Below are 72,089 nucleotides of genomic sequence, written 5' to 3' on the forward strand. Positions count from 1 at the left end.
TCGAACACCTATACGGATTCTCCTGCATAGTGACAGATATGTAAATACGGGGTTTACATACCATTTCTTGCGCATTACGGTTCGAACACCCGAACACCTATACGGATTCTCCTGCACAGTGGCAAATATGTAAATACGGGGTTTACATACCATTTCTTGCGCATTACGGTTCGAACACTCGAACACCTATACGGATTCTCCTGCACAGTGGTAGATATGTAAATACGGGGTTTCGATACCAATTCTTGAGCATTACGGTTCGAACACTCGAACACCTATACGGATTCTCCTCCACAGTGGCAGATATGTAAATACGGGGTTTACATACCATTTCTTGCGCATTACGGTTCGAACACTCGAACACCTATACGGATTCTCCTGCACAGTGGCAGATATGTAAATACGGGGTTTCCATACCAATTTTTGCGCATTACGGTTCGAACACCCGAATACCTATACGGATTCTCCTGAACAGTGGCAGATTTGTAAATACGGGGTTTACATACCATTTCTTGCGCATTACGGTTCGAACACTCGAACACCTATACGGATTCTCCTGCACAGTGGCAGATATGTAAATACGGGGTTTCCATACCAATTCTTGCGCATTACGGTTCGAACACTCGAACACTTATACGGATTCTCCTGCACAGTGGCAGATATGTAAGTACGGGGTTTACATACCATTTCTTGCGCATTACGGTTCGAACACCCGAACACCTATACGGATTCTCCTGCACAGTGGCAGATATGTAAATACGGGGTTTACGTACCATTTCTTGCGCATTACGGTTCGAACACTCGAACACCTATACGGATTCTCCTGCACAGTGGCAGATATGTAAATACGGGGTTTCCATACCAATTCTTTCGCATTACGGTTCGAACACCCGAACACCTATACGGATTCTCCTACACAGTGGCAGATATGTAAATACGGGGTTTACATACCATTTCTTGCCCATTACGGTTCGAACACTCGGACACCTATACGGATTCTCCTGCACAGTGGCAGATATGTAAATACGGGGATTACACACCATTTCTTGCACATTACGGTTCGAACACTCGAACACTTATACGGATTCTCCTGCACAGTGGCAGATATGTAAGTACGGGGTTTACATACCAATTCTTGCGCATTACGGTTCGAGCACCCGAACACCTATACGGATTCTCCTGCACAGTGGCAGATATGTAAATACGGGGTTTCCATACCAATTCTTGCGCATTACGGTTCGAACACTCGAACACCTATACGGATTCTCCTGCACAGTGGCAGATACGTAAATAGGGGGTTTACATACCTTTTCTTGCGCGTTACGGTTCGAACACTCGAACACCTATACGGATTCTCCTGCACAGTGGCAAATATGTAAATACGGGGTTTCCATACCAATTCTTGCGCATTACAGTTCGAACACTCGAACACCTATACGGATTCTCCTGCATAGTGGCAGATATGTAAATATGGGGTTTACATACCAATTCTTGCGCATTACGGTTCGAACACCCGAACACCTATACGGATTCTCCTGCACAGTGGCAGATATGTAAATACGGGGTTTACATACCATTTCTTGCGCATTACGGTTCGAACACTCGAACACCTATACGGATTCTCCTGCACAGTGGTAGATATGTAAATACGGGGTTTCGATACCAATTCTTGAGCATTACGGTTCGAACACTCGAACACCTATACGGATTCTCCTCCACAGTGGCAGATATGTAAATACGGGGTTTACATACCATTTCTTGCGCATTACGGTTCGAACACTCGAACACCTATACGGATTCTCCTGCACAGTGGCAGATATGTAAATACGGGGTTTCCATACCAATTTTTGCGCATTACGGTTCGAACACCCGAATACCTATACGGATTCTCCTGAACAGTGGCAGATTTGTAAATACGGGGTTTACATACCATTTCTTGCGCATTACGATTCGAACACTCGAACACCTATACGGATTCTCCTGCACAGTGGCAGATATGTAAATACGGGGTTTCCATACCAATTCTTGCGCATTACGGTTCGAACACTCGAACACGTATACGGATTCTCCTGCACAGTGGCAGATATGTAAGTACGGGGTTTACATACCAATTCTTGCGCATTACGGTTCGAGCACCCGAACACCTATACGGATTCTCCTGCACAGTGGCAGATATGTAAATACGGGGTTTACGTACCATTTCTTGCGCATTACGGTTCGAACACTCGAACACCTATACGGATTCTCCTGCACAGTGGCAGATATGTAAATACGGGGTTTCCATACCAATTCTTTCGCATTACGGTTCGAACACCCGAACACCTATACGGATTCTCCTGCACAGTGGCAGATATGTAAATACGGGGTTTACATACCATTTCTTGCCCATTACGGTTCGAACACCCGAATACCTATACGGATTCTCCTGCACAGTGGCAGATATGTAAATACGGGGTTTACATACCATTTCTTGCGCATTACGGTTCGAACACTCGAACACCGATACGGATTCTCCTGCACAGTGGCAGATATGTAAATACGGGGTTTCCATAACAATTCTTGCGCATTACGGTTCGAACACCCGAATACCTATACGGATTCTCCTGCACAGTGGCAGATATGTAAATACAGGGTTTCCACACCAATTCTTGCGCATTACGGTTCGAACACCCGAACCCCTATACGGATTCTCCTACACTATGGCAAATATGTAAATACGGGGTTTCCATACCAATTCTTGCGCATTACGGTTCGAACACTCGAACACCTATACGGATTCTCCTGCACAGTGGCAGATATGTAAATACGGGGTTTACATACCATTTCTTGCGCATTACGGTTCGAACACCCGAACACCTATACGGATTCTCCTGCACAGTGGCAGATATGTAAATACGGGGTTTACATACCATTTCTTGCGCATTACGGTTCGAACACTCGAACACCTATACGGATTCTACTGCACAGTGGCAGATATGTAAATACGGGGTTTCGATACCAATTCTTGCGCATTACGGTTCGATCACTCGAACACCTATACGGATTCTCCTGCACAGTGGCAGATATGTAAATACGGGGTTTACATACCATTTCTTGCGCATTACGGTTCGAACACTCGAACACCTATACGGATTCTCCTGCACAGTGGCAGATATGTAAATACGGGGTTTCCATACCAATTCTTGCGCATTACGGTTCGAACACTCGAACACCTATACGGATTCTCCTGCACAGTGACAGATATGTAAATACGGGGTTTACATACCATTTCTTGCGCATTACGGTTCGAACACCCGAACACCTATACGGATTCTCCTGCACAGTGGCAAATATGTAAATACGGGGTTTACATACCATTTCTTGCGCATTACGGTTCGAACACTCGAACACCTATACGGATTCTCCTGCACAGTGGTAGATATGTAAATACGGGGTTTCGATACCAATTCTTGAGCATTACGGTTCGAACACTCGAACACCTATACGGATTCTCCTCCACAGTGGCAGATATGTAAATACGGGGTTTACATACCATTTCTTGCGCATTACGGTTCGAACACTCGAACACCTATACGGATTCTCCTGCACAGTGGCAGATATGTAAATACGGGGTTTCCATACCAATTTTTGCGCATTACGGTTCGAACACCCGAATACCTATACGGATTCTCCTGAACAGTGGCAGATTTGTAAATACGGGGTTTACATACCATTTCTTGCGCATTACGGTTCGAACACTCGAACACCTATACGGATTCTCCTGCACAGTGGCAGATATGTAAATACGGGGTTTCCATACCAATTCTTGCGCATTACGGTTCGAACACTCGAACACGTATACGGATTCTCCTGCACAGTGGCAGATATGTAAGTACGGGGTTTACATACCATTTCTTGCGCATTACGGTTCGAACACCCGAACACCTATACGGATTCTCCTGCACAGTGGCAGATATGTAAATACGGGGTTTACGTACCATTTCTTGCGCATTACGGTTCGAACACTCGAACACCTATACGGATTCTCCTGCACAGTGGCAGATATGTAAATACGGGGTTTCCATACCAATTCTTTCGCATTACGGTTCGAACACCCGAACACCTATACGGATTCTCCTACACAGTGGCAGATATGTAAATACGGGGTTTACATACCATTTCTTGCCCATTACGGTTCGAACACTCGGACACCTATACGGATTCTCCTGCACAGTGGCAGATATGTAAATACGGGGATTACACACCATTTCTTGCACATTACGGTTCGAACACTCGAACACTTATACGGATTCTCCTGCACAGTGGCAGATATGTAAATACGGGGTTTCCATACCAATTCTTGCACATTACGGTTCGAACACACGAACACCTATACGGATTCTCCTGCACAGTGGCAGATATGTAAATACGGGGTTTACATACCATTTCTTGCGCATTACGGTTCGAACACCCGAACACCTATACGGATTCTCCTGCACAGTGGCAGATATGTAAATATGGGGTTTACATACCATTTCTTGCGCATTACGATTCGAACACTCGAACACCTATACGGATTCTCCTAGACAGTGGCAGATATGTAAATACGGGGTTTCCATACCATTTCTTGCGCATTACGGTTCGAACACTCGAACACCTATACGGATTCTCCTGCACAGTGGCAGATATGTAAATACGGGGTTTACATACCATTTCTTGCGCATAACGGTTCGAACACTCGAACACCTATACGGATTCTACTGCACAGTGGCAGATATGTAAATACGGGGTTTCGATACAATTTCTTGCGCATTACGGTTCGAATACTCGAACACCTATACGGATTCTCCTGCACAGTGGCAGATATGTAAATACGGGGTTTACATACCATTTCTTGCGCATTTCGGTTCGAACACTCGAACACCTATACGGATTCTCCTGCACAGTGGTAGATATGTAAATACGGGGTTTCCATACCACTTGTTGCGCATTACGGTTCGAACACCCGAATACCTATACGGATTCTCCTGCACAGTGGCAGATATGTAAATACGGGGTTTACATACCATTTCTTGCGCATTACGGTTCGAACACTCGAACACCTATACGGATTCTACTGCACAGTGGCAGATATGTAAATACGGGGTTTCGATACCAATTCTTGCGCATTACGGTTCGATCACTCGAACACCTATACGGATTCTCCTGCACAGTGGCAGATATGTAAATACGGGGTTTGCATACCATTTCTTGCGCATTACGGTTCGAACACTCGAACACCTATACGGATTGTCCTGGACAGTGGCAGATATGTAAATACGGGGTTTCCATACCATTTCTTGCGCATTACGGTTCGAACACTCGAACACCTACGCGGATTCTCCTGCACAGTGGCAGATATGTAAATATGGGGTTTACATAACATTTCTTGCGCATTACGGTTCGAACACTCGAACACCTATACGGATTCTCCTGCACAGTGGCAGATATGTAAATACGGGGTTTCCATACCAATTGTTGCGCATTACGGTTCGAACACCCGAATACCTATACGGATTCTCCTGCACAGTGGCAGATATGTAAATACGGGGTTTCCATACCAATGGTTGCGCATTACGGTTCGAACACCCGAATACCTATACGGATTCTCCTGCACAGTGGCAGATATGTAAATACGGGGTTTACATACCATTTCTTGCGCGTTACGGTTCGAACACTCAAACACCTATACGGATTCTCCTGCACAGTGGCAGATATGTAAATACGGGGTTTCCATACCAATTCTTGCGCATTACGGTTCGAACACCCGAACACCTATACGGATTCTCCTGCACAGTGGCAGATATGTAAATACGGGGTTTACATACCATTTCTTGCGCATTACGGTTCGAACACTCGAACACCTATACGGATTCTCCTGCACAGTGGCAGATATGTGAATACGGGGTTTCGATACCAATTCTTGCGCATTACGGTTCGAACACTCGAACACCTATACGGATTCTCCTGCAAAGTGGCCAATATGTAAATACGGGGTTTACATACCATTTCTTGCGCATTACGGTTCGAACACTCGAACACCGATACGGATTCTCCTGCACAGTGGCAGATATGTAAATACGGGGTTTCCATAACAATTCTTGCGCATTACGGTTCGAACACCCGAATACCTATACGGATTCTCCTGCACAGTGGCAGATATGTAAATACAGGGTTTCCATACCAATTTTTGCGCATTACGGTTCGAACACCCGAACACCTATACGGATTCTCCTACACTGTGGCAGATATGTAAATACGGGGTTTCCATACCAATTCTTGCGCATTACGGTTCGAACACTCGAACACCTATACGGATTCTCCTGCACAGTGGCAGATATGTAAATACGGGGTTTACATACCATTTCTTGCGCATTACGGTTCGAACACCCGAACACCTATACGGATTCTCCTGCACAGTGGCAGATATGTAAATACGGGGTTTACATACCATTTCTTGCGCATTACGGTTCGAACACTCGAACACCTATACGGATTCTACTGCACAGTGGCAGATATGTAAATACGGGGTTTCGATACCAATTCTTGCGCATTACGGTTCGATCACTCGAACACCTATACGGATTCTCCTGCACAGTTGCAGATATGTAAATACGGGGTTTACATACCATTTCTTGCGCATTACGGTTCGAACACTCGAACACCTATACGGATTCTCCTGCACAGTGGCAGATATGTAAATACGGGGTTTCCATACCAATTCTTGCGCATTACGGTTCGAACACTCGAACACCTATGCGGATTCTCCTGCACAGTGACAGATATGTAAATACGGGGTTTACATACCATTTCTTGCGCATTACGGTTCGAACACCCGAACACCTATACGGATTCTCCTGCACAGTGGCAAATATGTAAATACGGGGTTTACATACCATTTCTTGCGCATTACGGTTCGAACACTCGAACACCTATACGGATTCTCCTGCACAGTGGCAGATATGTAAATACGGGGTTTCGATACAAATTCTTGAGCATTACGGTTCGAACACTCGAACACCTATACGGATTCTCCTCCACAGTGGCAGATATGTAAATACGGGGTTTACATACCATTTTTTGCGCATTACGGTTCGAACACTCGAACACCTATACGGATTCTCCTGCACAGTGGCAGATATGTAAATACGGGGTTTCCATACCAATTTTTGCGCATTACGGTTCGAACACCCGAATACCTATACGGATTCTCCTGAACAGTGGCAGATATGTAAATACGGGGTTACATACCATTTCTTGCGCATTACGGTTCGAACACTCGAACACCTATACAGATTCTCCTGCACAGTGGCAGATATGTAAATACGGGGTTTCCATACCAATTCTTGCGCATTACGGTTCGAACACTCGAACACGTATACGGATTCTCCTGCACTGTGGCAGATATGTAAGTACGGGGTTTACATACCATTTCTTGCGCATTACGGTTCGAACACTCGAACACCTATACGGATTGTCCTGGACAGTGGCAGATATGTAAATACGGGGTTTACGTACCATTTCTTGCGCATTACGGTTCGAACACTCGAACACCTATACAGATTCTCCTGCACAGTGGCAGATATGTAAATACGGGGTTTCCATACCAATTCTTTCGCATTACGGTTCGAACACCCGAACACCTATACGGATTCTCCTGCACAGTGGCAGATATGTAAATACGGAGTTTACATACCATTTCTTGCCCATTACGGTTCGAACACTCGAACACCTATACGGATTCTCCTGCACAGTGGCAGATATGTAAATACGGGGATTACACACCATTTCTTGCGCATTACGGTTCGAACACTCGAACACCTATACGGATTCTCCTGCACAGTGGCAGATATGTAAATACGGGGTTTCCATACCAATTCTTGCGCATTACGGTTCGAACACTCGAACACCTATACGGATTCTCCTGCACAGTGGCAGATATGTAAATACGGGGTTTACATACCATTTCTTGCGCATTACGGTTCGAACACCCGAACACCTATACGGATTCTCCTGCACAGTGGCAGATATGTAAATATGGGGTTTACATACCATTTCTTGCGCATTACGATTCGAACACTCGAACACCTATACGAATTCTCCTAGACAGTGGCAGATATGTAAATACGGGGTTTCCATACCATTTCTTGCGCATTACGGTTCGAACACTCGAACACCTATACGGATTCTCCTGCACAGTGGCAGATATGTAAATACGGGGTTTACATACCATTTCTTGCGCATTACGGTTCGAACACTCGAACACCTATACGGATTCTACTGCACAGTGGCAGATATGTAAATACGGGGTTTCGATACCATTTCTTGCGCATTACGGTTCGAATACTCGAACACCTATACGGATTCTCCTGCACAGTGGCAGATATGTAAATACGGGGTTTACATACCATTTCTTGCGCATTTCGGTTCGAACACTCGAACACCTATACGGATTCTCCTGCACAGTGGCAGATATGTAAATACGGGGTTTCCATACCAATTGTTGCGCATTACGGTTCGAACACCCGAATAGCTATACGGATTCTCCTGCACAGTGGCAGATATGTAAATACGGGGTTTACATACCATTTCTTGCGCATTACGGTTCGAACACTCGAACACCTATACGGATTCTCCTCGACAGTGGCAGATATTTAAATACGGGGTTTCCATACCAATTCTTGCGCATTACGGTTCGAACACTTGAACACCTATACGGATTCTCCTGCACAGTGGCAGATATGTAAATACGGGGTTTACATACTATTTCTTGCGCATTACGGTTCGAACACTCTATTTAATTTAGCCCAAATAACAACCCTTACCTTCACTGATTCAACAAGTTTTGTGAGTTGACTTCACAATGTAACTATTAACTAAATCAAATTGATAGAAAATCTAATATTAAAAGTCAAAATCAAACTAATTAAATTGATTGGGATCAAAATAACATAAAGATCAAAATATAAGGACTACTAATGAGTTTGTCCGAAAAGGAAAAAAGAAAAAAGGTGAGAGAGGGAGAGAGGATACCTATTGCTTCAATTAGTAAGTGCATCACCTCTCCTTGATCTGAACTTTGGGACAATGAATTAAAATAGTGGAAATAGGATTCTAGAACAATGAAACAACCCTGGAATTACATTGTGAAGTCAACATCACAGGCACATCAGAAACAGAGGAAAACGACAAAAGTGTAGAGACATGGAACAACTGTATAGCTCTTATTCATTTTTTCTATGAAATACAAGTCCATATATATAGACTATCATACAGAGTTTATTCTAGACAATCCCTTTTCTTTACAACTCATGCCACATGCACTCTTGCTTTACAATTCATGCCACATGCACTCTTGCTTTACAACTCATGCCACACTCACTCTCATTTTACAACTCATGCCAACATTCCCCCTCAAGTTGGTGCAAAGATGTCGCCAATGCCCAACTTGTCGAGTGAGTTGTAGAACACTTTACTTGACACGCCTTTAGTTAGCATGTCTGCCAGTTGATCTTCTGATTTAACAAACGGAAACTGAACTATCCCAGTCTCGAGTTTTTCTTTGATGAAATGTCGATCCACTTCAACATGCTTTGTACGATCATGTTGGACCGGATTGTGAGCAATACTAATGGCTGCTTTGTTATCACAAAATAATTCCATTGCTGAAGCAGGTGGGAAACCAAATTCTGTAAGTAACTTCCTTAACCAAAGGAGTTCGCAAAGTCCCTTATTCATCGCTCTGAACTCAGCTTCTGCACTAGAAAGAGCCACGACCTTTTGTTTCTTACTCCTCCAAGTAACAAGGTTTCCTCCTACAAAGGTGAATTATCCCGAAGTAGATCTTCTGTCAGTATTGTTGCCTGCCCAATCTGCATCTGTGTAACCACCAATATTTAGATGATTATTCTTAGAGAACATAAGTCCTTTCCCTGGGGCTGATTTCAAGTATCGAAGTATTCGAACAACTGCATTCATATGATCTTTACTAGGACAGTGCATGAATTGACTTACAACGCTCACAACATATGTGATATCCGGTCGAGTATGTGCCAAATAGATTAGTCTTCCAACTATCCTTTGATACCTCTCTTTATTCGCAGGTAGCTGATCAGAATACTCTCCTAGGTGATGATTCTGAACAATTGGAGTGTCCTCAGCCTTACAATCAAGCATTCCAGTTTCTGCGAGTAAATCCAACACATACTTTCTTTGGGATAGAAAGATGCCCTGCTTTGACCGAGCCACCTCAATTCCCAAAAAATACTTCAACCCACCCAAATTTTTCATTTCAAATTCGGTCGCCAAATATTCTTAGAGTTTAGAAATCCCCCCCACGTCATCTCCAGTAATTATCATATCATCAACATAAATAATCAGCGCTGTTATCTTTCCCTTGTAGTGTTTTAGGAATAGTGTATGATCTGAATTGCTCTGCTTGAAACCACATTGTCGCATAGCCATGCTAAACCGTCCAAACCATGCACGGGGAGATTGCTTCAAGCCGTATAGTGCCTTATTCAGTTTATATACGACTCCATTTTGAGAAGATGAAAATCCAGGTGGAACATCCATATATACTTCCTCCTTGAGATCACCATGAAGGAAGGCATTCCGTACGTCAAACTGATGCAGTAGCCAATCTAGATTAGCTGCAAGAGACAATAATACCCTGACTGTGTTCAGCTTCGCCACTGGAGAGAACGTCTCATGATAATCTATGCCATAAGTCTGTGTGTACCCCTTCGCCACAAGTCTTGCCTTATACCTCTCAATAGATCCGTCAACCTTGTGTTTGATAGAAAAGACCCATTTGCATCTGACAGTCTTCTTCCCTTTCGGCAGAGGAATAAGTGTCCATGTCTGATTTTTCTGAAGAGCCGCCATTTCCTCTTGTATAGCATGCATCCATTTCGGATCACTCAAGGCTTCGGGTACTTGGTTAGGAATATGATCAACAGACAACTGGTGTACAAATGTTTTGAGTGAATCTGATAACCTCTGAGATGAGACATGATTGGCAATCGGATATATGGATTTCTTACTCACATGATCTGGAGAGTATCGGTCTGGTGGTTTTCCACGGTTATGCCTGAAAGGTAATTGATAACCAACAGAAGTATCACAAGCATTATCAGGAGGAGGAGTAGTTACCTTACGAATATTCGCAAGAGATTGATCAGTCTCGGGTATTAGAGGTTGATGAGTGGGGTCTTCATCGTCGAGACTTCTACCAGGTTCTTCTCTACAGTCAGCCATACAAGCTGGTGTGGGGTCTTCATCGTCGAGACTTCTACCAGGTTCTTCTCTACAGTCAGCCATACAAGCTGGTGTAGTTATGATTTCCATTCCAGGGTCAGCAGTCCTTCCTGATACATCAGTAGAAGCGGCGGTTGTAGTAGTGGTAGAAGCTGCGGTAGGCTCGGGATAAGCTACTTCTGTCCCCATTGCTAGGAAATTGAAAACAGCCCAATTCTGCTCTTCATTATGTCGTATCTCCCCCTGAAGAGGAGAATCGGTCATGGGGTTAGGGAAAAAGAACTCAGACTCGAGAAATGTGACATCCATGGTAACATAAGTACGGCGGGTGGGGGGATGATAACATCGATACCCTTTCTGATGCGTTGCATAGCCCAAAAAAAAACAACGTAGAGCACAAGGATCAAGCTTAGTACGTTGAGGTTTCGGGAGATGTACGAAAGCAACACACCCAAATATCCGAGGTGGGAGCATCAGGACAGAGGGTAACGAGCCATGGCATGAGAGAGCCTGAAGCGGTGTCTGAAAGTCCAAGACTTTGGAAGGCATGCGATTCAACAAATAAACTGCTGTAACAATGGCATCGGCCCAATAACTATGAGGGGCATGGGCACCAATCAAAAGGGCCCGAGCAGTCTCCAAGATATGTCGGTTTTTCCGTTCCGCCACACCATTCTGTTGAGGAGTGGCAGAGCAACTGGTCTCATGAATGAGACCACGAGTGTTAAAATAACTCTTGAATGCATCATTCATATATTCGCCACCATTATCGGAGCGGAGAATCTGAAGCTTGGTAGAGAATTGAGTTTGAATCATGGCATGGAAGGACTGGAAAAGAGGAAATACGTCACTCTTATGTTTCAACAAATAAACCCAAGTCATGCGAGTACAGTCATCCACAAAGGTCACAAACCAACGAATCCCAGAAGGAGTTAAAACTGGAGAAGGTCCCCAAACATCGGAGTGTACCAAAGTAAATGGAACATTACTTTTATTCAAACTCAAAGGATAAGGCACACAGTGACTCTTGGCCAAAATGCAAGTGTCACATTTAAAATCAGACTCACTAATGGCAGAAAATAAATCGGGTAACAAATGCTTTAAGTAGCTAAAGGATGGATGCCCCAAGCGACGATGCCAAAGCCAAATCTGTTGACGTTTCACATTGGGCACTTGTTGTACATGATGAGCTTGGCCGGGACTGAAATCATCCATAACATATAGCCCCCCCTCTTAGTACCACGACCAATGATCTCCTTGGTGAGAATATTCTGAAGAAAACAAAACTTGGGATATATTAGTGCACAACAATTGAATTCTTCAGTAGCTTGTCCCACAGATATTAATTTACTTGATAGGGATGGAACAAGTAAAGTGTTTGACAATGAGAGTGAGGAAGAGAGAGAGACAGTGCCGGCTCCTGTAACCGGATAAGTGACCCCATTGGCATTAGCAATATTTACCCGTTTTGGTTGAGTAATAGAAGTAAAGTCATTGGGATCAAACGTCATATGATCGGTGGCTCCCGAATCAAGTATCCAACCATTAAAGGCATCCGGAATGGAATTAAATAAAGCGTAACCACAGTTACCTGAAGCACTGAAAGGGGTAGAGCCATCTAGGAGATGAGAAGTACTTGTGGATGTTAGAAGAGACAACTCGGGCTCCGCATGTGCTAAAGCAGCCCGTCCCGAAACACTGTTGACAGCAGCTTCACTTTCACTTTGTTTCCGGGCTTTGAACTCGTCCCACCATTCTGGAAACCCATGTAATTTAAAACAGGTCTCACGGGTGTGTTTGGGCTTGCCACAATAAGTACATCCATGACCTTCAGTAGATGGCTGCCCAGAGCTACGGCTGGAAGAAGACAAACCAGATTTGGGCAGCGCTGCACTGGACCGAGTTCCAGCTGCAGGCCGAGTTCCAGCTGCAGATTTCCCAGTTGGGACCATCGATAGCTGCTGTTTCAGAGGCTGCGGATTGGAGCGGGTTCCTCCTCGAGATGCCATAGCAGCGCCAACCTGTCCATCTGTGCTGACCATCATCACGGACTGTCGTGAATCTTCACGGCGAACATAGGCATATGCCTGTTCGACTGAGGAGAACGGGTTCATGAGGAGTACGTCGTTACGAACCTTGTCAAGCCGATCGTCTAAGCCATCAAGAAAGGTATACACTCGATCCTCTTGTAGAATGGAAGTAAATTTCTGAATATCATTGGGACAGACCATCTGATTGGGGCGTCGAAAATCGATCTCCCTCCATAAGGCCTGAAGGCCATTGTAGTAGGTTTCAATTTGCCCACCGCCCTGTCGCATCTTGGTCACCCGTTTCTTGAGATCATAAACCTGCGATGTGTCTGTGCCATCAAAAAAAGTTGTGGCAATGGCATCCCACACTGCTTTTGCCGTTGGGAATCGAATGAAATTACCAATCATGCTTGGTTCCATGGAGTTAATTAACCACCCTTTCACAATCGAATTTTCAGTCCGCCATTTTCGCCATGTTGGGTCAGTTTGTTGGGGCTGCTGGAGATCTCCATTGATGTATCCAAGTTTATCCTTGCCGGAGATATACATCTCCAAAACTTGGGACCACAGAGCATAGTTGGTGCCATCCAACTTGATGCCGATCGGTGCAGCGGAAATTTCATGGGTTGGTGCCTGGTTCTGAGTCAGGGTCTGGGACAGTAAATCTGTCATTCTGGATGTTAGGTCCTCTAGGGTTGGGTTGGTAATGGATGTTTGGTCTGTGGATGGAGTTGCCATAGTTGGCGTGAAGGTGTAAAGTGTGAAGCAGAAAGCCTAGGATCTCTGCTCTGATACCATGTAGAGACATGGAACAATTGTATAGCTCTTATTCATTTTTTCTATGAAATACAAGTCCATATATATTCTATCATACAGAGTTTATTCTAGACAATCCCTTTTCTTTACAACTCATGCCACATGCACTCTTGCTTTACAATTCATGCCACATGCACTCTTGCTTTACAATTCATGCCACATGCACACTTGCTTTACAACTCATGCCACACTCACTCTCATTTTACAACTCATGCCAACAAAAAGAAAGACATTATTTTCTTCCTAATTCAATTTGAGAAAATAAGTAATTAAATTCATGTATGTTACATTCATTATACACCTCGACAAAGCACAATATTGAACCAATTAAGGATCCCACAACAGCGAAAAATGTAAAGAATCGACAGTCGATAATAACCTTCACAATATATAACAATTCGTGAGTTTAAATGGGTAGATGATATATAACAATTCTGATGATATTAAGTTAATAATTCACTGTCAGTTGATTCAATTCTCATGGGTAGTAGTACTCCCATTTTACAAGCTGATAAATAAATACTCCCATTTTACAAAGAAACAGAAGGAAATTATTATGTTGTACAATGACATCTTTCTTTCAAATGTATTCCAAATTTATTAATCCAAATTGTGGATACAAACATACTTCTATGTGTATTTGGTATGTTTAAACATAATTGTATCTTGGAAATAATGTTTGCAACGTTAAAATACGAAACTACATCTAAGTTTTGTACCTTATAGTTTGTATATTTAGCTTATATTTGTCAATGTCCCTAACATTATTCATATGTTCGTGTATTTTTATCACTTACAAAGAAAAACTTCAACAAAAGAAATGTACTTGGTGCTTGTATGGAAATGAACCAATCATGTAGACACCATGTTTTTGTGCTCAAATCTCATTCCCTATCGTTGTCTATAATGTAAGAAGCTGGGCCTTGTCCCTTGCATTTATTTTCTGTAATCATCGGTTAATTATATCTTTTAGACATCACTAACTCTAGGAAGGATGACTTATTCACCAAAAAAAAAAAACTCTAGGAAGTGGGCTTCTCTATCAATTTCTAATAAAAAATATGTTTGACCAGCTTTTTTAGAAAATTTTTTTGGACACAACTTACATTTTAAAGAACACTAAAAAATAAAATAATTTTCACACAAAAAATATAAAAATAATGCGTTAGTAAATTTTTAATTATTTTATTTCTAAAATACAAAAAAACTAAAGCCAAAAACAGAAACAATATCAAACATGCCCAAGTTTCTCAGTGTACAGGTAATTCCATTTATATTATTTTGTTTTAAAACTCAAATACAGTTATTGAGTTGTTTTGTTATTTGTGTTTTTATGTTTTTAGTAAAAAAAATTTCTTCATATTTTAGTTTTGTTTTATTTTTAGATTCACCTAATTTAGATGTACTTAGAAAGTAAAAATATTTGTAAAATGGAAAATTAAAAACCAAAAACAAGAGCAAATAGACTGATTCAGACAATACAGACTAATTTGTTATGCCTTATTAATAATCAAACAATTAAGGGAGACTTATTTATAAGTCATTTTTCAAACACTTATAGTAGGTTAAGTTCTGTATAATTTCTTATGGAGTCTCAAGTCCTATTTAGATATGAATGTATTCCACAGGATCCTACATAAACGTAACGTAATGTGACACTTACATAAACGTAACGTAACGTAACACCTACATAAACGTAATGTAACGTGACACCTATATAAACGTAACGTAATATGACACCTATAGCGATCCCGGATTTACCCTTGTTGTATAGTGATCCGGACATGTGTCCGTGGATGTTGGTAGTTGATCATTATCTTGTTTACATCCTTTCTTACCTTGTATTTGAGTTATAGGATGTGTTGGGCAGGTTTGTTACAGGTTGGTTGAGTTTAGAAACCAAAACTAGTTGCCTAGATTTTGGCCTGTCCGCTCGAGCGGGGGTTTTGATGCTCGAGCGGGGAATACACCCATCCAGTATTTCCTGTGCAGTGTTGGATGCTCGAGCGGGGGATTGGACGCTCGAGCGGGAGGTTGTGGGTTACGCTCGAGCGGGGCTTCGAGCGCTCGAGCGGGGACCTGTTGTGTCGAGATGCTGGGAGAGTGCATCCGGCGCTCGAGCTGGAGTTTGGCCGCTCGAGCGAGAGTCTGTAAGTGCCGCTCGAGCGGGGGCGTTGGACGCTCGAGCGGGGCGACTGGGTTTAAGTTCCGAGTTTTGGCTTTTCAAATCACTTTTTCACTTTCTCTTCTCTCTCCTACTTTTCCACAAACACCATTGTTGAGCCTCTCACTCTAGAACTCTACCTTCTCTCTAGGTTTTGATCTAATAGGAGTGATTTGCTCATCTTTGGCCTTTACAAAAAAATTGTTGATCGTCGAGGGCTACATCTTAATCTGAAAATTTCGGGATTTGGAGCACGTTGGGTTTTGTCATCTTCTCCCTTGGGGTTCCAGATTTGAGGTAGGGATATCCTACTCCTCTCTATGGATTTTGTCTTTAAATTTTAGTATTTTGAGATGTTGGGGTTGGTTTGATAATTTTGTGAAAGTTTGGGGCTTTTGTGTAATTTTACAAAAGTTGGGGTTTTATTTATAGTAAACCTAGATGCATGTTTGGCATAGAGAAACGGAATAAATGTTGAATCATTGATGAAAATGGGACCTTAAAGGTTGTAATGTTAATTATGAAAAATGCCCTAATTACATTGTTTGATTAATTGGGTTAATTAATCGTGAGAAATGAGGTTATGAAATAGGAGTGTTGAGATTGGGAATGTATGGGGTTAAAGGGTGTAGTTGAATTATTTATCACTCACCGAAATGAAATGTTGATTGAATATCCATTTGTGCATTTATTTTCTGTTTAGAAATAACTGCTTTGGGCTATCGGTGGAGGATAGTCGTGATTGTTGTAGACAATGCATGATAATTAGGCAAATGAAAACTAATCAATGGAATGTGTCATAGAATTTGACGGTTGATAGAATACATTAACTGTATGTATTGAGTGATTGTATATAGAACCAATGTGTTTGTATACGTTATGTGTAGAGGAGGAGATGGGGGATGTACTCCGCGGTTTAGGGGAAGATGTGGGATGCACCTCTAAACCGGATAGTATTGGGAGAAGATAGGGGATGAACTCCGTAGATACAGCTCTTATTCTTGTCTAGAGAAGTGAAGATAGAGCTCATATGCTTATCTTTGTGAAGTGTAGATATAACTTATATGCTTATCTGTGAATGTGGGATATAGTTGTTATACATATCTGTTGAGAATGTGGATATAGCTTATATGCTTATCTGTGAATGTGGGATATAGTTTTTATACCTATCTGTTGAGATGATGATAGAGCTAATATGCTTATCTGTTGAAAAAGGGAAAATGAAAAGTAACTTGGACTCATAAGTCATATAACATAAAATGTGATTTATGTGGATGTATCAGTGTTGGCCATCTATTAATTGCTAACCTTTTAGTCATTGTTCATGGTTGGTTTAGTGTATTCCTACTGGGCTGTGGCTCACCCTATATGGGAATATCATTTTCAGATACAGGTAGCATGCCACCTCCAAGGTCATAGCTTGGGAGGCTAGAGGCGGGCAGATTTTTGTTGTTTAAGTTCCTTTTTTATGTATTACATGTATATTCAAGCCGAGGGCTTAATGTGTAGATGAGTTAGTACTCTTTCGTTGTAACCAAGTGTTAACTTGGAAAGCTGTAAGCCCGTAGGGCATTTTGCTTTTGTTGTTAACATGTAATACTTTTGTAATGAAACTCTGATGTATAAAAGAATGTGGATATTTCGTATGTCAATGAATGTTTTATTTGATGGGTTTAATGTTATTATTTTGAGGGCGTTACAACACCTACATAAACGTAACGTAACGTGCCAAGTTACGTTTCGCAAACTTAATGAGTTTTTATTTTCTTAAATTGAATGTGAAAATGTTGCTGGTTTATGTTGGTGTCACGTTACGTTTCATATAAATATGATCTATGGTAACATTCAATTTCGTATATAGAAAATTGAATATTACCATAGATCAAAGGTATCACGTTACGTTTATGTAGGTGTCACGTTACGTTACGTTTATGTAGATATGATCTACGGTAAAGGAAATTGAATGTTGCCATAGGTCGTAGGTGTCACGTTACGTTTATGTAGGTGTCACGTTACGTTACGTTTATGTAAGTATCATCTATGGTAACATGCAATTTCCTATATAGGAAATTGTATGTTATCATAGATCATAGGTGTCACGTTACGTTTATCTAAGTCTCACGATACGTATAGGTGTCACATTACGTTACGTTTATATAGATATGATCTATGGCAATATTGAATTTCCTATATATGGTTATACTATTATTTATGATATTAAAAATTAATATTGAGGGTAAATGTGTCAACCAACTTCCCACAAGACTTATGAGAACATAAGTTTTTTAGTAGGATCATATGTAGCATAAGTCTCTCTAATAGAACTTATAAATAATTTTCCCAACAATTAATACATAGTCTCTCATATAATTAATATCTAGTCAGTCCAAGTTTATTCAATCAGATCATAAAATTATTAACAAATAGAATTTTTATATAGAAAACACATCCAAAATATTTGGCTTTTAACAAATTTTAAATTATGAGGTACGATTGTGGCGTTAAAAAATTAAAATAAACAAATAAACGCACCCTTTCAATGAGCTTTTGGGGATGTAATTTCCATGGCCTTGGTTTAGTAACGACCCTTCAGACCAAAAGGGCCGTAAAAGTAAACTTTGCAAGCAGAGAGGCCATATCTATTTGATGCACGGAATACACAGAGACTAAATGTCGTTTTAATAGATGAAAAGGACTTTCGAATCCACGAGAAAAATAGAATCTTAAGGCCATGTTTGATTCACAACATTAATAGTGAGGTATTAATAATCCTATTAAATTAGTGTGGTATTAGTTATTCCACCCCTACCCCATTACTAATAATCCTACAAATTTGTTGGATTAATTATCCATTGGATTAATAATTCTAAACTAAAATGTCAAAACAAACATAGGATGATTGGGCCCACGGATTAATAATCCCAATCCTATGCTTTAATCCTTCCAATCAAACATGCCATAAATTCACATGGAAGATAAAATATCTTAATATTATTGATTGAATTAATAAAAATTGTTTTTGCCATGAGGCTAACATAATTATTTATAATAAACTAAACCTAATATTTATAGGAAAAGTAATTCTAAAATAAACTAGAAAACTTGAATCAATGCAAATTAGGAAACCTAAGAGAATAGGAAACTAAAATTCTAAACTATTTAAAATTCTAGTCAAAATCTAATTTTTATATTTTAGTTTTAATATTTTATTAATTTAAAATAAATAATAATTTAGGAGATTGATCTAAAATATAATTAAATTAAAATTATATTAAGATGTTAGGAATTACAATAAATAATTAAGGATTTATAATAAATGTGCTCTAAAATATAATTAAATTAAAAAAGTTAAGAATTACAATATATAATTAAAATTTTATTATTAATTGTGATTTAATTGAATTAATATTAAAAATTATGTGTGTGAGATAGGATATAAAAAAAGAAAATAACGAAAAAAAAAAAAAACCTCTTAGGATTTGTGGGCATTACAATCATTTTACGTATATAGTGAAAGAAATTAACGGTTGTGCACTGTCCAAATTCAAATAGAGGCTTTTTGACAATATTTAAGGGGGACTTAATTTTGTATATGTCCTAGGCAGACTTATTATTTAATAGGTTCTATGATAATTAATTACGTTTTTTGTCGAACACTATTAAAAAATGTTAGTAATTATTAATTTTCTACAAAAGTTAAAAAATTTTGTCACAAAAAATGTCACTAATTATAAGTTTTAGTAATAGTTTAAAAAAATCGTTACAAAAAAGGTCACTAATTTTCAACTTTCAACGATGGTTTAAAAAAATTGTCACAGAAAACATCACAAATTGTAAGTTTTGGTGACAATTTATAAAAATTGTGACAAAAAAAAAAAAAAATCGCTAATTGTTAATTTTTAGAGACATACAAAAAAATCATCACAAAAAATTATTTTTAGCGAAGATTTTTCTGAGACTTATTATCAATAGGACTTGATCGGAATTAAATTCAATTATTAAGATCTATTAATGATTTACCTAATATTCTTAAGGTTGATTCTACTTATACCACTATTTAACCTCTTTATACCCTCCATGTCATTACACCTCTAAAAAAAAAAAAAGTAATTCTCACTACACCTCTCAATATATTACCAAAATTAGCCCTAAATTAACTATTTCATCTCTTTACACCACTAATTTTGGTAACATGGTGCTAAACAATTTACATTAATTCAGGGTTATGTTGTCGGAAAAAATATATCTCTCCAGCATTTTGTTTCTATACATTTACAGAGACAGATTTCTTCCAAACAATGATTTTTTAATTTGTGGTGGACCTGTTCGGTAATACAATGCTAATTAATTTGAATTACTCTAGTGCCATATTACTGAACAATATTTTTTTTCCCAACATTTTGTTGCCATCCAATTAGATGATAACAAGAAATTAATTTGGATCACTTGTGAAGTGCATGTTCAGTAATACATTGTTATACGAATAAGATTACTCTAGTGTCATGTTGTCAAACTACAATAGAGTTGTCTAGGCCCCCGTTATTATACATTGAAAGATTTACTTTTTCCTTCAAGCATTTATGAAAAATTTCATAAATCAAACGCACGCATCCATAAAATCATAAATAAAAAGTATCCATAAAAAATCAAGTGTACGAATATCCATAAAGTATCCATAAAATCTGTCATTGTTTGCATCCATCAATCAAACATGTTATCACAATTCGTCTTGGTAATTTGTAGGTAATTTTTCTCCCATTAATAGAAATAGACATCCACATTTTTTAGAACCTCAACCTCAATCATTCCCCCTTGATTTTCCTGTTGTCTCTATAGTAACCACTTCTTTTACAAACAAGTGTAAGTCTTGGTTTTCTGCCAGTGCCTCCCGAATCTGATGTCTTATAACAATGACAAATCCAGTCTTCTTCCCAACGTCAGAAGCCCATTTAATTAATACTTCACGACTACTAAAAATCTAAAGATAATAAATACATTTACGTCAAATTATTAATAAAATTCAATACAAATTAAAAATAAAAATAAAAAATCGTATTCATAAAAAAAATTTAACAAACCTTGTTTGTAATGATTCATGACTAGAGTCCACTAACATTGTAGTACTTGTGTTATTGCAATGAGTGCAACTATAATCTTTCTAGGCAAAAAAATAAAAAAATATAAAAAATGAAATTGAAAATGCATGCTAATGAGAAGCCGAACAAATTAAAAAAATTTGATTTGGGGTTACCAGAAATGTATCTTTTATTCGGTAGTTGGTTACCATACTTATATTTTTTGTTCGGTAATAAAATGTCGGACTACTTTATTTTGTTCGATTTCAAACCGTCGAACGAAAGGCGAACACCAGTCTAGAAAAACGAAACAAAAAACCTACCAAATAAATAGAAAAACTCACCACTTCACTTTTTTGATGATTCTTCACCATCGTTTATTCATCTATTACTTTCTTTAATGATCAAAATACTATGATTCTTACTTTTTGAAAAGAGATGTGTAAGAAAAAAGCAAAATTAAGAAAGAAAAAAGAGGAGTAGAGATTGAAGACCAAGGGGTGTAAGGAGATAACAAAATATATTTAATTTTAATATTTTGTCTTTAAAGGTAATTTCACACATGGATAAAATTAGGAAGGAAAAAAAACACTCATATAAAGGGTATAAAGAGGTAAAATAGTGGTGTTGTCACACCCCAAACCTGCCCCTAAAAGCTTGGGCATGACCACTACGGAAACGGACACTTAACTCATTGTACATAGGATATGGAGCCTGACCGGAAGCATTAATATCAAACATAAACATAAAATAATATCCATTGAGCTATCACTATTATGCCAGGATCACAGATATGTATAAGGTAAATGAACATACCGCGACATGCATCGAAGAACTTAACTATGTACATACATATATACAGACCTTGCCCTTAAGATTGGGCGTATAACAAAACATTGAAGGGTAAAAAAATTATACACATTTCAAGCATAGACAGACAATCAGGGTACAAAACCAAAAGTTTAGCAAACTTCATAAAATGAGCTGCCTTCGTTTTGATGTCTGGACACTCTGGAGTTAACCAAAGAGGAATGGATGCTATGGGTTAAGACTGACCTCCAGGGGGGGCGCCTACAAAAACAAACATAACATAAAGTGAGCCGAGCTCAGTGAATAGTAATACGTAAACCATTTAACAATTAACTTGCATTACAATGTACATGTATAAGTGCAGAGAACGTATAGTTAACTTATCCTGTAATTATTTTCAGCATGGCCTTAGGTCTAAACTTTAAACAGAATGGTTTCAAGCCCTTGAACAGAGTAGCATAAAGCCCTTCACATAATGGCATAAAGCCCTTAATAGAACGGCATAAAGCCCTTGTCAGAACGGCATAAAGCCCTTGTCTTGCATGTATGAACTCAAGAGGTGGCTTGCACGGATTCTAGAGGTGACTCGCATTGCAACACTTAGTTCCGTGCAGCACTTTGTTTCATACGAAGAAATCATACAGAATGGCCATAGGCTTATATATTAACAGATTGGCCATAGGCCTCATAACTTTCACATATGTATGGACTCAAAAGGTGGCTCGCACAGATTTTAGAGGTAACTCGCACTGCAGTACTTAGTTCCGTACAGCACTTTGTTCCATACCAGAAATTAATAGGTCTTAAGAACAGAACATTTCACATCTTGTTATGGCATAAACATATCGATTAAACAGAACAGAATATTTCCAGGTTCATAAGAATATACTTCCATAATAGTGTACTTTATACCCCATGGTTTCTTACACATTAACATAATTATCTTATGCGTATCAGAACATTAACAACACCCATCGACAGAAGTCATATGTGTCAATACTGTACGATCAGTAGGGACAAAATAATTCACCTTATAACGGGAGTCACATGATACAGGTATTGATTTCCAGTTCCTTTCTCAGTAGTCATTAACGTATAAAACGACTTGTAGCTTTATTTTTGTATTTCCGATGAACATATTAGGCAAACAGCTATAACATAAGGCATAAGGCGTGCATGCTAACATACAGACTATAGAAGTCCCTGATAGGACCTTCAGAACCTCATATTTCCGATGAGCGGGGTTTACATTCTTAATTCTTTTCCAAACAACATAGCGTTACCGTAATCACTTGCAAAGAACAGAGTGTTAACAATAAGAATCATTAACGGTACTAAACGTATAATTACAGTACTACTACTCACAGTGTTGTAGCGGAGAATATAATTCCTCCCAGAGTGTGTCCTGCACACATACACATCTCACAAGTTAGTCTAATTCTTTTCTAACTTCACATTTCATTCGATAACTTCCAGTAAATTAAGAAGCATTTTAAAGCTTTCAAATACTATTTTTAATCATCCCAAAGGGTCAAACAGATCAAACGGAGCTGACAACATTTTTCAGCATGGGTTGTACGTGCGGCTGTGAGCCCCGCACGTGCGGTAACCTCTCCCGCACGTGCAGCAAAATCCTCCCGCACGTGCTTTTTAGACAGAACCAAAACTCCAAATTTCCCATTTTCCCGCACGTGCGGCCATGACTCCTGCATGTGCGGCGATTGGTCTCGCATGTGCGGCCATAACCTCCGCATGTGCGACGATTGGTCTCGCATGTGCGGCCATGACCCCCGCATGTGCGGCGATTCTGCATCATTTCTGTCCGAAATTTCCAACAAAACCCAATTTTGGTGAACATCAACAAAACCTAAAATAGATCATTTAATTACCAAAATATAACCCAAAGATCATATAATTAGAAGGCACAACATGTAACAATTTAGATGAATTAGAGTTTTAATCCACACTCAAAAACTTAATTCAATTCTCTTTAACTTATAACACCTCTCATGTAAAATTAGGCAAGTTCCCTATGAGAAATCAAGTAAGAAAAGATAGTTTTTCTATCTATACACAACCAACTTCATTCTACATCACTTAAGTGACAACATATAACCAAAGTTAAGCATAATCATACACCAAGTTAATTCCATATCCTAGGTTACATAATTGTGAACTCAAATTATAGGGAGGAGGCATAGAAAATGAGTGAACTTACTCTTTGACTTTAACTCTTGCAAACCCCCTTCAATTCTCTAGCCTTTGATGCTCGGTAAAATCCTTCCCTAGATCCTTTCTCTCTATTTCACACTACCCTCTCATAAGAGATATGGTTAGACAAAGTTCTTGAATTAAACATATATGGAACTCAAGCATATATGTATATCTAAAGACACATAAAGACAAAATTCAATCGTTTAATCGTTCCAAATTGAAATTTCACAGAAAATCTCATTATAACTTAAAAATCATACTAATTTAAAATGTCAAATCAATTTCGGATTATCAAGCCTTTAAGGCTCCCAATTCCTGATTCAAACATTTTAGTTGTGACAGATAATTTTCTTATCAAACAGGTAGGAATCCATATTGTCAAAATTCACTTAATTAATCACAATAAGCATTCAAAAACACAAAATAAAGGACGGAAAAAGATACCAAAATCATGTACGAGGGTCGGGTTATTACAGGTATAAGTAGAATTACTCGAACAATAATTAATAATTAAATTACTAAGTTTGTGTACTGAGAAATGATGTACACTGAGGTAAGTAGGTGTGTGGAAATAGAATTTCCCTTTAGTCATCCCTTTTGTCTTATGAACCAAAAAATCCCATTAAAATGGAAATTACCCAAAAGGATAGCTACCTATATTTTTTGGTTTAATTTTTCAAGGATAAAAATTGATTTATTCAAATGTAAAATTACACATTTGGACAATTCGCACTATTAAAGTTTTGGATTTTTTATCATTCTCGAACAAATCCCACATTACAAACAAACACGTAACACTCTAGTGTAATACTTAAGTAACGTAACACTTCATTATAACACATTAAAAATTTTCTTAGTGTACTTTTCACAAAAATAACAATGTAACCCTAAAAAAAATCCCTAGTATAATTTATCCAAACGTAGCACACACACCAAAAAAAAAAAAAACTTTAGTGTATTTTTTCCAAATGTAACACTCTAATTAATATAATCTCAAACATAATACTACAATGTGCCATACTCTTAACGCAACACACATAAAAACACTAGAAACTCCTTAGTGTACTTTTTTTCAAACGTAACACTCACAGTTTGAAATTATACATTTGTCAAAAACTTACTAAGAAATTTTTGTACTCTTTTTAGAATGGTTTGAAGAATTTCACATCATTTTTTTGAAGTGTTACGTTTAGGAAAAGTACACTAGTAATTTTTTTTGTGTGTTACATAAGAGTGTTACGTTAAAGAGTTTGTTTAGAGTGTTATATTGGAGTGTCATGTTTGGAAAAAATATATTAAAATTTTTTTGGAGTGTTACACTAGAGTGTTATATTTGAGTGTTCCAGTTTAAAATTAAAAATTTGTCCAAAATTAATTAAGGTGTTTTTGTACTATTTTTCAAATATTTGAAGAATCTTACACCATTTTAGAATATTTGAAAAATCTTATATTTCAAATTATTTTTTAACTCATTTTAAAATGTTTTTCAAATAAAAAATATTATCATACAAAAATTCATCCGACATTTGATTTCATAGATTGCGAACCTTATCTTTGTAGCACAAAAGAAAAAAGTGAAGAAACCATATAGAATTAAAGGTATAACTGTAAATTTATTTTTTAAATAATATATTAAATTTACTTTTTCAAAATCAATAGGATTATTTGGTCTATAAGAAAATTATTGAGATTATGTACATTTTCTTTTTAAAAATTCAAAATCAAACCCAAAAAACAAAAAAAATATTAATATTTATCAAATTCATTACTAATTTATAATAATTTTTAAAAATACAACTGAATTGATATTTTCCAAATTATACTCCAGTCTGTCCTGCGTGACGGACTAGTCCTAGTAGATATACAGAGATTCGCGCCAACTACGTTTCCCAAATTCCAACAAACTCAAACTCTCTCTCTCTCTCTCTCTCATCTTCTTCTTCTTACTGCTACTGCTGCTACTACTACTATATATCTAGGGTTTGGAGGTGCAATCAGTGATATCATTCATCAAGAAGACGACGAAGATGGACTCGACGATGAGATTGTTCTGTATTTCTGTTGTTGTGTTAGTCTTTTGTGTCTGTTCACTACCAAGATCGGCCGCGGAGACCGAGGCTTGCCGAAAGGTTTACCGCGAAGGCGGTGCAATGGCGGTGATTCGTTCTCCAGAATGTCCTCGTTGGGGTCACTCACTCTCATGGGGACGTTTGACTGACTCAACTACAGTGTATTGCTCAGAGGCTATTCTCGATGCTCTTGGGCGAGATTTCACTCACAATCACTTCTTTTGCGACGTTGATATTAGGTTTCCTCTTCGCCGTAAGTCTCTCCAAATTCAACTCTGATTTTTTGAATTTTTTTTTTGAATTTTGTTTTTGATCTTGTTTTTGTTGCTGAAATTTCTCAATTTTGTTTGTGTAGTTTATATTTTGGAAAGGAGAGGGCATAAATTTGTTGGAATCAAGTTCTAATTTAGATTGGTTTATATCTAAGCATCTGTTCTGTTTTGTTTAAATTTGTCAACAATCAAATGGAATTTATAATCTGAACTTTCGAGATAGCTCAGAATATTTGCAAATCAATTAGAAAAATACTAAACGATTCATATCCCTATTCGAGTAAAATAGTGTGTACTTGAGCACTTTGTTATTATAATATCACAATTTGCAAATCAATTTACGATTCATGCATATATCGATGCAAATATATTGGTGAATCTATTTTGGAGTAGAATCTATGATAGATTTCACTGTTCACAATCAATTCATGATTTGATTTATTTTTTACAATTTATGCAATTATTGAAATCATTGTGTGTGACAGATTCCAACTATTTTTTACCTTTTTGATATTTGTAGTGAAAATAATACACGTGTTTATGTTTAATATGAAAATAACCAATAACTATAAATGTTTTGTTGTTGTTTTGGTGATCATAGTGATTTTAATAGGATTGAATCAGACCTACCATGTAATTAACATTTTTTCCTCAATAATTTTTGTGTAGTCATAATACATTTAGACACGTGCTTATGTTTAATATGAAAATAACCAATAATTTTTGCAACCGTTAAGACGCCCGCAACTGCTTTTCGAAACCTTGCTATGAAGGCGATGTCTTCCCAAATGGATGGTGTAATATTGTTCTTATATAAGAACTATTTTATGACACCTGTCAAAATAAATTTATTTCATTTTTATTCGCATATATGATTGTTTAACATCTTTTTGTTGTAATTTGTATTGAATCTTAATGATTCTTGATTCGATTCGATTCGATTCACAAAATTTGGATTTTGATTAACGATACGATTCTTGATTTAGCAACTGCGCTTGAGTAACGAAAATAAAGAGAAGAAAAAAAGAAGAGGTTATTGTAATGTAGTTTTAGCTTGTATAATGAAAATAAAATGGAGAAGGCTTGCTTATATGAGAGTTGGATGATTTTTAGTTTAGTTTATTGGAATTGTTTTGTATACACATACTTATGTTGTAAACATGGTATAAATAAGTTTGACTATTGTTGCAGGTCTCCAGAAAGAAGCTACATTGGGTATTGTAGCTATTTTTGATGGCCATTATAGCAATGAAGCTAGTGAGACGGCATGGAAGTATATTGAGGAATACTTCTTCCTACACACGTATTTTCTATTTGATAGGTATTGCATTCTATACTATTTACTTATACTTAACTTTTGAGATGAGCGGATAATTTGAGCGAGTAATGTTATAGATGAGTATGCTTTACTTTGAAAATTGGATGATGTATAGTGTGCTTTATTTTAAAAATTGGATGACATAGCATATTATGATATGTGGATTGATTGACAATCTGTGTTCAAAGTTGTTTCTTGTAAATATTACTTGTATTTGTGCTTTTTCTACTTGTTAATCTTTCGTATCTCATGTTCTATGCATGTATGAATAGGTTGAAAATATAATCTTGAATTTGCACCTCCAATATATCAAATGTATTTGTGCATTTTTTAATCTTTCATTTGTCCATATGAATTATTGATTGAGATGATGACATGTGCATGAGTGTTATGTGCATGTTTGTGTTGCATGCATATCCATGGTAGAAATTGTTGGAACTCAAGCATTCAATTTTCTTGTTATTTTTTGGTGAGTCCATTTTCTTTGTTGGAAATATTGAACTCTGTTTTCCCCCTTATGCGCACATGCAATTAATTTTATTTTTTCTTGAGACATCAAGGCACATAATTATGTATACGTAATATATCTTATGGACTGAAGTATGAATATGTGATACATCTACTCATTGGAAGGAATAATAGGAAGAAGCGGGTGTGTGGCTTGTGTCCGTATGCACACTCATGCTCTACTTAGGAACTGACATTGTCTTTTATATGATGTAGTGTTTTTTAATTGTCACGTGTGTAGTATCTTTGCTCTTAAGTAAATACATGACCTTGTATTTAACTTGCACATGCTCACTATACTCGTTGATTGCAAAGCATATTTTTCATATACAAGTCTATAATATAATGCAGCAACTTTTTTCTTTGGTTGCATAATTGTTATAAGAATTACAAGTGTAGGTAACTTCATTGTTAATTCGTCAACAGGCTGGAGGGTGATAATTTTGATGGTTCCTACGTTAAAATGTTAAAGGAAGCATTGGTAAGAGCGATCCACGATATTAAGGTATGAAATACTTTGTTTCAATCCCTTTTTGTTTCATATATTACTTTTTTACTCCTCATTATTGATTTGAGGGTGTCAACTTTGTAAATCGCAGAATAGGTATACAGCAACCATCATAGTTATGGTAGACGATCACCTATTCCTATCCAGCCTCGATGGAAGTGCTGAGGTTGCTACCGGTAGCTGCAGTCGTTGGATGGCTGCTTCTCAATCTGAATCTCAATCTGTGTGTGAAGTATCTTCTAGAAGGTATGATGTAATTCTCAGCCTAGAAAAGCTATTATCATCTTCTTGTATTCTTACTTTTAAGTACAGTTGGTTCCATTGAGACTAATTTAATGGGTTCGCCTGTCTTTTTTAATAAAATTCTTCTGTGACGTGAAACTTCGCCCTTCCTATAGTTATGACATTGCACTAACTTTGCACCATTGTTTAAGGAGATACCCTTCCCCCTCCCCCTCCCCTCTTTGTGGATAAGTGTGAGATCTTTATATGAAACGAAGAAAGAAACTAAGTGGGCATGCCTTTTTATATAGGGTACAATCACATATAATTTGTATGCAGGCTTTTCATCCATTAACATCAACAGATTCATGTTAAGGATTTACACATGAGAATAAGCTTTTATACCTCTATGGATCCTCCATCTTGAGCGGAGTCTCTCCTAATCTTGTACTTTCTCCCTTTGCCATATTTGGCATCTTCCAGTATTCCTTATTTTTTGGCCCTACCTTTGCTGCAAAACTTAATCCTTTTGCTTTATGTAACAGAGGGTCATGTTTAGCATTTTTGAGAATTTCATTTGAACTTTTACTGCTGACGGAGTTTGAATCCTACTAATTCACATGTACTAGCAAAACAATTCAAACCTGTACTGAAAAGTTCATTTAGAATTTAAGTGTTGAGTAGTTTTTGCTGAATTTCTCATAGCTGACAGGTGCTGTCACCCAATAAGCCCCATTTCTGGAGTTTTATCTTTGGTTGTCAGCTTCTCTATAATATCTAATCATTCAGTAAATACTGCTAGGGGTTTTAGGGATTTTCAGTACCATTTTCCGCCATATTACAGCAGGCCTCTTCTTTCTCATCGCTTTCCATGCAGAGCTTAAATTATGACCACCACGCGAATGTATATTATGTATTTACTTGGTCCAGTCTTCATATTTAGAAGAGCTGTCAATGTTCTTCCAAAGTAACTTCTCTCAACTCCAAAGTTACAGGAAATGGGGAGTTCCATCTGCCTTCCCTTAATCTCCACCACCATAGCATTTTTGCACTTTCTCCAACATCATTTCTAGGTCCGTATCTTTCAACTGTAGAGGCGGCAATTGTCCAAGTAAATAAGTACACATATATGTTTTTAAGTTCTTCCACTTGGATAAGTCATGTGACATTAATATATTGTTTTTTTTTTTTCAACTTGAGCTTTCTAAAGCTATGTGCATATCTCATCTCTCCTTTTCTTTTGGATGATAGAGACAATATCTTGTATTGATTGCTTCTTTATTCATATTAGGAACTGACCATAAGAAAAATCTAAACTTGCTTTCAATTTATTTTATTTCACTCTTGGATAAAATTAGATGGAGACCAGTACACTTGTTTGCTGAACAAAATTTGTTATTGTAAAGATTTATGTATTATTGATATGTTGAATTGATGTATAGATGTAGTGTCTTTATTACAATTACAAGGATTCCTATTATATAGGAGTGTGTTTGGGAGTAGGTGGAGAGTAGGAGAAGTGTGGTAGGTGGTAGTGGTAGAGTGGGTTAGGTTTAGTGGAGTAGGTGAGGTGGTAGTGGTGTAGGTGAAGGTAAATTCTAACAGCCCCCCGCAAACTCAAGGAGGATAGAAACTAACCAACTTGAGTTTGGAGAGAGTTACAAAATAAGAAAATACATAAAAATAAAAAAGGATAGGAGACACTGTATGGTCGTGTCAGACCATTGGTGAAGACACTGAATGGGGGTGTCATAACGTTGTAGAGGACACTGTATGGTGGTGTCAGACCGATGTAGAAGACAGTTTATGGGGTCATGTCGGACCGTTGTAGCAGACAATGTTGTGATAGTTGTTGTGACAGTTTATGGAGTCTTGCTGGACCCTTGTAGAAACTAACCGGAATCAATGTCGGGACAGTTTACAAAGTCTTGTCGGACCCATGAAGGAGCTAACCGGAATCAATGTCGGGACAGTTTACAGAGTCTTGTCGGACCCTTGTAGAAACTAACCGGAATCAATGTCGGGACAGTTTACAGAGTCTTGTCGGACCCTTGTAGAAACTAACCGGAATCTATGTCGGGACAGTTTACAGAGTCTTGTCGGACCCATAAAGGAGCTAACCGGAATCAATGTCGGGACAATTTACAGAGTCTTGTCGGACCCTTAAAAAGTCGCACCCTCAAAAGGTGTGCCCAATCTTTCAAAAGGCGTGCCATCAAAATGCGTGCCCAATCCATAAAAAGGCGTGCCATCAAAAGGCGTGCCCAATTTATCAAAAGGTGTGCCGGACATGATGGCGAGGCACGTGAGTGTCTTGGTTGGCGTGCCCGTTTGTCGTCTGGCGTCAAGTGGCGCGCGATACGCGTGGCTGCCTTGGCTATTTAACCAAGACGAAGGCTGATGCTGAGGCAGAAGCTGAGACAAAAAAACTGAGAGAAATCTCTGAAAAATTCTTCGTTTTGCTGAGAAAGATACTTTGTAACACTCTGTAACACTTTGTTGCCCAGAAAATGGCCTCGTCTTCCCGTGGACTGCTCACCCTCTTTCCCGACCTCAACGAGTCAACAAGAGAGAGAACTGGAGCGGTGGCACTGGAACCGCAACCGAGTGCCCCGGAGTTTGCTCTGTTGAACTTTCCGATGCGGTCGGTGGAGCAAAAAATGGCAGTGCAAACGGATGTGGAGGCTAATCAGTATACTTTGAAGGCATGTGTGGAGTCCATGACGGCGGTCACAAACTTGTCGCACCGGCTGCAGAGTAGGACAAATGAGGTGCAGCAATTAAACGTCCAGCTGGCTCTGCTCCAACGCATGTATAAGGATGCGCGAGCAGAGATAAGCGTGCTAAGGGCAGAAAACAAGGAGCTGAAGCGGAAGGCCACCGTGATGTTCCGATTTGGAGGACCGCCATATGCTGCAGTGGAGGAGCATGGGGGAGTGAACGTGCTCGGTGGACAAGGAAACACGGAGGCAACACCGGCAAGGACTGCCCAGGACGGAGGCAAAAAGAAGAGACCGGCGGCAGAGTAGGTCGGTGGGTGGCCGTCTGCAGAAAAGAAAACCAAGCTGCTGCTGCTGCTGTTGTTTTTTTTTTTTTTTTGTGTAAAATGTGGATCGGGGTTGATCCCGATATGAATAAAAGATGGTTTGGTGTGCAAAGCTATATGGTATGAATGAAATTTAAAAAAGAGTAAAAATAATGTAAAAGAAAAATAAAAAAAGAAATAATAAGAATAACTTGGAAATCAAAATGAAAGATGGGTGTGCAAATCTTGTGTTTCGTTTTCTTTTTCAAAAGAGGGATTAAAATAAATATAAAAAAAAAAGAAAAGAAAAGGAAGTTTAGTGGGGAACATCAGTCTGTGAAAAGAAGTATTATCATCATTTTAGGCATATGCGGACCATTAGCCATCATCATGGGTTGTGGTTTCATCTTCTGACCCTTCTGGGACCCACCTTTGCCATTGTCAATTTGCATGATCGTCTGGTTATTGGCCTTGGGAGCACCCCAAAGCTCAGCATGTTTGCCGCTCTTGCTTAGCGTCTTGATCAGCGTGTGTGGGTCTACATTTCCCGACACAGTGACCTTGCCAAGGTCTAAGTCTATATGGGTTGTGTAAAACCCCATCAATTTTGAAGATCCAGACTTGTGTTCTGAAAGTGCACATTCCCTGTGACGGTTGTAAGCTCAACGTCAGGCATCAATTTCAGTTCCTCCTCGGTCGGTGGCTCGGCGCCGACTAGGCCGACTCGGCTGAGCAAAGCCTCGAGCTCCTTGCTCGTGATCTTTCCATCAGCGTCTTTATCGATCATCTTGAAGGTTTGAACGAACTCGAAGCAGATTTCGGACCAATCGCATGAGATCTCCGATGATTTCGAAGGCAAAACGCTAGTCGGAGTCTCCTTTTCGGGTTCGGATTTGCGGTGGTGGAACGGCCCGGAGGTTGAGGACTCGGAGGAGGAGGAACCGGAGCTGAACGATAACGGGTCGGATCGTGAGACCGACCGGCTCTTCTTTGACCTGAAGAGTCTTTTGGGGTTGATGTTGGTAACTAGCTTCATAGTTCCAAATCAAATGGGAAATAAAAGATGCGAGAGAGAGTGTTGCAAAGACGAACACAGGGGGTTATGTGTAGAGGTCCGGCGGGCGGCCAAGGCGAGGCTGCCGCCCGCCGGTGAAGCAGAATGAATAGGTTCTTAACCTTGCTCTGATACCATGTAAAGATTTATGTATTATTGATATGTTGAATTGATGTATAGATGTAGTGTCTTTATTACAATTACAAGGATTCCTATTATATAGGAGTGTGTTTGGGAGTAGGTGGAGAGTAGGAGAAGTGTGGTAGGTGGTAGTGGTAGAGTGGGTTAGGTTTAGTGGAGTAGGTGAGGTGGTAGTGGTGTAGGTGAAGGTAAATTCTAACAGTTATAATGAGTTGAAGTCTGCCTGCATATTGTAGAAACATTGTTGTCTTGTTTTTTGTTCTCTTTTAAATTTTTGCTCCAGTTTTTAATTGTCCTCCTTGAATTTGATGGTTAGGGATTTTAAGTTTTAAGTTATCTCATGCATTGTTTTTGGTTATTGTTAGGTTAGATGGTGATGGATGGGGCTATTCACTGAAGAACCTTATCTAAAACATATCAGGTTTCACCGTTTGAGATTGGATTTGGCCTTTTTTTTTTTTTTTTTTTGTAATTTTTTGTTTGCATTTTCTTTTAGATTGCACACTAAAGGCTAAGATTGGAATTGGTCCTTTTTTTTTTTTTTGATGTGTTTTCTTTTAGATTTACAAGAATGCACTCATATCAGTGTTTTAAAAGGCGCGCTTAGGAGCGTGCCTAAGCGCAAGGCGCAATGAGACGCAGCCTTGCGCTTCGAACAGGTCGAGATGAGGCACAATACTCAAGGCGCAGCTTAGGAGCTGAGGCGAGGGCTTTTTTTCGAGGCACGAGGCGTCGGCTTTAACAATTTTTCTACTCAAACTATTGATTAAGTTCTTTTTTTTTTTTTTTTTGTGGGCATACCCACAGGGATTCAAAACTCTTAAATATAAAATGGCCAAACGTGGTCAAAAGAGAGCAGAAAGTGATAAAAGATTGAATGTTATGCTTTATATCTTTTGTTGGATATTATATTTCTAATTTTTAGAAGATTGAATGTTACATTTAAAGATTATCAGAAATAGTTATGATTATTGAAATTATATATATATATATATATATTTATTATGTTGAAAAGTTTGCCTATTTTATAATTTTGCTTTTCTTTCACTACTTGCGCTTCGCTTTGGTGAGGCGCGCGCCTCACCGCATGCCTCGTGCATAGGCTATAGGAGACCTTATCGCCTCAGTGTGCTTGGAGCCTTTTAAGACACTGACTCATATTTTTTGGTTAATTAGTATAATTTTATTAGAGATGAGGCACCGAGGAGCTATGCTAAGGGAGTGTTTGATAATCTAATTCGTCAGTTAAAACTGAATGTATTAAGTGATAATCAATTAAGCTCGTTTGATAACTACAATTGATATCACTTAAAAATTTAAGTGCCTCCTAAATGTAAGGTAAAATTTAAGAAAATTTTAAGTCATAAGAAACTTACTTAATTTTAACTAAATTTATAAATACTAAACATAAGCATCAATGTACGTTTTTACTGTTACCACTACCACCACTATCGTGCCACCAACACCACAACCATCACCACCATTATGCCACCGCCACCAATACCAACACCACCACCATGCCACTGCCACCACTATCACCACTATCACCGTCATGCCACCACCACTACAACTACCACCACATTTACCACCATTGTTATTGTTGTCATAAGTACCACCATCATTTTACTACCATTACTATCGATATTGTCATGGCCACCAACACCATCAATGCCACTATCACCACAACCACTACCAACACCACTACCACCACCACTACCATACCATCACCACCACCGTCACAATATAAAAATTTTAAAAAATAAATTTTAAATTTGATCTTATATATATCAAATAATTTATTTTTAATTCAACAATTGAAATTTTATCAAATAGTTTTTTATCTTAAAAAATTCAGCATTCAGTTTTCAATACTTAATTTTTAGTTTTTGGCTTTATCGAACACGACCTAACTATATGTCAAAATCTACTCAAAAGTCTATAAAATCCAAAAATTGATTTGAGGATGAATTAATCATCCTAAAAAACCAACTATGCAAAAAAGAAAGTAATTTACTTTTAATACTCAAAATTGATTCTTCTTTGCCAACAAATGTGCTTATATTCCTTTCACCCCAACCTACCACATCAACACCAAAGGTACCTAAAACCACGCCTTCTTTCCCTTTTTCCCTACATGAGCTCCCTCCAAGAAAGAAGAAACTCCCCCACCATTGTATAGAACACCAATCGATGCCGAACCAACCTTTTCATGCCTACGTATGCGACACTGATTGACATGCACTTCTTTCCTTTTAGTAAAGTTGTCAATGGTGAGAATCTTCCTGTGTAGCATACCAGACAAAGAAAACCACCGTAGACAGGGCCTTAATAAGTTAGTACTCCAAACCCTTCTCTACCGGAAGATAGACACATTGCTCCCTACAAGAGTGGCATAGTGAGACTTCATACTGAACTGGCCGAATGAGGACTTCCACCATCACCAATATGGGATGAATAGAGATGACCAAGGAGATCCTATAGCTCCATAATGTTCGGAGCTTTAAGCTATTTTCGAAGCCCAAAATCCCAAAATACCTAATAATCAAATAACCGTAGGTAGTCACTGACTGATGCCTCTTTGTTACCAGCAATGCTAGCAATTTTAGGAAATAGACTCTTCAAACACTCATCTCCGCACGAGCAATAGCTCCAAAACCTAGTATGATCCCTACTCCCTATCACAAATTGAATATGCTCATAAAAAGTGTCTTATCTTACCCACTTCTGATTCCTTTCGATAGATCAATACTATAAGATAAAAGCCACCACCCTTCTCCAACATCTTTTCCTTTCACTAGAAAACCTCCATAATCATTTCCCCAACAAAGCTTGATTAAAAATGGCAAGTCCCGACCTCCCCTCCTTCAAGGATGAACGTACAGTGTCCCAATCCATGAAATGATATTTAACTCCTTTTCAATCCCTTCCCACCAGAAGTCACACACACTGCAGCTTTTCCAATTGTTTCCCAACTGAAACAAGAATAACGAACAAAGATGTGAAATAAGTAAGAGGCTACATAAAATGCTCCTCTGTCTTAATCATAGTCAACCTCGCTCCTTTGAACAAACACCCTTTCCTACCCTGTGGCTGTCAATCGCCTCTGGAACCTCTGCACCATCGACTTCTAGACCGACTTTACCTTGAATGAACTCCAAGAGGAAGACCCAAATACAAGAAGATACCTTAAAATGATTATTTGGGAAGATACCATCCTGTTACTGTTACACGGTCACTTATCCCAAAAGCTAGCTATTGAGGTGAAGATGCCCTCACGCTTATATGCTTAATATTACTTTAGTACTCAGGCGATGTGGGATTTCGCTTCACAGTTATGTCTCATTATTTTCTGACTATAGTTTTATAGCCATTAAACAGTAGATATTGTTATGTCAAGGATTTTGTTACTGTTTTCTAGCTAATGTAGTAAATTCTTAACATTTTAAAGATTCTCTGCGAAATAATATTTCTTGTGATCTTGTTTCTTACCTTGCTACGCATTGTTAGTGATGACCTTTATTTTGCAACTTTATTCAGCTAATACCATCAGCCATCTCATCATGCAAGCACTAGGGCATGTTTCTCTGGTAATGCACAACAACTTATCGTGCCTTACAGTTTTATGCCTTAAACTAGTTTTTTTGCTTGCACGGTGTAGTTTGATCATTAATGTGACTGTTAAGCGTGCACTGGTCTGCGTATGTTATAAGGGGCCAACCCAGCAACCTCAAATGTTCACTGCAAAAAAATACTTGAACCAGGAGTTTGGCCTTTTGCCCATCTGAGTAGATGTTTAATGTATCCTGACAATTGCTGCCTTATCTCCCTTATGAACTTTTATTCTGTTTCCAGAGATTGGATTTATGTAAGCTCTGAAGTTTACGGCGAGCTGAATGTTCAAAATGAAGTTAATGTTCATTTTATTAGACCAGATATCAGAAGTGGAAAGAAGTGACGTCAATCCAGTTTTCTATTTGTTTCCGGAAAGTGTAGTGTTTGTTTTCATTTGGTTTCTTATCTTCTCCCTGGGGTATAAAAATGTTTACCAATTATTTATACAAAAAAAGAAAAAAAAAAAGAAAAAGAAGAAGGTTTTCCACACTCTACTCCTTTAGAAGTTGTAAGCTCAGGTCTATTGAACTTAGTGGGGCAATACAGGTCTTGGTTTGTTTCTTCACATTCAATATTAATTGATGTAGAACGTGCGCACACTAATTTTTGGCATGGAGATTTTATTTACCATTTTATAATTTTATTTATGTCTTTAATATATGTATATATATATATATATATATATTTATTATAGTTTAAATAGAAGTTTTATTAATATTTTGTCCTATTTAATTAGGATTCTAGTTTGCTTTTTTATTAGGGTTTAGTTTCTTATTTTAATTAGGGCTAGTGGCCTATATAATATTAGGTTTTGCATTGTATTATTAAGAGTTTGATTATTAAAATTGAGAGTTTAAAGTTTTGGCCTTGTGTGATTAGTGCTATGGCCTTGTGTTTGTCCTCTCCCCCCTTTCTCTCTTTTATTCTCCCTCCCCGTTCTACATCACCATTTTGGACATGAAATTCTGATGTAACTATTTCTAGAACTAATATGAAACATTACGTTGTGTGCATCTTAAATTACATCATTGGTTCTCTTATATTGAAGGAGGGGGCCATTGGTTTAGTGGTTAAACCTTTGGCCAGCTAACCATGAAATCATGGGTTTGAACCTAAGGCCAGCTACTTTGTGCAAATTTATGCCAAAAGTTCGGTCTGTACCCAATTTATCCCTCCTAGACCCCATCAAATGGGGACTGTGTAGTTATTCAGTTAGTTCTCTTACATGGAACATTATATATAAAATGTTGGTGGATATACAAGGTAAAATTTGTCCTTTATAAGCAGGAGTTTTTGCCTCAATATTTACGAAGCTAAAGCTATTACTTTTACATTTAAGAAGTTATTAATGTCTCTAAATATATTGGTTAAAAATTTAGAGGGCTTTTGTCGCACCCCAAATCCGGGTATGACCGGCCGTGGCCCACAGTGACTCAACCCAAGGCACACGTAAACCTAACCACTAATCCATAATCACATCGAGCAACTATACAAAAGTCCAGTAATAAATAACCAAACTCAATCTTGTGACATGCCACAAATATAAACGGAAAAATCAACTGTAATCAAAACCATCCAAACTTATGGGATATAAACAACCCACATATCAAAATAATCCTAAATGAACCTCAATAAAAATAAAAAGAAATATGCACAAATTTGACATAACAATCTAAAACAAAATAAATGAATGTCCTAGAGGTCCATGCAATCGAGTCCCCGCTATGCCATGAGTTCACTCTAAGTCCTTCTAACACCTGGAAGTGATAAAAATTAAGTCAGTTGATAGCTCAGTGAGTAGCAACATGAATAGTAAATACAGTTTTGAAAATAGGGTTCAATTCCAAAATAAGATATATATATCACAGAAACTAGATTGGCATACAGTTTGGTAAATACAATCTGTTTCAAAAATAAGGTTCCACAATTCAACTCTTAAAATACTCATGTCTTGCAAGAACATGATAAACGACATTTTCCACTTAAAACAGATTATAACATGAACACCAATAATTTTCTGGGTACCAAGAAAAACAAATAATATGCCACACAGTTCTCAAGGTTATAAGCCCCGTTGGATCCAATACCGAACTAAGAGTCATTTTCAGGGTGGCAACCTGGGCCTTTTCTCAAAGACGATCTGATTGAAGGTCACCTAACTTTTTTTAAAGGTCTTTTCCTTACAATCGTTGAGCACTAGAGTCATCACGGCCCAATCCGGATCTGTTCCCTAGTGGCCAGAGTCACCACACACAGTGGAATAATTTCCCTGGACTAAATACACACATGGTCCCAATAATCAATACACATAAGTTTCGCAAAACATGGTAGTTCATCATTATAAACATGAGACCAAAACAAATAGTTTACAGTATGCAAAGTTCACATATGTTTCAGAAATAATTTGATTCCATTGATAATATAATAATTTATCAAAACAGTTTAGTCTTAAAATAACAATTTAATTTTCCAACAGTTCAGGGTAGGGGAACATTTATAAAAATACGTAGCATGAAACTACTTACCTGGAAACGAAATAATATAATCCTCGAATAGAGTATGGAAGTCCAACTAGTGCACTGAACCAATATAAAAACTACACGTCACAACTAATTTAAAAATACTAAAAAAAATAGAAACTAAGTAACCTCAACTAAAGCGCACTAACACGGCTCAACCTAACTCACCGTTACTCTTAAATATTACCTAAGTTTATGTTCTTCAAGGTTTAAAATCACCCAAGACATGGGTTCCGGTCAAAACTTAATTAATTGTAACTTTAAGATAAAACAGAATTTCAAACAAGCCTTCCCAACCTATTCGCTAACTTTGAAAATTACAAAACCCACTCCACGCTGTTCGAAAAATTCCAACAACCTCCAGATATGATCTAATATATCCTAAGTTTGAAACCCAATTGGTTTCACTTGATTTGCTTATCAAAATAATTATTTACAATTTATTATATCCAAACAGGTTGTTTTCTGCAGCACTTTAAAGAAATTGACGGTTCTCTTAATATACACGAGCAATCAATGCAAGGCCAAAAACGTACAAAACTAGACTCGTAACCGGTTCTAATGACACTAATTTGATAATTTTTGGATTTATACCCAAAGAGAACAACACTCCCGAATTTACTGTTTCGGACTGGTTTCCTGGACAGATTTGAATCCCTCAATTTATATGGATTTTGACTCTCAAAAATTATGAAAAAATTCAGATATGCAATTCAATATGTAATTGATCTACTGTAAAAATTTCAGTTCAAAATTCATCCGTTTGATATGGTTTCTTGATTTTTAAAGTTCGTGATTATGCGCAGAATTTTTTAACTAAGAATAATACCCATTCTTTATACATGAATTTAACTCCTCAAATTTCTTAACAGTATATATATATATACAAAATATATAAACTTACAACCTCTCCATGAATGAATAAAATAATTATAGAATAAGGATGAAGAACAAAGAAAGAAGAGAAGAAAACCTAGAAGGGCTAACCTTTGATGATCACACACAACACAACACACCCAAAAGTTCTTTGATTGCAACATCTTTTTTTTCCTTCTCTCAAACCCTCTCCCGTGGCTGCTGTGTTGTTGCCCTATGTGGTGAACAAATAATAGAGTAGGGTTTGTGTTTATTTTATTTTATACTAGTGGTGGGCACACATAGGTCAAATAAATAGATAAATATACAAAACATATGTATAAGTTATATGCAACTCAAATGGTAAGAGTTTGATATATTAACCTTGTGGTTTAGAGTTCAAGTCACACCCTCCTCTCTCTCTATTTTTTTTAATTTTTTATAATAAACCTTGCCTCTAAATTAAAGACTTTCACCATAAATTTATTTTAGGTTTAAAAATTAATTAAAAGATCCTCCAATAATATTTAATTTGCACCTTAGAATTCACCACCAAAATATTTGAGATTGTAATATTATTATTTAATTATTTACTTAATTTTTATATTCGGGTTCTCACAGCTTTTAGTTAATTGGACAGTCTGATCCTTTTGGAAGCTAAATAAGGCTTCAGATGAGGTTCACTCTTCATGAAATTTTATTCCAAACTTTTGTTTCTACCTAAAGCTGTTAAACTGCAGGGGAATATTGGATGAATATGGAATGCATAACTAATTCAAAATTTTGTTCAGTGACCACTAATCAAATTTAAGTAGATTTGTCTAAAATGACTGTTACATGACTGCAAATCTCAGTTTATTATTTTTCGTCTGTTACCATTGAAGAAATGACCTTTTAAAAAAGCGTAATGTAAGATTGATGGACCTTAATTTCTTTTTAGTCTTTCCAACTAAACTAGGACCTTTTGTGGTCTGAGAAATCATACTAGAGCAGAGAAAAACTTCTAGTCCCACTCCTGAGATAATGTTAGTCATTCAAGCCTGATACTTGTGTTACTTTGTCTGTAGTTTGGGGCATGATGACTGACCTTTAAGAAGTGAAAAATGAGAAATTTCATAGCTGTTCACTGAAAACCCGTTGACACAAGTTGTTATTCTTATTATTTTTAATATACGTAACACCTGTGGTAGCATTATTGTTCTCCTTTCCACCTCGTAAAAAAAACAAAGGAAAAAAAAAATAGGTATCTTTAGCGTCTGATGCTGTTTACTCAATCCAAGGAAAATAATGTTAGCTCTTTCATCCTATTCTTTGCTTGTTTTTTCTGAGATTATAATAACTAAATTATCACTAAATTCTGATGGTACATGATTCAGCAACCCCACCCCCACCCCCCACCCCCCGGTGATAGCAGTCTTGAAACTTCAATACAAGATGTGTTAAATTACCTATGTGAACTTCCATTCTGTCGTTTCCTTTTATGTTGTTAGTTAATATCATAAATTTTGATGAAAGATAAAGGATTTTAAAGTTTCAGTTTGACTGAATATTAAAGATGAAGGGGCTTTATTTATTTTCAGGCACAAAAAGTAAGCCAGAAAGATGTTAAAGATGATTAGCTGACCTGCAGCAGGCTCCACGGTATGGCCTGTCTCAATGCCAATGTGAGTATAATTGCTCCACTCACAGGAGTTCTGAATGTTATTCCTTATTTGTTTGGGGGTGGATTCTTTATCTTTTTCTATTCTATGATGTCTTCCATTTAAGAGTATAGTTGTATGTATTTTATAAGTGTCTGAATTTTGGATTTTATGTCAACTCTTCAAGTTTGCTTGTGAACTTGTAGATTTGAATTGAACAGATTTGTATTTAAAAGGATAGAAGCCTGTGGCTTGCACCATTTTGGGGTTGCTTCTTTCACAGATGTTCAAAGGGACTTCTGGGCTTGAAAGGAGTTCAGTTTAGTAATTGATCAAGATCCAAGAGGTTCAAACCATTTTGAGATTTCTTTCAACAGTGATGCCAATGGTCTTTTAATTCTGAAGAAAGATTGAAAGGAGCATTGGTAAGGTTGAAAATTTCACTTTTATCTTGTCTGAGTAAAAAACAGGTTGAAGATTTGGTTATGAAGGTGAAAGAATGCTGACTGATGCAGGGAAACCTACTGAATTTTCAGAATAGAGGCTATTTGACAGCATAAACAGTGAGTAATTTAAGGTTGTAATGGTTAAATAAGGCCATAATAGGTAGGAGAAGGGATTAGGGTTGATTTGGGGTGATAGGAAGAGGTTTTGGGGCCGAAATGTGTACTATCAGAGGGATGTGAATAGTAACCTAAGAATAGTAACTGGGGCATGTGCACAAAGAAGAAAGAGAAGAAGGAGAAGTAGTGAGGGAAAGAGGTGCTTCACCCTCGCAAGGGTTAGGGCAATCACATGCAAACACAATTTCTAATATTAACTCTTCATCAAGTCTTTGAGATAACATATATATATATAGGCTAAAGACTCACCTAATTCTACAAGAACTTGGACCCAAATTTAGTAACTAAGAATATTTGGTAACTACTAATAGTCTAGACCAACTAGGACTCCATGTAAAATTCAAATAACGTTACTTGACCCGCAAGAGAACCCATGGACTATGACTAATACTCGGGTAATTTTTATTCGGATGCCATAGAAAATCTCTATACACTCCACTTGTGTCATATGGGTATAAATTTGCAAACAAAAATAAAATATTCAGCCATATACTTACGAATGTAAATGAATTGATCAAATATATATTCTATTCAATAGTTTATATTAGAAAAATTGTTTTTTGTTCGGAAGTTTATGCTTGAACATTTGACTTTTGTTTGGAAGTTTATATCGGAACATAATAAATGATGTGCAAGAGATTTTATGTGGTGTGTGGATAGAATTTTACCTTACTAATGTCCAGCAATTATTGAAATTACTGTGATATTTCCAAGTACTTGAACCTAAAATGATGACATAAATTTTCCATGAGCATACTAATTTAAAATAAACACAATTAAAGACTCAAAATTATTCCAAAACTTCAATCTATGATGCCCTAAATGTGCTTCATGCGAAATTCTAGATTTGTCCTTTTTTCTTCTTTCCATGCTCACCATCACTGCCGTTAATAAAAAGGTGGAAGAAAAGAGCACTGATTGTGATTTCGTGGATCTTGTAAGGTTAAGGTAAAAATGGGGATGGAAACATCTTGTAGAATGGAAAAAGAGTTGAATAGGCTCCAAGTTTTGTTACTTATGGTGGATAGAAGGGGAGTGGGACTTTAGTGGGTGGGACAGCGTGAGGATAAGGATATGGTTGGGGGTTCGGTTCAGCATTCCCGTTCAGGAGGTTTGATTTTACCTAAGAAACCTGTTAGTGCTTACTCTGTTTCACGGAAAAATTTAGAAGAAATTTCATGGAGCATCTGAAAATTACATCTGTTTGTAAAGCTGGTAGTGATAAATGAAAATCTATGTATAATGATGAAAAAGCTGCTTATGTGAAGTTGGCATAATATTTAGATTTATTTCAGTTCTTGGGGGATGGTTTTTATATTTTGTATTAAGATTGTCATTGCCTATCTTTTGTATTTTTTTTCTTCTTTCTTTTTCCTTTCATCCGATTGTATAAGGCTTTTTCCCCTTGGCACTTGCTCCAACACTGAAGCAGTTGGGTTCTGCTGAGCTTTGACCATTGCAGGTGTTGGTGAATGGAGATTGACTGAGAATTCTTCTTGAACTTGATCAATAAGGCGTTGGGGTTTAAAATTATCCCACCATTTGACAAAGTGTTGGCGAATAACCAAGTTATTAGAAATAACATATTGTCATTTAAATATCTATGAGACTTTGTATTTGGATATAAAAATGAGTAACTAGGGAAATTGTTTTTGTTGTTGACTGAGTTTAAAAACAGAAGAGAAATAATTTACTTGTTCAATTAAAACATAGGGGAAGATCTCATGAATAGCACCATGCTGAGTCCACCATCGAAGAAACTAAGTGGGAAATTCTGACTTGAATTTGTGGTCAAATTGGAGAAACCAGGAGTGACTGCATGACTTATTTTAATTGACCTAGAAAAATGACACATTTCATGAAATGTTCCATATTCCTTGTGTTCAAATTAACGTCTGATTTAAACACATGCAATGTAACACATAGAATGCTTAGCTTGCACACTTTTACTTGTCAATTTTTGTTTGCTTATTTTAATTACCAAACCATTCATTAATCCATTTGTCCATTGGTGAGTGTCCTCTAATGGAAAGAGGGCTCAAACCACAAGTTGTTTTGGGTATGAAAGAGGCATTACACTATTGGTAATGAACCTCCTTAAGGAATTAAACCATTAGGTGTAGCACCTCTATTTCACACTTAGGCAAACAAGTGGTTTGAAACCATTTTCAAAGTAAAACAAAAAAAGTGAAGAAATGAGAGAGATTGCAGAGATTATAAGTACTGAAAATGAGTGATAAAAGCACTAAAGCATGTAACCAACTCAAACCAATGATAGTTAAAGTCTTAAAACACTAAGCTAGTGAAGGAATTAACACTACAACCATGTCATACAAGGCTCAAATGAAACAAATAACCAAAAACATAGGCAAAACAACCCTAAATATGGTCTAAAACATGCTGGACTTAAATCACAAAAAGTTAAAACAATAAGCTAATACATGGAGTTAACTAGGCATGCAAACATAACACAAGGAGGGGAGGTTAACCCCTCTAATTTTAGACTTTAAAATAAGTTTTTTACCACTGAAAAACCTCTGAAATTCAGTGGTTAAAAGGCCCAAAAAAATTGATTTGAAAGTGATGAACAAAGGCACAAAAAACTTTATAAGCAAAGAAGCAAGAATGGTGAACCACCTCTAACTAAAAAAGGGGTCAAACCACTACTTTTAAGTCACAAAAACAGAGCTTCTTACAGTTCAAAACCAGACCAAAAGCAATTGAAATAGATGGCAAAACAAGTTTTTTGAAACAAAGCAAACAAGACAAGTTTTGTACCTTTGAAGTAAAGCTCAATTTTAGGCACCAAATCAAGCAAAAACCACTTGCTAGAGCTCAAACAAAGTCTCAAAGAAACTCAGCTCAAAGGTAAGGAGATTTGGTTTAGGAGGTATAGGCAAAAGCTAAGGATTTGTGAGTAAATGTATACAAAATTGCACAAGAGAGAGAAATCTAGAGAGAGGGAGAATTTTGTTCCAAAATTGCTAACCTCCCAAAATGGGGGAGGAACCCCCCTATTTATAGAAAACCACTCTTTGAGCTTTGAAACATCCCATCATACACGTGTAGGGAGATGCAGTTCAATGTGCTAACAGCTGGCACAGCTGTCAACAAATATTTGGAAAAAGGCACTGGTGGCCGGCCACACCCTTGGCCGACAACCATTATCCATGGCCGACAGGTTACCAAAAGTTCCAGACAAGAAAAAAATAAGGTTTTGGTCCAAAACAAGGCACAAAACAGATAAGGTTTCAAAGTTCAAAGGCAGGGCACTCCGTCGAGAACTTTGAGCACTCGAAACGAACACATGCAATCATAATCATCGAGTGCACAAGCGATTACGTCCGAGTCTTGAGGATAGTAAAAAATGGGGTGTCTACACCCCCTCAGTCAATGAATCAGATTTTTTTAATTTAATTTTTAATTTTCTTTCTTTCTTTTGCTCACTCATTGGCGGCTTTCACGCTCAAGAGTATGGAAACCAAACCAGAGAACCATGGATACAATAAAGATAGCCTGGTTGGTGACTTTGATTTAGCATTTTTCTCATGCCTTGACTACAAAGAACTAAGGGGGAAGCCGTGGAGATGCAAAAAGATAGAAGGTGGTTAAGAGATTCAACATCACCCATGATATGCTAGTATAGGTTAATTCATCCAGAAATGCAAAAGACACAATGCTAGAAGCAATGATGGATCTAGGGGGGGCTAGGGATGTCACGCCCCACTTTTTATTACTCAGAATTTATGACCAAAGCCATTAACAATGGACTCAATTTCAGAGTTAGTTTACAGAAGCTCATTATAATGATAAGAAATACAACAATAAGGGTTCTCTTATACAGACAATAAAATGAATGCAACAAGAATTATATTTAAATAAATTGCCCGCAAGCTTACATCTTCCAAGGCAATAGCCCGGTTACACAAAATGGTATCTCAGACCCATACACGTTTAGCTCTTGGCTTACAAAGTTCACAACAAAAATAAGAGAGTTGTCTACTCTTCACAAAAGAAATATCCACGCCCTCAGTTTGGCGGGATCACCACATCTTTACCTGCACCAAATCCCATAGGGGTGAGCATAACGCCCAGTAGAGAATTCTAACAAAGTATATACAATTATGCAACTCTTAATAAAAATGCATATGCCCATGCCATGCCACGCTCTTTTTAAAGAACATTCTTTTCATGCTATTTCCATATTTGTTTTCAACTCAAACTTACATTCATAACACATTTCAAAACTTCCAATTTTAATCAATAGGGGCGGTAAATACGACACTGGTAATCCCTAGGCTAGTGTCTGTAAGTAGGCTCAACAAGTATTACCAAACTGTCATTTTTACCGGTATTAATCGGAAGGTTCGACATCTATCCGCGCGGTTTTCTGGTATTTTACCATGGACACTCATGCCAACTTATCAAAGTTATCTACATCACCTAACTGGACTTACCAACGTGTTTATCCCTTTCACATTTCCGTAGTTCTTATTACAATACATTTCCCATTCATGAAGTAAATGATTTCAATCTACATACACCATGCATGATAGTAAATCAAATGAATATACAATGCAACCATTTCTCCATGTCTCATGGAAAATTCTCAAGTCATTCCAACAACATTACCAAACAATTCCATTCACCATTTACATGTTTTTTTTTTCCCCTATCCAATAGTCAAGAGTTTATTAACATTTGACCATATGCAACTATAAGACGACAATCCATGCTCTTTCAACTTTTACTTCCATTTAAGCCAATGCAACATGTAGATGCTAATTTCTACTCTCAAAATCTTTTGTAGTATAAGATGTTTCTTTATCAATAAAAATGGTCACATCTATGTGTAAATGTAGACATTCATACCCATCTAACATTTCATGCACATTAATAATAATATATCAGATGAGAATGCGACGCAATAATTAATATTTCATAACATTTCTTCATTTTCAAATATCTCTACGATAGTGCCAATAATCACAATTCTTGTTTTCTTTCTTCATTGTTCTTTCACAAGAAGTCCATATATCATCAACACATATGTATGATTTCACATTCACAAGCCTTCACAATCTCGTCTCCTCAAGACCACAAATAGTATTTTTCAAAACATTAATTCCCACATTCCTAGTTTTCACAAAGGTACACAACAAATAATCATCTCACACCATATATCATCTTATCTTTAACCATAGTTTTTCTAAAACAAATTCTTCATTTCCATATATCAAAAAGCTTTCTTTCTTACCACCACATGATGGAATCTACACACATTCATCTTTTTATCCAATAAAAGAAAGGGTTCCATGGACATTTCTATGTTTTTCAAAAATCTCCAAATTGTAGGGTTTTCATCAAAAAACAAACATTTTCCCCTATTCTTAGTGAGAACATGCCAAATCATCCTTTTTATGTTTAATGACAAAGAAAAACTCCCTAGGATTAACATAGGGTTGAGATTTTTAAACCCACATTTAAAACACTCTACATTTTGCTCAAAAAAAAAATAAATAGAAGTTTGACATGAGAACCACTAGAAGACTCACAAATCAACATTTATATGGCATAACATGTATATATAACTCAAGAAAACCCTACCTCAAGAGAGAAGAGGAGAAGAAGCTCGAAAATCAACCTCGCCAGAAAACGATCTCCACCGGTCAATACGAAGCCCCTGACATGCTCGTCATTTTGGTAAAAAAGACTAGCATCAAAATCCCAATAGATTTCTTGAGATCAAAGAAGATATAAAATTTTGAGGGTTTGGGTAGAGAGAGATGAGAGAAAAAGAGAGAAACAATATAGAGAGAGAGAGTGATATATTTGGAAATGAGAGAAAATGGACCAAAAATGCAAAATATAGTTGAAAGGCATGAAAAACGAAGCAAAAACGCGGAACACCGCACGTGCGGCGCACCTCCCCGCACGTGCGGCGCACCTCCCCGTACGTGCGGAGCGGCCCTCCCACACGTGCGACACTTACCCCCGCACGTGCGGTCCTCTCCCGCACCTCCTTCTCGCACATGCCTCTTTAGCAGTGTGCACCCAGCTCCCCTGCCCGACTTCCCGCACGTGCGGCCTGATCCCCCGCACGTGCGGCCCTGGCCCTTCTAGCCCGGAAAACTTTGTCTTCGCTCCCGACACTCTGGATCCGACCCAGCACCTTCCGAAACGAGTGAAAACTCAGGACCGAGACAACCACAACAGAGAAAGTTTCAAGAAAGAATTTTCAACAAAAACTTACCCGGTGTTTTTAACAACGATAGTTCAAACGAAATTTCAAGAGAGTAAGGCAAAACACGCACCGGTCATCATAACCTCCCAACCTTAGAAAATTTCGTCCCCAAAATTTAACAACGCCGAAACAAAACTAACACTTCAAGAAGGAGACACGGTACTCAGAAAGACCTCCCTAACCAACTAAGGAAACACGACTTCAATCCCCGGCCACAACCAAATTTGGAATACTTTCCCGGCTCAAGAAACGTCAAGGACATCCGAATCAATCAAGACACATAGAAAGGGTCACAGATTTCTCCTCGATCCATACTACCCACTGGACTTATGAGACAAGAACAACAACAACAACAACAACCGCGGCAACAACACACGTACCACCCAGGGCATCCACCTTCACTACCCCCAAACACTCTCGAACGCTCAACACTCCAACAAGTAAAAGAATAGAGCTCTTTACGCAAAATCCTTGGTTGCTCAATCAAAAGAAAAGAATCACAACAAAACCCGGCCCAAAACAAGACCCCGGCCTAACAAGCCGTAATAACTCCAATTGATCCACATAGCCAAATATACAAAATTCAAGATTTAGCAATAAAATTAAAGTGGTTATAGCATCCCAATCATAAGGGTACGATAATTAACAATTCATTCTCAAAAGAAAATTTCATATTTTTCTCAGTTCTTGGTAAAATCGTTTCTTTTACATATAAAACATTTTCTCAAATGTGTCAAAACTCACACCGATTCCAAGTCAAAATACATTTTCTGCCTTACAAACAAAATTCCAAAAATTTATTTGTTTCAAATTCTTTTCCAACATACGATCGGTGAACCTCTACCGTCACCCCCTAAAACCTATCACCCACACGGTGATGCTACAACCACATCAACATAACACTACCACAATGGTAATTAACAAATACAAATGTTGTGCCATCCACACCAAATACTACAACCAAGAAATTTCATTCGGTCATGTTTATTATTATTACCATATAGTTTTTCATCCACACCAGTAACAAAAGGGCACAAAGACTAGTTTCAACGAAAATTGTTTATATCATCTTGAATGAAAACTCTTTTCTTCATTTATACATTTTCTCAAAAATTCACTTAAATTCATACCGTTTTCAAACAACATTTCATGTCATAAATTTAGAGTAAAACTCATTTATTTTGTAAACATTTTCCCAAAACAAGTCTTAAAATTTCACCCCAAGGGTTTTAGTTAAAATAGAATTGTCATGAAAGTTTTCAAAAGCTGGAAATCACCCCTCATTTAATTTTCTCAATAAATAACCGGTGAATCCCGACCATTACCCAATCACATCCATCACACTTACAACGATTTCCACAGTGCAATAATTACATTTCCATGACAAACAAAAGTTAGAGATGAACAAGGTGCCAAAAGAACTATGCAGGACACATTACTTTTCCAAACGTCAAAGGTTTCATACCGATACAACACTAACCAAGAAGACCATCGATACATGAGGACTTACAAACGTTCCCAACCAAGGGACTAACACTTTACCCCGACTCTCGGGTTTCACAACTCACATCGGGAAGCGCATATCGACTACTACCTGCACAAGCAAAACTCAATGTCCCCAAACACAACCCACGGTACAACACCGCCTTCTAGCTAATTCTGTGCTATATTTTCCAAAGGTTCAACTTTACAATCCACATCTAAACCATTCTAAAGTGATTATGTGTCACCCACCTTGATACCGATCAACTTAACGAATCACCCAAGAATTTTCCACTCCTACTCCATTCACCTAGAGACAGGTTTTCAAACACCGTTCTACATAGTTTCAGGGTCTTTTCAGCCTCCCAAAAACAGACTACTCCACTATTATTCCCATAGAAATTCTACTCATACGCCTAGATGGCAAACACACTCTTACATTCAACACAAGATCGAATAGGTCAAAGCCGATTACACGATCCTGGTCACCCAAGACAATTCTCACCGATGGTACCCATATCACTTGAGAACATAAACCATCTGTCAATCTAGCAACACGTCAAGCATCTACTCATGAAATTCTTTTCTCACCCAACTCTCTACCCGCAATCTAATAACGTCTCCAACTTATAACTGGCCAAGGCATAACATTGACCCCACTCACGGTTGACAAGACCACAACCAACTTAGTAATCCACAACTTGACACACCAAACGACATACAGAACTGCTTTCCTCACTATACCAAGATATGGATCTCACACTCCTTTAGACATTCCCACATCAATCCCACCAATCTTCACTAGACTCTAAGGTCTCATATTTCCTCAAACTTAACAAATTAAAAAGCTTTAAAATAGAGTTTTGGCCGTCATCCCAACACTACGCTAGTCACAAGGATTTTTCGCGAACCTCTCATTGTCCATAAACAAGTTCCGAACTAATTAAGAATTTAAAGGCCATCACACGACCAACACAAAATTTAATATAGTGATCCCGGTTGTCCTTTTACTGTTCAGTTGTATTTCGGACTCGGTTCCGTGGAGTTGGTAGTTGTATCTATCTTGTTGTCGTCCTTTAAATCCATGTGTTTGAGTTTTAGGATGTGTTGGGCTTGGTTGTTACAGGTTGGTAGAGCTTTGGCTTCAATTTCTGTTGCCCAGTTTTTGAGTTGTCTGCTTGAGCGGGTCATTTTACGCTCGAGCGGGGTTTACACCCTTCCAGCATTTTGAGTCCCTGCAAAACTTCTGCAGGTGTGTTTTCTACGCTCGAGCGGGTTTCTTGCGCTCGAGTAGGTTGCGCTCGAGCGGGCTTGTTGGCGCTCGAGCGGGTAGTACCTCGTTGGTGAAAGTTCTGGGAGATGAAAATCTACGCTCGAGCGGACTGATCTTTCGCGCTCGAGCGGGTGTGTTTCGTCTTTGTGTCTTGGCGCTCGAGCGAGAATTCTTGCGCTCGAGCGGGTTCAGTTTTCTGTTCTTGACGCTCGAGCGTCCTGTTATCCGCTCGAGCGGGAATGTCGTACATCAGTTGGCAGTTGGGCGTTTTAAAATCACTTTTTACATTCTCTCTCTCTCTAACTTTCTAAAAACACTTTTGAGAGCTTCTCTCTCTAGGATCTCCCTTCTCTCTAGGGTTTGATCTAGTTAGAGTGTCTCCCTATCCTCCGGCCTTTGTAAAAAGTGTGTTGATCGTCAAGGGCTTCGTTTTGATCCGAGAATCGTGGTGTTTGGAGCATTTTCGCTTTCTTCTCCTTCTCCGTTTGAGCTCTAACTTCGAGGTAGGGATATCCTACTCCTCTTTATGAGCTTTGTCTTTGAATTTTAGCATTTTGATATGTTGGGGGTTGTTGGGTAATTTTGAGAAAGTTTGGGTCTTTGTGTAATTTTACAAAAGATGGGGTTTTATTTATAATTAAACCTATATGCATGTTTGGCATAGAGAAATGATATAGATGATGAACTATGGATGAAAGTGGAACCTTGGGGTTGTTATGTTAATTATGGGAAAATGCCATAATTAGTTGGATAAATTAATTTGTATAATTAATTTTGAGAAATGAGGAATTGAATTGCGAATATTCAAATTGAAAAGATTATGGGGTTAACAGGTGTAGTTGGATTCATTTAATCGCTCACTCAGGATGAATGTTGATAATATATCCATTTGTTGCATTTATTTCCTGTTTAGAAATAACTGCTTGGGCTATCGGTGGAGGATAGCCTTGATTGTTGTAGGCAATGCATGATGATTAGGCAAACTAAAACTAATCGATTGAGTATGCTATCGAATATAGCGGTTGGAATAATACATCGACTTTATGTATTGAATGTTTGTGTATATGATCTATGTTTATATACATTGTGTGTGTGGGAGGAGATAGGGAATGTACTCCATGATTTAGGGGAAGATAGGGGATGGACTTCTAAGCCGGGTTGTGTGTGACATTGATACAACACTACAATGTGTTTCAAGTGTTGATTATGGAAGTGTTTAGATTGATTTGATATAGCACTAAAATGTATATCGTTATCAATTGTGAAATATAGAAGTGTTTCTATGTAATGTTGATACAGTACCACAATGTGTATCGTTCGTATAGTATGGGAGTGGCTTATGTGTTATTGATACAACATCAAAATGTGTATCCACCATGAATTTCGAAAGTATTTTTAAGATGAGTCTTATTCTCATCAAGTTATTTGGCTAAGTTTTGAGCCTTGCTTTCAAACTCAAGGTTGAAAAAGAAATGAGAAATGAAATGTAACATAGACTTAAATGTGATGAAACCGGAATGTGATATAAGTGAGTGTATCGGTGTTGACCATCTATCAACTGCTAATCTTTTAGTCATTGTTCATAGCTGGTTTAGCGTATTTCTGCTGGGCTGTGGCTCACCCTTTATGGGACATCATTTTCAGGTACAGGTAGCATGCCACCTCCAAGGACATAGCTTGGGAGGCTAGAGGCAGACAGAATGCTTTTGTTGTTTGCTTTCTTTTGATGTATTACATGTAAATTCAAGCCAAAGGCTTAATATGTAATGAGTTAGCACTCTTCTTTTTGTAACCAAGTGTTAACTTGGAAAGCTGTAAACCCGTAGGGCATTTGTTTTTGTTGTTAACATGTAATACTTTTGTAAGAACTACTCTGATTAGTGGAAAGATGGTTAGTTTCTTTTATATCAATGCATGTCTAAAGTGATGGGTTTTATGTATTATTTTGAGGGCGTTACAACTTGGTATCAGAGCTTACCGGATTCGAATACTTTGGGTACGTGGGAAGTGATTAGTATCACAATGGGTTTGTCTCGCTTGTTAGAGACTTTTGTGTGACATTATGTGTTTATTTGATAACATGTTTATGTGACTACTTGGGTATGAGATTTAGTTTCTAGGATGTTGATTGGATCCTTGGGTTTCTGTGAGTCTTATTGGAAAAGCACTTGATCACTGTTGTTTCTAACCGGAACTCTAGTAACGCTTGGGACTATCATTATCCGGAAATGAAATTCGTAAGTGCTTATGTGTTTATGTGCTTACGTGGAGTGAATTACAGTTGTCCATGTATTAGGATTCGAGTGTTTAGTTTTGGCACATTTATGAATGTGCTAACGTTCTTCGTTATCTTTATTAGGATGTCAGGACGAGGAAGAGGTGGTAGACGTGGCAGGCGTGGTAGGCAGGAGATGCCCTTACCGAATGATGTTTCGGCACAACAGGAGGGGGTTGGCCAGGCCAATATGGCAGAGCCAGCAGGTCAGGAGGCTATGGGCGCTTTAGCCCGAGGGATAGCCGATGCTTTGAGGGAGTCTGTGGGTATTTTCAGAGCTGAGAATCCAGTTCAGGCTCCAGTGCAGGCCCAAGTTGTTGAGGCAGGGCCTTTCTTCTTGAAAAGGGAGTTCTTCCGGTCTAACTCGGATGAGTTTATTAGGGATCCGAAGGAGCTATTGAAGGCTGACGAGTGGTTAGAGCAAATGAGTAAGACGTTCGAGATGCTTGGCATTGAGGACGGAGCGTTGAAAGTGACCTTGGCATCCTTCCAGCTAAAAGGGGGTGCGGGTCAGTGGTGGAAATACATGAGGGGCCGTATTGCTGGCACGTGGGAGGCTTTTGTGGAGGCTTTTCAGGAGAAGTATTTATCTCCAGCAGTCAGGGAGAAGTTGAGAGACCAGTTCTGTCAGCTTTTGCAGTTGAGTTCTTCAGTAGCCGAGTATGAGGCTGCTTTTACTAGCTTGTCCAGATTTGCACCTGAACTTGTGGCGTCCGAGGAACGCCGCTGTATCGAGTTCGAGAAGAGGTTGAGGCGCGGTCTCAAGATGAGGGTTGGAGGTTCGATGATCCGAGACTATGGGCGCTTGGTTGATGCTGCAGCCCATATGGAGATCATGATGCAGGAAGAGGAGGGACATAGAGGCTCCAAGAGGAGCCAGGATGGTCAGGGTGATGGCAGGAGACAGAGGAGTGCTAACCCTCAACAGTCTCAGGGGGGTGTTGCTAGATCGACCTTTTCGGTGCCGAGTGCAGGCTCGGGGAGAGGTAATCAGGGAGATTTCACCTGTTACAAGTGTGGTCAGTTGGGCCACAAGGCTTCAGTTTGCCCACAGAGGGGAGGAGGTCAAAGAGCTGCTTCATCTTCAGCTAGACCGCAGAACCAGAGTCAGGGCAGGGGCTAGCCCTTGTCTTGTTATCAGTGTGGTCAGCCTGGGCACCTGAAGAGGTTTTGCCTACAGTTGAGTGCCACTTCGGGCGCGTCTGGTTCTAGGCAGACACAGGGTTTTCAGCCAGCTCAGTCTGTGCAGGCCTCGAGGGCCAATCCGGGAGCTTCGTCGTCCCAGTCAGTGCAGCAGTCGTTTGCTCCGAGGGGTGAGCAGTTGGATCAGGGGCCTACGGGGCGCTTGTATGCTGTTACCGCGCAGGATCTTGTACCTGCTCCGTCAGTTGTGAGAGGTACCTTCTTGTTTTGCAACTTGGTTGCTAGTGTATTGACTGATACGGGTGCATCTCATTCTTTTGTATCTGCTGCATTCGCATCTGTGTTGGAGTTGGAGTTGGCACAATTAGCATCTTCTATTTGTGTTGTATCACCTGTGGGGGGTGAATTGATTTTGAAACACGGATGTAGAGGTTGTGATATAGAGGTCGCCGATCATAGGCTTCCTTTTCCTTTTGTTGTCATGCCCATGAAGGGTTTTGATGTTATTTTGGGTATGGACTGACTATCATCATACCGGGCTGTTATTGATTGCTACCGCCAGAGGGTCACAGTATGTACCTTGAGCGGGGAGTGTTTCCATTTCTTGGGGGATCGGGTTGGTAGTGTGTTGCCATTGATGTATGATCCGCGAGGGCGGAATAAGCTTAGTGGTCTACTTGCTAGCTTTATGAGTGGTGAGTGTGATGAGACCCAGATTGTATTGCCGAGGGTGGTTTGTGAGTATTCGGATGTTTTTCCCAAGGATCTTGTTAGTTTGCCACCTCACCGAGAGATAGAGTTCTCTATTGATTTAGTGCCCGGCACAGCGTCGGTTTCTATGGCACCATATCGTTTTGCCCCAGCCGAGTTGAGTGAGTTGAAGATTCAACTCCAGGAATTGCTAGATAAGGGTTTTGTTCGCCCTAGTGTTTCGCCGTGGGGAGCACCGGCCCTCTTTGTTAAAAAGAAAGATGGTGCCTTGAGATTGTGTATCGACTACCGAAAGTTGAATCGGGCTACAGTTAAGAATAAGTACCCTATGCCCCGTATATATGATTTGTTTGACTAGTTGAAGGGTTCCCGTTGTTTCTCTAAGATAGACTTGAGATCGGGTTACCACCAGTTGAGGGTCAGGGAGGAGGATATTCCTAAGACGGCATTCCGTACGCGGTATGGCCATTATGAGTTTCTGGTGATGCCATTTGGACTTACCAATGCACCAGCAGTCTTTATGGACTTGATGAACCGGATCTTTCGGGAATTCTTAAATCGATTTGTGGTCGTTTTCGTGGACCACATTCTTATCTATTCGCCTTCTGAGGAGGAGCACGAGGAACACTTGAGAGTGGTGCTTGAATTGCTTAGAGCTCATAGGCTGTATACCAAGTTTGGGAAGTGTGAGTTCTGGCTAGGAGAGGTCAAATTCTTAGGCCATGTGGTATCCGGAGAAGGGGTGTCTATTGATACATCCAAGGTAGAGGCAGTGCAAGATTGGGCATAGCCTAAGAGTGTGTTTGAGATCCGCAGTTTTCTGGGATTAGTTGGGTATTACTGTCGGTTTGTGAAAGATTTCTCCAGGCTAGCTTCGCCGTTGACTAGATTGACGCGGAAAGGGGTCAAGTTTGTGTGGAGTGAGACTTGCGAAAAGTCGTTCCAGGAGTTGAAGGTTAGATTGACCACCGCTCCGGTTTTGATTATTTCGGAGAGAGGGTTGGGTTATGCGGTTTATTGTGATGCCTCACGAGAGGGTTTGGGTTATGTGTTGATGCAAGAGGGGAAAGTGGTAGCTTATGGCTCACGTCAGTTGAAAATACACGAGAAGAATTACCCTACACACGACCTAGAGTTAGCAGCAGTGATCTTCGCCTTGAAGATTTGGAGGCACTACCTTTATGGTGAGAGGTTCGAGGTGTTCTCGGACCACAAGAGTTTGAAATATCTTTTGACACAGAGAGACTTGAATCTGAGGCAGAGGAGGTGGATGGAGTTCATTGAGGACTATGATTTTGAGTTGCACTATCACCCGGGAAAGGCCAATGTTGTGGCCGATGCCCTTAGTAGGAAACCCATTAGTGATGTAGCTTGTATAACCATCCGAGAATGGGAGATGTTGGGTGCACTTGGCGAGTTTGATTTGCTTCTGGGCGAATCTGTTGAGGCTGCGACATTGTTTTCTGTTGTTGCGCAGCCTACACTTGTGACCCGAGTATTAGAGGCACAGAGAGGTGACCTTGAGGTAGGATCCCTCCGAGAGAAGATCTCCAGTGGGAAGGTTGAGAAGGGTTTGACGGTGTATCCCGACCAGAGCATGAGATACCGAGACCGTTTGTTTGTGCCGGAGTCTTGCCGAGAGGAAGTACTCTGAGAGTTCCATCATTCACGCCTTGCGGTGCATCCGGGAGGCACTAACATGTATCGGGATTTAGGTCGCCAGTTTTGGTGGCGGGGTATGAAGAGAGATGTGGCTGTTTTCGTATCAAGGTGCCTTACTTGTCAACAAGTGAAGGCCGAGCATCAGAGGCCAACGGGTTTGTTGCAACTCTTGCCTATTGCCGAGTGAAAGTGGAAGCATGTTACTATGGACTTCGTTGTAGGTCTTCCGAGGACTCAGCGGGGTAGTGATGCTATTTGGGTGGTTGTAGACCGGTTGACTAAGTCGGCGCACTTCATTCCTATGCGCGCGAGAGATTCGGTAGATCATCTTGCCGACTTGTATATTCGGGACATAGTGAGGTTGCACGGGGTCCTAGTGACGATCGTCTCAGATAGAGACCCTCGTTTTACTGCTAGGTTGTGGCAGAGTTTGCAGAGTGCCTTGGGCACTAAGTTGACCTTTAGTACGGTTTATTATCCTCAGACTGACGGGCAGTCCGAGCGCACTATTTAGATCCTTGAGGATATGCTTCGAGGTTGTGTCCTTGACTTTAGTGGGACGTGGGAGAGACACTTGCCCTTGGTGGAGTTTGCCTACAACAACAGCTTTTAGTCGAGTATCGGTATGGCACCGTTTGAGGCCTTGTATGGCCGACCGTGTAGGTCTCTAGTTTGTTGGGCCGAGGTGGGTGATGCACCTTTGTTGGGTCCGGAGTTGGTGAGGGAGACGACGGAGAAAGTTGAGCTTATCCGTAGGAGGCTTGTTACAGCCCAGAGTCGTTAGAAATCTTATGCCGACCGTAGGAGGCGACCTTTGGTATTTGAGGTGGGTGATCATGTCTTTCTGAAGATATCACCTAGGCGGGGATTGATGAGGTTTGGGAAGAGTGGGAAGTTGTTCCCTTGGTTTATTGGCCTTTTTGAGATCCTTGAGAGGATTGGCGAGGTTGCCTATTGTTTAGCTTTGCCGCCGCAGTTGTCCAGAGTTCATGACGTGTTTCATGTGAGTATGCTTCGGAAGTACGAGCCGGATCCATCCTATGTATTGGATTGGACCGACTTAGAGGTTGATGAGGATGTCTCGTATGAGGAGAGGCCGATTCGGGTCTTGGATAGGAGGGATCAAGTCTTGCGAGGCAAGACCATTCCCTTGGTAAAGGTTTTGTGGAAACATCACGGAGTGGAGGAAGCCACTTGGGAACGTGAGGCGGATGTCCGTGAGAATTATCCGGACTTGTTTGTTGATGTATAATTATGTATTGAGATTTTGTAATATTATTGAGCCTTAAGAGCATTGTATATGTCTTAAGTTGTAAAACATAGTGATGTTTTGGTTTATGGAAATGTTGTAGAACTTGCCTTAAAACTGGAAGTTTGTTTTAACATCTTATATGTGTTAAATATATTGTGGAAATGCAAACATGACATAAATGTTGCAGATGTGGTGGAATTGTGGAAAATGTGTTGAAATTGGTAAATTTCAAGGGAATGCATGTTGATAATGTAGGTTAATATATATGTGATGTGTTTTGCCTCTTGAAAAGAGATGAGATCGACCGGTAATGAGTCGGGTTGTTAATGTTGTGTTATAACATTGTTGGGAATTGAGGAAAACTTGTATTTAATTTCGGGGACGAAATTCTTTAAGGGGGGGAGGTTATAGCGATCCCGGTTGTCCCTTTACTGTTCAGTTGTATTCCGGACTCGATTCCGTGGAGTTGGTAGTTGTATCTATTTTGTTGTCGTCCTTTAAATCCATGTGTTTGAGTTTTAGGATGTGTTGGGCTTGGTTGTTACAGGTTGGTAGAGCTTTGGCTCCCATTTCTGTTGCCTAGTTTTTGAGTTGTCCCCTCGAGCAGGTCATTTTACGCTCGAGCGGGGTTTACACCCTTCCAGCATTTTGAGTCCCTGTAAAACTTCTGCAGGTGTGTTTTCTACGCTAGAGTGGGTTTCTTGCACTTGAGCGGGTTGCGCTCGAGCGGGCTGCGCTCGAGCGGGCTTGTTGGCGCTCGAGCGGGTAGTATCTCGTTGGTGAAAGTTCTGGGAGATGAAAATCTACGCTCGAGCGGACTGGTCTTTCGCGCTCGAGCGGGTGTGTTTCGTCTTTGTGTCTTGGAGCTCGAGCGAGAATTCTTGCGCTCGAGCGGGTTCAGTTTTCTGTTCTTGACGCTCGAGCGTCCTGTTATCCGCTCGAGCGGGAATGTCGTATATCAGTTGGCAGTTGGGCGTTTTAAAATCACTTTTTACATTCTCTCTCTCTCTAACTTTCTAAAAACACTTTTGAGAGCTTCTCTCTCTAGGATCTCCCTTCTCTCTAGGGTTTGATCTAGTTAGAGTGTCTCCCTATCCTCCGGCCTTTGTAAAAAGTGTGTTGATCGTCAAGGGCTTCGTTTTGATCCGAGAATCGTGGTGTTTGGAGCATTTTCGCTTTCTTCTCCTTCTCCGTTTGAGCTCTAACTTCGAGGTAGGGATATCCTACTCCTCTTTATGAGCTTTGTCTTTGAATTTTAGCATTTTGATATGTTGGGGGTTGTTGGGTAATTTTGAGAAAGTTTGGGTCTTTGTGTAATTTTACAAAAGATGGGGTTTTATTTATAATTAAACCTATATGCATGTTTGACATAGAGAAATGATATAGATGATGAACTATGGATGAAAGTGGAACCTTGGGGTTGTTATGTTAATTATGGGAAAATGCCATAATTAGTTGGATAAATTAATTTGTATAATTAATTTTGAGAAATGGGGAATTGAATTGCGAGTATTCAAATTGAAAAGATTATGGGGTTAACGGGTGTAGTTGGATTCATTTGATCGCTTACCCAGGATGAATGTTGATAATATATCCATTTGGTGCATTTATTTCCTATTTAGAAATAACTGCTTGGGCTATTGGTGGAGGATAGCCTTGATTGTTGTAGACAATGCATGATGATTAGGCAAACTAAAACTAATCGATTGAGTATGCTATCGAATATAGCGGTTAGAATAATAGATCGACTTTATGTATTGAATGTTTATGTATATGATCTATGTTTATATACATTGTGTGTGTGGGAGGAGATAGGGGATGTACTCCACGGTTTAGGGGAAGATAGGGGATGGACCTCTAAGCCGAGTTGTGTGTGACATTGATACAGCACTACAATGTGTATCCAGTGTTGATTATGGAAGTGTTTAGATTGATTTGATATAGCACTAAAATGTATATCGTTATCAATTGTGAAGTATAGAAGTGTTTCTATGTAATGTTGATACAGTACCACAATGTGTATCGTTCGTATAGTATGGGAGTGGCTTATGTGTTATTGATACAACATTAAAATGTGTATCCACCATGAATTTCGAAAGTATTTTTAAGATGAGTCTTATTCTCATCAAGTTATTTGGCTAAGTTTTGAGCCTTGCTTTCAAACTCAAGGTTGAAAAAGAAATGAGAAATGAAATGTAACATAGACTTAAATGTGATGAAACCGGAATGTGATATAAGTGAGTGTATCGGTGTTGACTATCTATCAACTGCTAATCTTTTAGTCATTGTTCATAGCTGGTTTAGCGTATTTCTGCTGGACTGTGGCTCACCTTTTATGGGACATCATTTTCAGGTACAGGTAGCATGCCACCTCCAAGGACATAGCTTGGGAGGCTAGAGGCAGACAGACTGCTTTTGTTGTTTGCTTTCTTTTGATGTATTACATGTAAATTCAAGCCAAGGGCTTAATATGTAATGAGTTAGCACTCTTCTTTTTGTAACCAAGTGTTAACTTGGAAAGCTGTAAGCCTGTAGGGCATTTGCTTTTGTTGTTAACATGTAATACTTTTGTAAGAACTACTCTGATTAATGGAAAGATGGTTAGTTTCTTTTATATCAATGCATGTCTAAAGTGATGGGTTTTATGTATTATTTTGAGGGCGTTACATTTAACATCCGTTATACAACAACACTATGATCATCAATATCCTTAACAGCCTTCCAGTACACATACAGAAAGGAGTATTCAAGACTTGTGGCATGTCCCATACGAGGGTATACAAACGATAATACATATACAAATACAACACATAACCATGGTGCCCTAGCACCCTACAACACACCGACCAATAACAAAAACTCCACAGCTAATCAACATAGATTTTTAAAACAAAAGCTCCCCCCCTCAAGGGTGATACTTTCGTGCTGGTTGAAAAGCTGACCCTCGTGAAGCTCTCGAAGCCTGGCCTCTTCGGTTCTGATACCAATAACGTTCCTAATTGGACTGATGGCATAGAGTCCGACTAAATCCTGGGACACTCGGAGAATTTACACGCAAAGGGCAAAAACGTCTAACATGGCCCTGCTGACCACAATCAAAACAAACAGTAGTCTCCAAATTCTGGACCTAACTTGGAGTTTGAACCTCACTGGGTCCTTTGACAGATGAGTCGGAAACCCCCGACGGAGACAAGGACTGAGTCTGGGATTGAGCATGCGCTCGCCTCCACCTCTTACTAAGCCTAGAGTGCTTATGAACCATAAGAGTTACCGAAGTGGCCTCCTCTCTCACCTGACCAACACTGCTAACCATGGCCTTTCCATGGGCCACTGCCTCAACTAAAGTTAAATAATCCTTCCACATAGATCTAACCACCTTCTCTCGGATATCATTACGTAACCGCCTTTCAAACTCATAACAACGACGCTCCTCAGTTGCCACCAACTTTGGAGCAAACTTCGACAAACTAGTGAACCTTATCTCAAACTGAGCCAAGGGAACAACACCCTGGCGTAACTCAACAAACTATTCCCTCAACCTTTCCCGAGCAGAAGGAGGGAAATACTTGGCCAAGAAGGCCTCGGTAAACGCAACCCACGTGGCTCCTGCAACACCCTCTGTATACTTCCACTAATAATTCGCATCTCCTTTCAATTGGAAGGTAGCCAAAGAAATCCTCAACCCCTTATCCTCGACTCTGAGCATATCAAGAATCTTGGTGATCTGTTCTAACCAACTCTCCGCCTTTAGCGGTTTTGCCTCCCCCAAAAACTCCGGTGGGTTGGTGCGACGAAACTCCATAATAAGTTTGAGGGTACGCCCGTTGTCTCCCTCATTGCGAGCTAGAGCGTCTTGCACCGCTCTCACAACCTCGCATGCAACTTCCTCGTCGACAGCCGTTGCTGTAACGATAGGTGCTAGGGGAACCGCCATGCCCCTACCGACACCCCTATTACTTATCCGTCCTCTATCCCCTCGTGTAGACGTCCTATAAAATTCCAAAACAAATCAAACTTAGTGCACACACAACAGTCTCCCTACGGCACGTTCTCACCACTGCTAAACAACAAGACACACTTAACTTCCAAAACACACAATTCTCAAGGCATATAAACAGTTTAGACATCTAAACACATAATCGAATCAAGTTCACAAGGATAGCCACTTGTTTTGAAACTCCCAAAGAATTCCTAGTGGAAACCATGGTGATCAGGCATGTTTCCAAGGGGACCTCAAAGTAAGTTCTTTGGCCATGAGTACTATCCAAGAAACTTAATAAACTTAATCCCATGCTTACATAAATGCAACACATAAATCCTAACCTGTATCCTAACTATATGCAACGTTTTCACCAAGTATAGTAAACCCCCTTGTGGTACAAACCACTTCTCACGAGCCCAAGGTATTCAAACCCAGCTCGCTCTGATACCAAGTTCTCACGCCCCACTTTTTATTACTCAAAATTTATTACCAAAGCCATTAACAATGGACTCAATTTCAGAGTTAGCTTACCGAAGCTCATTATAATGATAAGAAATACAACAATAAGGGTTCTCTCATACGGATAATAAAATGAATGCAACATGAATTATACTTAAATAAATTGCCCGCAGGCTTACATCTTCCAAGGCAATAGCCCGGTTACACAAAATGTTCTCTCAGACCCATACACGTTTAGCCTTTGGCTTACAAAGTTCACAACAAAAATAAGAGAGTCGTCTACTCTTCACAAAAGAAATATCCACGCCCTCAGTTTGGCGGGATCACCACATCTTTACCTGCACCAAATCCCATAGGGGTGAGCATAACGCCTAGTAGAGAATTCTAACAAAGTATATACAATTATGCAACTCTCAATAAAAATGCATATGCCCATGCCATGCCATGCTCTTTTTAAGGAAAATTCTTTTCATGCTCTCTTCTTGAAGATTTCCATATTTGTTTTCAACTCAAACTTACATTCATAACACATTTCAAAACTTCCAATTTTAATCAATAGGGGCGGTAAATACGACACTGGTAATCCCTAGGCTGGTGTCTGCAAGTAGGCTTAACAAGCACTACCAAACTATCATTTTTACCGGTATTAACCGGAAGGCTCGACACCTATCCGCGCGGTTTTTTGGTCTTTCACCATGGACACTCAGGCCAACTTATCAAAGTTATCTACACCACCTAACTGGACTTACCAACGTATTTACCCCTTTCACATTTCCGTAGTTCTTATTACAATACATTTCCCTTTCATGAAGTAAATGATTTCAATCTACATACACCATGCATGATAGTAAATCAAATGAATATACAATGCAACCATTTCTCCATGTCTCATGGAAAATTCTCAAGTCATTCCAACAACATTACCAAACAATTCCATTCACCATTTACATGTTTTTTTTTCCCCCCCAACCAATAGTCAAGAGTTTATTAACATTTGACCATATGCAACTATACGACCACAATCAATGCTCTTTCAACTTTTACTTCCATTTAAGCCAATGCAACATGTAGATGCTAATTTCTACTCTCAAAATCTTTTGTAGTATATGATGTTTCTTTATTGTAACGCCCCAAAAAAAAAAAATTGGGCATGATATATCTATTTATGCAACAAAATCCACCTGATAGACACACACACACACACACACACACATATATATAGCTAACTAATCCATACATTCATTTCCTTTAAATCCTAAATGCCAAATACATGTCGTTTTCATCTCAATGCTCCAGTTCTAATCCCAAACATGCATTTTACAACAAATATGAAATGGAAGCCAAATAGATTATAAGTGCCCTACAGGCTTACAAATTTATCCAAGAACATTCTTGGTTACACAAAATAGAGTTTCAACTCAACACAAATACAGCCCTTGGCTTACAAAACAGAGTCACGCAAAATGAGAGCATTATACTCCCAACACACATACTTCCACGCCCCTAGTTGGGTGGAATCACCACATCTTTTCCTGCACAAAAATCCCGTAAGGTGAGCATAAAGCCCAGTAGAAAATTCTTAACAAAGTATATACATTTTATACAAGTCTTAAGAGATGAAATGCACATGCCATGCTATGCCCTTTTTGAAGATAAATTACATTTTCATCTTTTGTAAACCATCATGTTCAATGATATCATGCAATTTCAATTGTTTAAAATTTAACAATTTATTTCAAGGGCGGTAAATACGTCTCTCGTAATCCCTAGGCCGGTGTCTGCAAGTAGACTATACAAGTACTATCAAATTGTTATCTTTACCGGTATTAACCGGAAGACTCAACACCTATCCATGCGGATTTTTCGGTCTTTCACCCTAGACCCGCAAGCCAACTTATTCTACACCACCTATCAAGACTTACAAACATATTTACTCCAAAATCATTTCATGAAAACTTATTTCTCAACATTCGTTTCTCAATGCAAGTTTTCAAATCAACCTTCAAAGTCTAATGTAATAAAATGAAATGATATGCCAATTTCACAAGATGAACATAAATACTTTTATTCCAATTCATCATCTAAGGAATAACACAATTTCCTCTTCTCAAGTATTCTCAACAGTTTAGTTATTTCAAGACTATATCAACATTCTGAATAACCATTTCTAAAATGAACAACAATTCTCATAATCCACAAAATTAATCATTTATACAAATATAAATAGGAAATTTTATAAACATTATTTATTTTGGCACACAAAATTAAATATAACAATATTACTCATGGATTTTCAATCTCTTTTAAAATTCTCAATTTCTAGGTTTTCTTACCAAACTACACAGCTCAAATCTTTTGAAAGAAAACTCTCGAAAATCTTTTCTTCAATCAACAAAGATCAAAATCCATGAGATTATTTTAAAAGAACAAGAGACAAACCTACTTTCAAAATCGCTCAACTTCTTAAGTCAAAATAAATTTTCAGAAGCTATCAAATGATGATTTTGAAAACCATCTAGATCTGTAAAAATATATATATATATATATATAACTCAAAGAAAATCCCTACCCCAAGTTTTGAAGAAGAAATGAGATGAAACCCCTAAAATCAACAGTGTCAAAAATTGATCTTCACCACACAGAATGAAACCCTCGAGGTGATGACCAACTTTGGTGAAGAACTTAGGCTTAAGTCCCAATGGATTTGGAGAAATCAAAGAGAGAATGTGACTTCTAGAGAGAGAAGCTCTAGATCAGGATTTTGGAGAGTTTTAGAGAGAGAGAGGGGGCTGCAAGAAATGATATGAAACCCTAATTTTACGGACTGAAATAACAAGGTCCGCTCGCGTGTGGAAAGCCCCGCTCGAGCGTCAAATACACTTTCCCGTAAGCAATTTCGAATGCATTTTGCATTTTGGCTTTCGGCGAGCTCGACCCCCGAAGTTGACCGGGTCAAATCGATCCCTGACCTGCCAGTTGAAGTGGCAAAACATGAAAGAAGGGTCGAAACCGGGATCACTACATTTATCAATAAAAATGGTCACATCTATGTGTAAATGTAGACATTCATACCCATCTAACATTTCATGCACATTAATAATAATATATCAAATGAGAATGCAACGCAATAATTAATATTTCATAACATTTCTTCATTTTCAAGTATCTCTACGATAGTGCCAACAATAACAATTCTCATTTTCTTTCTTCATTGTTCTTTCACAAGAAGTCCATATATCATCAACACATATATATGATTTCACATTCACAAGCCTTCACAATCTAGTCTCCTCAAGACCACAAATAGTATTTTTCAAAATATTAATTCCCACGTTCCTAGTTTTCACAAAGGTACACAACAAATAATCATCTCACACCATATATCATCTTATCTTTAACCATAGTTTTCTAAAACAAATTCTTCATTTCCATATATCAAAAAGCTTTCTTTCTTACCACTACATGATGGAATCTACACACATTCATCTTTTTATCCAAGAAAAGAAAGGGTTCCATGGACATTTCTATGTTTTCCAAAAATCTCCAAATTCTAGGGTTTTCATAAAAAAACCAACATTTTCCCCTATTCTTAGTGAGAACATGCCAAATCATCCTTTTTATGTTTAATGACAAAGAAAAACTCCTTAGGATTAACATAGGGCTGAGATTTTTAAACCCACATTTAAAACACTCTACATTTTGCTCAAAAAAAAAAAAGAAGTTTGACATGAGAACCACTAGAAGACTCACAAATCAACATTTATATGGCATAACATGTATATATAACTCAAGAAAGCCCTACCTCAAGAGAGAAGAGGAGAAGAAGCTCGAAAATCAACCTCGCCGGAAAACGATCTCAACTGGTCAATATGAAGCCCCCGACACGCTCGTCATTTTGGTAAAAAGGACTAGCATCAAAATCCCAATGGATTTCTTGAGATCAAAGAAGATATAAAATTTTGAGGGTTTGTGTAGACACCCCATTTTTGACTGTCCTCAAGACTTGGACGTCATCGTTTGAACACTCGATGATCATCCATGCTCGTGTTTGTTTTGAGTTCCTGAAGGCCTCGGCTGCGCACCTTGCCTTAGAACCTCTCAACTTGCCTGTTTTGTGCTTGGTTGTGGACCAAGAATGTCACACCCCTAACTTGCTCCTAAAAGTTTGGGCATGACCCAGTCAGAAACAGACTTACTATTTGATGTACAATACCTATGGGGCCTGAACGGAAGCATTCAACAACACAGAAAGACATCCATTGAGCTAAAGCTAACATGCCAAGATCATACATCTCATATTCAAAGATTCAACATGTGATGAACATACACATAGCTATTTACATAACTGGATTTACAGAACCAGCCCCAAGATGGGGTGTATAACAAAACATTATATACGTTCAATCCTAACCGGCCCTTAAAGTATAAGCCAATAGTCTAACAAAACTCCAGAAAAATGTATGGGCTTCACCCAAGTGCCTGGCCATAATTAGGTGGACAAAAGAGAGGCGAACATCGGGGTTAAGGCTGACCTCCAGATTTATTACCTACAGAATCAGATAAAACACAAAGTGAGACAACCTCAGTGAATAATAATACCTTAACAAGCTAATGACCAATTTGAATTACAATACACATCAATGCGTCTGTAAATAAAAGGCACGTAATTAGTCTGATGCTGTAATTATTTCCGGAACGGCCTCGGGCCCAGTCTTTATCAGAACGACATTAAGCCCAGATTAATCAGAATGGCATTAGCCCAGACAGGTTTCACAGAATTCACAGAGTGGCCAAAGGCCCAGAAATAGCAGAACGGCCTATCGGCCCAGAACTAAAAGATGCACGTGAATTCTTTCAATGTTTACACTCCCCCCCGAGTTCCAATCAATATACATGTTGATGTAGTAACTTTCGGGAAACAGAATGTTAACAACATTAAGCATTAACAGTAAATAAATGTACATTCATTGTACTATTACTCACAGTATTGAGGCGGAGCGCTTGTTTCTCCTGATGCGTGCCCTACACACATGCAAGATTATAATTAGTTCTCTTTTCTTTATTCAATCGTTTTCTGACTCACTTCACTTCGACTGAATTTATAGATATCAAAACATTATCAAATACAAGTTCCGACAATATTAGAGGGTCCAGCACGCAAAACGGAGCATCCCATGTTTTTCAGCTTGGGCCGCACGTGCGGCTGTGAGCCTCGCACGTGCGGCAAAATCCCTCGCACATGCCGCACGTGCCTTTTAGACAGAACCAAACCCTCAAAATTTAGCATTTGCCGCACGTGCGGCAGTGACTCCCGCAAGTACGGCGATTGACCTGTTCCAGTCCGAAAATTGCACCAAAAACTCACTCTTTTGGAAGTGTTTGCAAGGCTCTAAGTAAGCTTAAAACTCATGTTATTAGAATGATAACATACAAGATTCCAACTATAAATCAAACCTACAATTCTTAAGATGCATACATACAATTCATTTCATAATGTTTCCATTCTTGCCACTTGAACATGGACACCGAGCCATTTATTACAAGTGAGTTCATGCATCTCAAAACAAAAAAGGATGAAATGCAAATTTCCTTTGCATGGCTCCAATTAACTCAACAACAACATGAAAACTCTTATTAAATTCCTTAGGGGACATAAACCAACACACACACACAAGCCTTAATTTGCATGAGTATTCAAGAAATTCCTCACCCACACACAAGAGAGAAGTCCACTAAAGTAGATCTTTCATACCTTGGGTTTTAATTTCTAAAACTCCCTTCTAGATTCTCAATTCCTTCCTTGAAGAACCTCTCTTTCCTCTCTAATTGCTTTCCCAGGAGGTATTGTTCAAGTTCAAGAGTCAAACATGACATATGCTTAGGAGAGTTTAGTTATATACATGAATAAGTGAATAGGACAAAAATTCAATCGTTTAATCTTCCTAAACTGAAATTTCACAGAAATACATATTATTACTTAAAAATTTTGTAGATTCTAAATATAAAACCTATTTCAGGTTATCAAGCCTCTAAGGTTCTCAATTCCTGATCCAAACATTCTAAACATGACAGATACTTTTTACTTTTTTTTTTTCCTGTTAAACAGATATGGTTTCAAATCATAAGATCCATGGGTTTTAACTTAATTTCTCATGAAGTTTCACATCAAGCATTTGGAAACGTAGAATGAGGAACTAAGAATATATCAGAATCACGTATGAGGGTCGGGTTATTACAAAGAACTTGTGGTTTTGTTTCTGAGGGAAGGGGATGGCCTTTTGGCTAGCCCTCCAACTCATCGGTCAGGCCCTGTGTCCATCGGCCGTGTCTTCTCTCCATCGGCCATCAGTGGTGGCCGGTCGGCACCCTTTTTAGCCGGTCGGCCATATCTTTTGGCCGAGGCCTTTTTATTTGCTTTTGCAGATATTTTTGTGCCAGCTGTGACAGCTGGTGAGCATAGATTTCATCCTCCATACATGTGTGTATGGAGGGATTGAATTCAAGCCTTTAGCTTGTCTAACAAGCTTACGACTTGAATTTCTATAAGAAGCGAGACCCTTCCCCCTTTCTTGAGGTTCTGAAAATTGGGTATACAAAACATATATATCTTTCTCTCTCTCTCTCTATATATATATATATATATATATTTCTTCCTTTCTCTCTATATTTGTGCTTGTTTGTGCTCAAAAGTGTCATTTCTTCACACTTTTGCACACAAACACCTAGTGAAACACCTTCACTACTGAGCTGAGGTTCTTAGAGGTTGCATTTGAGTGGTTTAAGCTTGGTTTTTGCCTCTAAAGTTGCTGTTCTAAAGAGGTTCTTCGAGGGTGAGCCTCTTACCTCTTTAAAGCTTTGTTTTCATAGCTTATTTGGCCCTATTTGCATGCTTCTTTTGGCTTAGCTTTCAACTGAATTTTTTTTTTTTGTTTTGAAGTGCTTAACATGTTTGTTTAAGGCCTCTTTGGCGTTGGGGTTGGTCTACTCCCTTGCATGCCTTATTTGCTAGGCTTTTAAGCCATCACTTTAGGCCTTTGTTTTAGCCTTTGTTTGGCCTCTTCGCCACTGAATTTCAGAGGAATTTTAGTGGTGAAAATTGTATTTTGAGGTCCCAAATAGAATGGGGTCATCTCTTCTCCTTGTGTCTTGTGTGCTTGTGTTGTTGGCTCACCAAAAGAGCATGAAGCTCTATCTTATTGAAGCTTTGTTTGAGCACTTTTTTGTGACCTTTTAGACCTGCCATGACTCTGTTTTTGGCTATCTTGGTCACCTCTTGCATGCTTCTTATACTTGTAGTTTAATCCTACTTGTGGCTTTGCAAAGTAGCATGTTTTTCTACCTCCTTGAGGCCCTATCTTAGCACGTTTTTGTGACTTTTCTAACATGCTATGACTCTGTTTTGGGTTGGCTTGATCACTTGTTGCATGCTTAATATACTTGTAGTGCAATCCTCTCTATTGCCTTAACATGCATCATGTTTTGAACCATTCTTCTAACATGATTTTGGCTAGACTCCGGCAAGCTTTTACTCATATTTTACCATGCTTAAGCTCTGTTTTGTATTGTTTTGGTCATGCATGCCTTGCTTTGTATAACCATAGTGCAATCTTGCTCACTAGCTTTGAGTTTCCATGTCATTAGTATGCATTGCTTGGGCCATTTGCATGATTTAGCATCATTTGGCATGTGATTTCAGTATGTATAGTGTGGTCACACTCTCTCATTTTTCACTCTTTCAATGCTTTGGAGGGTTTGTGCTTTATGCCTTAAACATGGGCTCATTTGTATGCCATCTTGCATAGGCTTTTGGGCTGCCATTTCAGTGTATATTTAGTCTTATTTTGCCATGATATAACTCTGATTTTAGTTGGTGAAGTCATCTCATGCTTGGTTTTGGTAGGTGTAGTGTAACCTTCCTCTTGGGCCTTGTATGCTCCATGCCTTTAATTCTAGCTTGTGTTGGCTATGTTCAAGCATGTTTTTGGCATTATTTTGTTCTGCCTTGGGACTATTTTGAGCCATCTTGGCCCTTTCGGGCTTGCTTGATATGGCCATGGTGCAAATCCCTTCGCTAGCCTTAAACTTTGAGCCTCCTAACATGCTATGCTTGTGTTATGTGCATGATTTGGCATCATTTCTTACATGATTTCAGAGCCTTTTTCATGGCCACACTCTCACATTTTCCACTCCTTCAATGCGTTTGAGAGTTGTTGTCTTCATGCCTTGTTTGTGAACCAATGTGTATGCATGCTTGTATTTGCTTTTGGACTTCATTTTCAGCATGTTTGGGCCATTGTCTTGGTATGCATAAGGCTTATTTGAGATTGGTTTGGTCCATTGAGTATTGCATTACATAGCCCTTGCCATGTTCATGTTGCTAGCATGTTGTGTGTTGCATTGTGTTTGGGTTGGACATCAATCCAAACACGAGGAATGAGGGACGTTTCATACTCAAAGTGTTGAAACATGCCTCATTCCTTAGGTCACCGACACCTTTGATCATGTATGATAAGGTGGAGGTTCATCGAGTCTTATGTCTTATTTGTGTGCATTCATTAACATTGATTTGTGCAACTCGGCCTCTTTGGACAGCACGCATCGGGATGTGTGATTGATGGCTCGAGAGCCGAGCACTACACTCTTTTGAGCTTGGGACACGATAAGGAGTGTGGTTGCATACACATTTTCTTGTAAATACATTGCCATGCCTCTCTTAGTGTTCTGTTGTAGCAAAAAGGAGAATTTGCAGGAAGTAGTGGCCGACCGACCATCAGAGGTACCGACCGGCCATCAAATGCTGCCAATCGGCTATCAAAATTGGCCGATGACCATTAGCCTTAGCTGATGGCCATTCC

General features: G+C 38.8%; 1 protein-coding gene across 11 annotated transcripts; it reads left to right on the top strand.

Moving 5' to 3' along the window:
• Positions 1–26,188: 26,188 nt before the first annotated feature.
• LOC114271785 (putative protein phosphatase 2C 51) lies at positions 26,189–53,661 on the top strand. Of its 11 annotated transcripts, none has more exons than XR_014332348.1 (8): positions 26,278–26,708; positions 27,919–28,048; positions 28,979–29,057; positions 29,152–29,306; positions 33,868–33,923; positions 37,040–37,089; positions 42,069–42,152; positions 42,316–44,075. XR_014332348.1 is itself a non-coding variant. In XM_028213422.2 (6 exons), the coding sequence occupies exons 1-5, from the start codon at positions 26,414–26,416 to the stop codon at positions 33,911–33,913; spliced, it is 705 nt and encodes a 234-aa protein (XP_028069223.2). In that variant the 5' UTR covers positions 26,189–26,413; the 3' UTR covers positions 33,914–33,923; positions 42,069–44,075. The 11 variants fall into 11 exon arrangements, 4 of the variants coding, with proteins under 4 accessions (XP_028069223.2, XP_082729945.1, XP_028069237.2 ...); XR_014332346.1 differs by lacking the exon at positions 42,316–44,075 and adding an exon at positions 53,395–53,661 and having other exon boundaries at positions 26,293–26,708; XR_014332349.1 differs by lacking the exons at positions 37,040–37,089; positions 42,316–44,075 and adding an exon at positions 53,395–53,661 and having other exon boundaries at positions 26,225–26,708.
• The last annotated feature ends 18,428 nt before the right edge of the window (positions 53,662–72,089 follow it).

The sequence above is a fragment of the Camellia sinensis genome, chromosome 6 (genome assembly GCF_055761805.1).
Source record: "Camellia sinensis isolate YWXY chromosome 6, ASM5576180v1, whole genome shotgun sequence".
NCBI classification, from domain to species: Eukaryota; Viridiplantae; Streptophyta; class Magnoliopsida; order Ericales; family Theaceae; genus Camellia; species Camellia sinensis.

Bases quoted from the DNA above. Each gene is read 5' to 3' on its own strand.
- LOC114271785 (XM_028213422.2), top strand. From the start codon at position 26,414: ATGGACTCGACGATGAGATTGTTCTGTATTTCTGTTGTTGTGTTAGTC. The intron at 29,058-29,151 runs GTATGAAATACT...TGTAAATCGCAG, and splicing joins GAGCGATCCACGATATTAAG to AATAGGTATACAGCAACCAT. The intron at 29,307-33,867 runs GTATGATGTAAT...GGTTATTGTTAG, and splicing joins TGTGAAGTATCTTCTAGAAG to GTTAGATGGTGATGGATGGG.